Source organism: Impatiens glandulifera, chromosome 7, assembly GCF_907164915.1.
Source record: "Impatiens glandulifera chromosome 7, dImpGla2.1, whole genome shotgun sequence".
In the NCBI taxonomy this organism is placed as follows: Eukaryota; Viridiplantae; Streptophyta; class Magnoliopsida; order Ericales; family Balsaminaceae; genus Impatiens; species Impatiens glandulifera.
In genome coordinates this window covers 22571586-22643674 of record NC_061868.1, presented here as the reverse complement: position 1 = coordinate 22643674, position 72089 = coordinate 22571586, and the positions used below count along the sequence as shown (strand labels likewise).

The following is a 72089-nucleotide window of genomic DNA, read 5'->3' as shown; positions in this document are numbered from 1 at the left end:
CCTGTTCGAGAGTGTGATTAATTTGGATATATATGTGAGAGTAAATGGATACTTGGATCGGATCTGGGTTGACCCGCCATAAAATTAAAACGGTTAAAAATAAAATAAAAAATGCAATATGTATGTTTCGAACTGGCAACCTAATAAATATATACAACCCTTTAACCAACTAGGCTAATAAAACTTTATATTTTAAATTCAACACTAAATTTGATGAACACGGGACATTTTAAAAATATAAGTTTAACTTCTTGACTAACTAATATATATATATATATATATATATTTATTTAATGTTGCTTAATTTTAAAAGTTTCCGGATTGGTTGTGAACTGTAGTTAATTTGGATATATATATGTGAGAGTAAATGGATACTTGGATCGGATGTGGATTGACCCGCCCATAAAATTAAAACAGTTAAAAATAAGATAAAAAATTATATATGTATAATTCGAACTTGTAACCTAATAAAACATGTACAACCCTTTAACCAACTAGGATAATAAGACTTTCAATTTTAAATTGAACACTAAGTTTGATAAATGCGGGACATTTTGAACAATATAAGTTCAACTTCTTAACTAATTAATATATATATATATATATAACAATTCTTAATTTCAAAAGTGTCTGAATTGGTCGAGAGTTGTGGTTAATTTGGAAATATATGTGACAGTAAATATTTATTTGGGTCGGATTGTGGGTTGACCCGACCATAAACTTAAAACGGTTAAAAATAAAATTTAAAATTCTATATGTATGTTCTGAACATGCAACCTAACAAAAAAATTACAACCCTTTAACCAACTAGGCTAATAAGACTTTATATTTTAAATTCAACACCAAATTTGATGAACGAAGAACATTTTAACAATATAAGTTCAACATTTTAACTAACTAATCTATATATATATATATATATAATGATGCTTAATTTCAAAAGTGTACGGATTGCCGTGTCTAGGATATAATAATAAGTAATATTAGACCTTTTATTCAAAATCTAATTTACAAAATATGTATACATACACAAAATTATAATGTTATTTTAATAATTATAATTGGTCTAGCGGTTAAAGTCTTAACATTTTATACTAACGACCAGTATTCAAATACCTCTAAAAGAAGTAATTATGCTATGGAGTGTGCGAACATTGATAGATGAAACAAAAGAGAGAATGTTGGCTTGAGTAACATAAATATTGATGAGAAAATTGAAGGGTTTGTGTATGGAGAGAATGTAGGCTTGAGTAACGAAAAAATTGGTGACAAACCTAAGGGTTTGTCCATGAAGGAAATGTCAACTTGAGTAACTCAAACATTCGTGAGAAAACCTAAGGGTTCATCCATGGAGGGAATGTCGGCTTGAGTAACACAAACATTGGTGATAAAAAAACTTAAGGGTTTAGGCCTAAAGGTGTAATCGAATGTTTAAAAATGCACCATAAAATTTTGTTATTAAATAATCAAAATCATTATAGATATAAAAAAAAAACTTAAATGAATTGGTTATATGATTTTCTTAATATTCTTATTTTTTCAAATCAGTATATAATAATAAGTAATATTAGACCCTAGTAGAATATTTGATTATTAATTTGATCCAAAATTTAATGTTTGAAGATTTGTTTTAACGAAACTATTTTTATTTCCACCTAATGAATGTTTTCAATTTATATGATTTTGGGTAAGATTATCAAAATAATTAAACAATTTTAAATAAAACGAGTGGATAGAAATAAGTTTTGTCATTTTTTTAATAATTAGATAACAAAATATTGAATTAAATTATAAAGTCACATTTTTAATGTAATGTTTTTTTTTGGTTTTATATCATTACTCGTGCAAACATACGGGCTATATGCTAGTTAATATTAATTTAGTACTATATTTAATGTCATTCATTATAAATAAATTGAAAAAATTATTAATATTTTTTAAACTTAAATCATCAAATTAATGTTAGTGTTACTATCAATTTTAATTTGTTAATTAATTACAAAATAAAATTTAAATATTTTCATTAACAATTCATTATTTATTGTCCTGAATTTGCCAATTATTGATTAATAAAAAGTATAATATATATATATATATATATATATATATATATATATATATATTCAATGTATATAAAATGAATACAAATAGCCTTTGAGGTGGCCTAGAGGGAGGTATAATCATATATAATATATAAATAATAACAACTATAATATATTATATGGTTATAAAATGAATAACTTAAAAACATATAATTTGTATGTTTGAAATGATGACAATGTTCCTTCTTCTAATTGTAGATCCTCAATTACAAGTTTGAAAAACCATTCTCAGTTTGTTCGACTCTCTCCTTCAACCATAGCCCATGCTATCAAGAACATGTGATCATTTGTATATCGACCAATATCATAAAGTAGTTCCCCATTACATGTAGTCTTTAAAAAGCATCCATCAACCCTAATTATTGGTCTACAACCGTTTATCCAACCACTATATTACATGCCTCAAAACACACAAACATTCTATGAAATTTTGTTTCACTCGTGGTTTCATCATTGATGGTTTTACAAATAAAAGTACGATTATTCACTGATTGCAATTCTTCCAAATAGTTTCATAACTCAGTGAAGTCTTTCTCGATGTCACATTCAACTTCGGCCAAAACTATTATTTTGGCTTTAGTCATCAAAGAACAACTCACATCAAGATTTAAATTTTTCATACAAAGTTGTTGAAGAGTTTTTGTAGAAATGTATCTTTGGTTTAAAATTTATTGTGAAATTTCATCACAACATACTTTATAGAGCAACATGTTCTTGTTATCATAATATCAACGGTTCTCGGGACGATAATTCTGTACTATTCACTTTTTTTTACTTTTTTGTTTTTTCCTTGCTTGTAAAAAAATACTAAGAACATTATTCTTTGCTGCATTTTACCCTCATTTTGTAAAAGTCTTGTTTAATGCATTCTAAACTAACTCTGCAATCACATGAATAATCTGTTATAACATCTTTTATCATTTGTTTTGATTCAAACACCATGCCTACAATTGCACCCTGAACAGAAGGGTACAATTGCACCCTGAACAGAAGGGTTGAATTTTGAATGAGAAGATTTTCATCTTTTTATTTGGTGAGATATTACGTCATCATTAAGCCTCTCATAATCAGCTTCTTCACTATCACTCCATAAATAACTCATGGGGTCACTTTCATGAAAATATTCAGAAACTTTATCTTCAACTTTTTCATCATCTATATCATATGTATAATCTAACTCAACTTCAACTTCCTGTTTATAAATAGGGTCATCTTCTTCATCTTCATCTTCAACTAAAAACTCACTTTCAACCTCACATTGTTCCTTAAGATTGCATTGAATTGGGACCTATTTGATACTTGTCTCAATTTCAATATCTTCTTCAAAATATCCATCTTTATCATTATAAACCTACACATTTTTTACATATCTATAACTTGTAGAGGTATAGTAAGAAGACTTGATTGAATTCAATCTTTGAGTATAGAATCATCTTTTAATTTAATATAAATATCAACCTCAGCGCACGTCTCAAAGAGCTTCAATAAATGTTGCAAATGTTAATCATTGTTAAAAGCCATTAATTATTGAGTTGGTGGACGATACCAAAACTCCAATTTTTCTTTATCCCTATATTCGAGAGAAACTTGAAAGTTCACTAAATCTCAAAAGTAAAATCAATATAGGGCTTTAATGGGCATGAGATGTTCTTTACCATAGTGTAAAACTCGAAGAAATATACTAAACATTAATAAAAATGTAATATTAATCTAACAAAAGTTATAGGTGCTAATGCAAATAAATTTTAAGAATATATAATTGATCTAGAATTTGAGAGTGTTTTATTAAGAGTAACGTTTATATTCTTACAATGACGCCCTTTAGAACTTTCACCTAAAAAATTCTTTATTTTTCTTAATATGTCGAATTTCCTTGAGTAAGTTTTTTAAACATTTTAATCTAAATGTGCATAATCATACTTATAAAAAATATTGATTATCAATGTTAGCTTTATGTGGAGTACATATTTAAATTCCAAACTCTCTCCTATTTAGATTGTAATTACAGAAAATATGATGCAAAAGATTATCTTGATGAACAATTCAGATAATAAATAAGACATGATTCTTCTATGCTCATAAATAATATGCAATGATATGCATGTCTGAAACAATTCTACTTATATGAAAAAAAACCCACTATAAGATCCATTATCCATTGATATTACAGACATGAAATGCAAACAAAACCTTAATAATATGAAAAAACCCCACTATAAGATCCATTATCCATTGATATTATAGACATGACATGCAAACAAAACCTAAATTATATACAAGAATTTGATAGAACTTACTATAATATCTATTTATAATAGTATTCTTGTTCTTGATTAAAACTAGGTAAAACAAAGGTCATTACGTCCATAAGATATGAAAAAATAACTTACTGTAATACTCATTATCCATTAATATTAGTATTACAGGACATGATATGCAAACGTTGAATAAACGAATGTCATATGAATGACTATATTATGAATGATATTCTAAATGAAAACCATCTACTATTTTATTCTAATCCATACATATGAAAATCATTATCTAAATTTCAGATATATTATTTACTAATGATGAACACAATCAAATAGAATTCAGTGGAGTTCCATATATACTCAAACAAAGAATATAATTTTTGCGGAAATGATTGTCTAAAACAGAGAACAAAATAAATTGTCAAGATTACTTTTGAGATTCTAGATGATATGAACGTTGTAGATTTTAAACCAATGTATAAGGAAACAAATAGAAAAAACATAATCAAAACACTAAATCTAACATATCTCAATCTAAACTTATATCAAACTAAACGTCATTAATGAATGAATAATTTAAACTTAAATTAAACTAAACGTCATTAACGAACGGAGAATTTAAACTTAAATCAAAGAAATCTAAACCTAAATAAACCAAAATCTAAATATCTGAATCGTTGATGGTTTGATAAAGAATATATTGGAGATGAATCAAATAAATAAATGAACGAAGAAAAAAAGAATGGAAGAAGATGAAGATGTCTTGGAGAAGAGAGATAACCTATTGAAATATAATAACGTGTTTGACAAATATAAATTAAATTAAAACATTTTATTACAATATTAATTAAAATAGACAGAACTAATGTCCATTTAGTAAAAAGCTACAAATGGCCAAAAGTTTTATACTCTTGTTTGAACTCCAAATGGTAATATACTTTTGTTTAGAATGTTTAAAATTTAGTGAAAATTTGATTTATTTTATAAGTTTTAAGGTATATTTTATTCTCTATCAATTTTGATTTTGTTTGTGGACGTGAAGAATTAGGTATTAAAGTGGCCCTAGATCATGGAAAACGATTGAAAATGCACGAGAAAGTCGTCTTGTTGGAAAAGATCGGTGACTCGTCTCTCTAATATATTTTATCATGAAAATCTTGTACCTTAATACTTATATTTTATTAATTAAATTTTTGTACTTAATTAGAATTTAAAGATCTAATATGTTTCTTATTTTTTTCAAAAAACATTTAGGATGTGTTTGAATTATAGACGAATTACAATTATTATTTAAATTTCAGTTTCATCCTAATAAAAATTTATGTATAATTCAATTTTTATATTTAAAAAAATATAGAAAATTGTAATTCTTATATTTTAACAAACTTAATCAAATTAATTTGAATATAGATTAGTTATATTTTTAAAATACGCTAAAACTTATAAAAAAAACGTAGCTTAAAAATTAAAAAAATAAATTAAATATTTTGTTTTAAACATTAGATAATGAAAAATAATCAAATAAATTAATTTTTTTTATCTATTAAAATTAACATAGTAATTTTAATATTACTAACCAAAATACAAATAAGAATTAACTCCAAACTACCAAATATTTGACTTATTCTTTTATTTTGAATTAAAATTATTTTGTGCCTAACATGATCCATTAATGTTGTAACTACTTGTACATGGAAATAAAATTATTTGCTCTAAAAAATTATTCTTTTACTTTGATTTAAAATTATTTTGATCCCAACCTTATCTAATACTACATACATGGAAGAAATAATGATATATAGTTCAATTATTTATTACTAAATATTATATAATAAATTTAAAAGAAAAACTTATAAATAAACATTATTAAATCACTAGCACAATTTCATGATTTTTCAAACAAAATTTAGGATTCTATTTGTTTTCAAATTTAGAAAAATAAATTGATAACAATAAAGGTTAATAATTTTCATTTAAAATATTTTAAATAAATTGTAACACTTTTAATAAAAATATGTTTAAAAAGTGGTTGTTTTTGTCTAAAATAAGCATGTCATGCTGATTGTGTAGGTGATATTGTGTCTTATTAGATGCTTAATTATAAAATATTACTAATGCATATTAAAATATTTAAAATTTCGGACTATAAATAAAATTTATTTTAAAATTTGGTATAAAATCGATATTATTTTTTATTTAATTTTTAAAATTTTATCATATAATTTACATAGTGTACTTTCACATATATAATCGATTATCGGAGAAGACGTCAATGTTATTAAACATGCCTGCATCATCTCTTCCTCTTCTAGTAACGAGGTTATTAAACATATCGATAACATGTCTTTGTCTTAAGGCTATGATTTTCTTTCTTATCTAAATAATTTTTATTATTTTTAATATGTATATATATGTCTCATAATTATTTCGTTAATTATAATGAAATTAAATTATCTTTTCAATATTTAAAATTATAACAAACTTAAATTATCGTAACAAAAGCCAAAATAAATTTTGTTAAGATTTAAAAAAGATCTGTTTGAATTTTTTGTTTAAAATGTTAAAAAATATATTGTAAGAAATGACTATCAAGAATAATCTAAAAAATGTAAGGAAATACTTCTCAAACAACTATTAACAACTTTAATCGGTCACTAATATTTATGAATATTTTTTTATCAGATTAAAATTATTTTAGTTCTATATTTAATGTCATTAACTAAGAATAAATTGAATAAATTATTAATATTTTTTTTAACTTAAAAAGTCAAATGCATGTTATTGTTGTCATTTTTAATTTTTTAATTAATTACAAAATAAAATAAAAATATTTTCATTAGTAATTCATTATTTATTATCCTGAATTCTCCAATTCATTATTAAGTTATAATTTATTAAATTTATAAAAGATAAAAATAAAAAATTATCCATTATTTTAAGTAGGCACGCACAAGTTTTATTGTCCACATATATATGTTTTTATTAATATGAACACAAATATTATTTGACTTTATTTTATAATATAATGAAATTTATTTATATAATTTAAATTTCAATAATTATTATAATAAGATTAATATATATATATAATAACATAAATTTTGTTTAATATATATATATATATATATATATATATATATATATATATATATTTTGTGCGGTGCGAGTGTGATTCCAATCTATTCATAATTTTTATTTTTGTTATAATTCATTTATTATAATTTTTAATATGTTACATTACTAAAATTAGATTTTGAGAATTTAATTATAAATAAATTTAAAGTATATATATATAGTAAGAATAATATTTTATAGTTTTAAATATAAACTTTTAAAAAATTTATATATTTAAGTGTTGTATTAAGTAATGATATAATTTGTATCTTGGTCAAGACACCGTGATTATTTGTCTGTCTATGTTATAAAGATAATATGTTTTTTATTTAATCATTATTTTTTATTTATTTTTAGTTCATTTTTTTTTAATATTGTAGACACCCTAATTTTACATTTTATTTAATATTAAAAGATGGATTTATTAAATAAAAATTATATAAATAAAAAAAACTTAAAATGAATATTTATTTTATAATTTATCGTGCTTTGTGTATTTTCATTTTGCAGAAAAAAAAGATCACATTTCCAAATAGAGCCGAACACTTCAGCCATGCGTAAATGTTTGATTCTCTCACCTTAGAGCTGAAAAGATTATTTAAGAGCAGATTTGTGGATAAAAAAGGAAAAGAGGATATAAGAAGACAGGAGAAGGAGAAGAGAAAAGAGGATAATAAATTTGGATAAGGCTCTCTCTCCTTCATCATTATCCATACTCCTCACATTCACTTGTGGCTCCGTACTTGATTGCATATAGGTGCCTTATTCACTTTCGGATGAAACACATAAACAATGAATAACATATGAGTGATCGCTTCACCTTTTCGGATGATACACTCATAAATAATGATAAAGAATACACTCATAAATAATGATAAAGAGTGAGCAGTCATGTTTCTTTCAGAGCTATTTTCAATTGTTTCACTAATGATACGATGAATTTCGAAGTTAGGTACTAGTTCTCTTTGTTTCCTTTAAATTTTCAATGTTTTAAAACCTAAATCTATTATTATAAGTGATCAATTAATAACTAGAAACCTTACTATTTGTTTTATTTATCTATGACTATTATTTGTGAATCCAAGTAAAAAATAGTGTAAATTTGTTTACTAAAATATATTTCATTTCGTCTTCTTATTTTTTTACTATCTCTATTTATGTATATTTTTTGGTATTAATTTAGAGTGGACCTGTGACTGAAATATCTTCAACCAAGATGGTCTCATTGTAGATTCATCACAGGTTATATGACTATTAGCTGTGACTAGAAACCATACTATTTACTTGTATATATGACTATTATTTGTGAACCCAAGTAAAAACGGTTAATAGTTGTTTACTAATATATTTTTCATTTGGTCTTCTTGTTGTTTTACTATATCTATTTATGTATATTTTTTGGTATTAATTTGGAGATGACCTGTAACTGAAATATCACCAACCAAGCTGGTCTTATCGTAGATTCATCACCGTCAAAGTGGTTTTATACTTCGTTTGTGCTTTACATTTTTTGATGATTAAAATTTAGGTCTATCATTATAAGCGGTCCATTAATAACTAGAATCCATACTATTTACTTGTATATATGACTATTATTTGTGAATCCAAGTAAAAAAAATTAATATTTGTTTACTAATATCTATTTCATTTGGTCTTTTTGTTACTTTACTCTCTCTATTTTTAAGAATTAAGTTGGAGATGACCTATGACTTAAATATCTCCAACCAAGCTGGTCTCATCGTAGATCTATCATCGTCAAATGTTGTTTTTAGCTTCGTTTGAGTTTTATATTCAATTTTATTTTGTTATTTATATAAAATATAAATAAATAAATAAATAAAAACAAAAAGGAATCAATATATATATATATATATATAAATATGTATGAGATAATAATCTACTATTATATACATATAATCATATATAATATATAATATATAATTAATAACAACTATAATAATATATATATATATATATATATATATATATATATATTATATTATGTATTTATAATAAATTCAGGGAGGTATAGAATGTGCAACTTACATAAATGAACTTGTCAGTCTTGGGTAAATGTGAACTTGAAAGGAGTGGGTACACTACAACAAAATATACATATAGTGACCAATAATTACCGACGCATATTAAGCGTTGGTAAAAGTCTTAACAAAAAATGGTTTTTGCCAACCTTTAATATTTATGACAACCTTTCCAAATAAAAAAAATAATTAGTACGCGGGTCATAAACTCGGGCGGGTCACTCCTATGAGTTGGTTAAAGAGGTGTATTTCTTAATAACTTTCATTTTTACTTCTCTCTCTAGGATCCTAAATCTCTTCTCATCCTTCTTCTTCCGCGACCTAATCTCCTCTAATTTCTTCTTCTGCTGCGGTCAATCATTTATCAGACTAAGGACGATGATGCTCAAAACAAGATCTTCAGGAAGAAGCCATGGACTAACGACCATCACTACTTCAAGTGTGTCAAGATCTCTGCTCTCGCTCTTATGAAGATGATTGTTCACGCCCTCTCCAGCGGAACCATCGGGAACATGAGCCTTATGAAAGGGAAGACTTACGGAGACACCATCAGAGTCATGGATTTCTTCGCTCTCCCCGTTGAAGGCATAGAGACTAGGGTTAATGCCTAGGAAGACGCTTATGGGGAAATTTGATGAAATGGCCCCCATAACAGGGGTAATTCCAAAAAGGGCCTCCGCCTACTAAAGTTGGCAAAAAGGGCCCTTTTGCCATGCGAAATGTCAGAAATACCCCTTCGGCGCCATTTTTTACGCTCAAAGACGCGAATTACCAATCACGCGATTTAATCTAAATCGCGTGAGTTCATCACCGCGATTTAGAAGAAACGCGTGATTGGTAATTCGCGTTTTTACATGTACGTGAATTACCATCCACGCGTTTCTTCTAAATCGCGGTGATGAACTCACGCGATTTAGATTAAATCGCGTGATTGGTAATTCGCGTTTTTAGTCTTATATATAATTTTCCAGCCCTAATTTTAAACAAAACCTCCCCGATTCTCCCTCCCACTCCGACTGCGGCCGACTTTCCATTCCCACATCCATCAAGATCATCGTTCATCAACATCAGCGTTCCTCAACATCATTGTTCCTCAACATCCTCGTTCCTCAACATCATCGGGATCCTTCCAACATCATCGTTCTTCAACATCATCAGGTCAGGTTAGGGCTTAAGGTTTAGACTTAGGTTTTGATGTATATTTACCGTTTATATTCATGTATATGGATGTATTTAGGGTTAAAGGTTTGTTTTTGATGTATATTATGCCGTTTCCTATGTATATCGAAGTATTTGGGTTTAGGGTTAGGTTTCGATGTATATTATACCGTTTATATTCATGGATATTGGTGTATTTAGGGTTAAAGGTTTGTTTTTGATGTATATTATGCCGTTTCCTATGTATATCGAAGTATTTGGGTTTAGGGTTTAGTTTCGATGTATATTCTGCCATTTATATGGCAGTATTTAGGTTTAGGGTTTGGTTTTGATGTATATTATGCCGTTTATAATGGATATTGATGTATTTAGGTTAGGTTTAGGGTTAGGTTTCGATGTATATTTTTCCTTTTATATTGATAGATATTATAGTATTTATGTTTAGGGTTAGGTTTCGATGTATATTCTGCCATTTATATTCATGGATATTGTTGTATATTATGTCGTTTCATATATACTGATTGATTGTTGGTTTTCCTACCTATATATACTGATTGATTGTTGATTTTCAATTACATGAATATTGTATGGTTAGCTATTGATGTATATTCTACTGTTTGTAATGATGGATATTGTAATATGTAGATCAGGAGCTGCCGTTGTGGTTTTCTCAGTTCGTTCAACAAAATGGTATGTAATAAAATGGTTGTTAATAAAATGGTTTTCTCAGTTCGTTCAACTCCTTTTTTTTATAATATGCAGGCAAAAAACACTGTTATGACCTTATGTCCCAATCAATTATCACCTGAAAATAATGTATGTTCTATTCTCTCTACTATGTCCATATTAACTAGTTTTGTATGTAATAACCATTATATTATTGTTTTACACAGTTGTTGATAGTTGAATTTGCTCGCACTTTTGGTGCAAGGGTGTCTCCGAAGTGGAGAGAAGATGTAACCCATGTTATTGCTTACACTGATCCCAATGGTGCATGCGGCCGAACTCAAAAAGTATTGAAGGCAATTCTGAACGGGAAATGGGTCCTTACTATTGATTGTGAGTCTCTGTTAACACGATTATTTTCATACATATGTCTGTTACATTAGTTTAAAAATTGTTTTGTTTAGGGATAAAATCATCATTGAAAACCGAAAACTGTGTTGATGAGGAACCTTATGAGGTTAAACATGATAATCATGGAGCCCAAGGTGGTCCTAGAAAAGGCAGACTTCTGTTGTTGAATAATGTGAGTTTGGTCTTATTCCTCCTATCTGTACTTTTTCTTATTTTGCATAATAACTGAAATTATCTTCTTTGTTGGTTTTTCAGCGTTCGAAACTGTTCGACGGTTACATTTTTATATTTGTAGGGAATTTCAACACACTTTACAAACAGGATCTCATTGAGTTAATAGTTGCTGGAGGTGGTAGTATTAAAGAATCGGATAATCCAGATTATCCATTTGCTGAGCCAAGGGATGCGAAAACTATAATAGTATACTTCGAGATAGACAGCAGGTATCGAACAATTGAAAAGGATTTTGATGTTCTCCCCGACAATTGGCTTTTTGAGACAGCGGCTGCTTTGTCATGCATATTGGATGAACATGTTGTTCCTCATACAAAGTTGCTTCAATCTGTTGCTGCTTGTGATTTGCAGCATTTGCTTACTTAATTTGGAGTTGTTTAGACTTATTGTTCTTCTTCTATTTATGGGTTATTTATGATATTTATGGTTTATAACAATACTTAATTTGGATATTTATGATTTATGGTGGTTTATATTACTGAATATTCTTCTATTTATGGTTTATTACTTATGTTAACAATATCATAACTTATCCTCATAACTCACGCGTATTGTGTATAATCAAACAACAAGGAACAAGGAACAATGTTGTTATTCGCCACATAACTCAAACAACAAGGAACAATGTTGTTATTCACGCACATTCGCCACATAACTAAAACAACAAGGAACAAGGAACAATGCTGCTATTCACGTGTTTCATCTAAAACGCGTGAATAAACTCACGCGTTTTAGATGAAACGCGTGAATGCATTTCACATTAAAACGCGTGAGTTTATTCACGCGTTTTAGATGAAACACGTGAATAACAATTCACGTCTTTCATCGTATATATTATTTTTGTGCCCTAATTTATAACAAAACCACGAATCCTTAATTTCCCCTTCTCTCTTCTCTCGCTTTCGCCACTCCGACTCGACCCTCCCCTGAAGAACTCGACCACGAGCAGCAGCAGCGGACGACTACGACGACACCACGATACCCTGAAGAACTCGACCACGACACCACGATACCCTGAAGAACTCGACCAGCAGCAGCTTACCCACTACTCTTCGTTCTCAAAATGGGTATGTTTATTTAATATTTAAAATGCAATTCAAATAAAGTAAGGGTAATTTGTGGATGATTGAAATGATTTGGGTATTAGCTTTGTTTTAGTTCTTAGAAAGTCTTATTGAGTTATTGTCTTGGAATTGTCTAGTATTAAGGTTTAGGGTTTGCATGCTGGCATAGTGTAGCTGATTTCACTCAATACTATCTTGTTATTCTAGTATTGAGGTAGAGTTTACTGGTATGTTTCGTGGAGATACAATGTTCCAAGAATTAACCACAAGTTTGCTTCAATGGACCTATTGGATAGGGAGCTCTTATCCCATTAGATTCATTGAAGCAAACTTATGGTAAAAAGTTGCGGCATTGGATTTCCTGAAACTCTACGAGCAAACTCTCCTCGGTTATGGTAATGTTGTTGAACTTTTTTCAATTCTTGTGATGTTGTTGAACTGTTTTCAATTCTTGTGATGTTGTTGAACTGTTTTCAATTGCAGCTCAAGTACCTGTACTTCTTTACTTTGATGGAGAGTGGAAAACTACGGATGATCTTACTCATTTTTCTGCAAAGTCAAACAGCGGTATGATTGTTCCCCAAAATTCTACTTATGCCCAATTAGTTGATCAAATTTATTCTGCTACCGATGTTGACAAATCTAGATATGATTTATTGCTTCAAGCCAAGTATAATGCTCCTGGCATGATTGCCAAATTTTCTTATATAACTGATATAAAAAAAGATGTGGATGTGGAGTTCTTTTTACATGAAGCAGTTTCAGTCCACAACGGCACTCCATTGTGTGTATCCTTAGTAGAGAAGTCACTACCAACTCAAGAAAGTGTAGCGGTTCCAGAAATTGATGACCCCGACGTCTTCCCGATGCAGCGTGAGGTTTTCTTTGAAAATGATATTGAGGATGAACATTTGCGTCTGAATGTGGGGGATGATGCTGATGATGATTGGGTTCCTATTACCCAACCTAGTAGTTCTGATTGGGTTCCTAGTACCAATCCAAATCCAAGCGGTTCTTGGGTTCCTAGTACACAACAAAACAATGTTGTTGTTCGTACTCAACCAAGCTGCAGTGAATGGGTTGCTAGTAACATACCAAGTAGTGAAAATCCTTTACATGAGGCAGTAAGTACCGGAATCGGATTGGAAGTCGGTTCTTTGTTTGAGAATAAAAAAGAACTTCAGCTGAGGTTATATAAATATGCCATGACTAATCATTTTGAATTCAAAGTGGTGAAGTCAAAAAAAGAACTTTGGGTTGTGAAATGTTTGGATAAGAATTGCAAGTGGAGATTGCGTGCTGTCAGAGTAAATTCCTCGGAAATGTTTGAGATTCGTAAATTCGTAAAAGATCATACCTGTTCAATTGTGACGAGGCAAGAGAATCAAAGGCCAGCACCAGCATGGGTGTTTGGCGAATTCATGAAGAGAAAGTACATGGACCATCACCATGACCACATGCCTAAGAAAATAATGAAAGACATACAGACTACTTATGGAATAAAGTTGTCTTATAATAAGGCTTGGCGGTCTAGAGAAAAGGCTCTAATGGCGGTGCGAGGAACTGTAGAAGATTCTTACGGTAAATTGCCATCATACCTGTACATGTTGGAGAAGAACAATCCGGGTACCATAACAGACATCCAGACGGATGAGCACGGTCATTTCAGGTATATGTTCATGTCCTTAGGCTGCTCAATTAGGGGTTTCAAAAACTGTTGTCGTCCAGTATTGTGCGTCGATGCCAGTTTTCTTAAGCACAAGGTTGGAGGTCAGCTATTGGTGGCGATAGCATTAGATGCGAATGAACAACTCTATCCTGTTGCATTCGGCGTTGTTGATTCTGAAAATAACAACTCCTGGACTTATTTCATGCAAAAACTTAGAGATGCAATTGGATTGGTTGATGATCTCGTGTTTGTATCTGATAGACACCCAAGCATCGCCAATGCCTTGTGTGCTGTTTTTCCAGAAGCTGACCACGGTGCGTGCACATATCACATCAAGATGAATATTATGGCCAAATTCAAAACCGATCACTGCCACGCCGAGTTTGGTTTGGCTTCTCAAGCATACACAATCTTGAAGTTTAATCAGCATTTTGACAAGATCAATGCTAAGGACCCTCGTATTGCTATGTATTTGGCAGATATTGGGTTTGAGAGATGGAGTCGTGCATTTTTCCCGGGTAAACGATACAATCAAATGACAAGCAATTACGCTGAGAGCTTCAATAGTCAAAGTAGGGAAGCTAGAAAGTATCCCATATCAATCTTAGCTGATTATTTAAGATTCACATTACAAGATTGGTTTAACAGTCGAAGAGAAAAAGCTTCCAATCACAATGAACGTTTATCTTCTTATTATGAAAAGTTCTTACGTGATCAAGCTGAGAAGGCCAGATTATATAACGTTCATCCACTTAACCGTTTCGAGTTTTATGTCCATGACGGTGAATCTGATTATAAAGTTGACTTGAGAGGAATGAGTTGTAGTTGTAGGGTATTTGATGTATCTGGTCTTCCTTGCACTCATGCCCTGGCTGCTTCTCGTACCCATAGATTGGATGCCTATGAGTTCTGCTCAAGGTTTACTTTAGATTATTTGCTATTGAATTGTTCTAACTTTATTTCTCACATGTTCAATTGTTATCTTTCAGGTATTACTCAAGTGAAATGTGGGTCAATGCTTATGCGGAAACAATATATCCAGTTTGTCATGAAGAGTATTGGGATATTCCAGAACATATCAAGCAACGAGTGTGCCTTAAACCACCTGTTAAGGTTAAGAAAGGGCGACCTCAAACAAAGCGTAGGTCATCCCAAGGTGAAATTCGTAAGGTGCCGAGAAGATGTAGCTCATGTGGTGGTCAGGGTCACAACAGGGCAACATGCAAATCAGTAATGCCTGCACCCTCTACTGCAAGAGCTGCAAGAGCATCATCATCTCAGCCGCCATCATCTCAGCCACAAACATGAATATTGTCTGTGCAATTTTGAATATTGTATACTGATTATTGTTGTTGGTTTTCGAATATTGTATGCTGATTGATTGTTGTTGGTTTTCGAATATTGTATGCTGATTGATTGTTGTTGGTTTTCGAATATTGTATGCTGATTGAAAGTTGTATACAGATATTTCCATACAGGTTGGCCATACAGTGAGTGACTCATATTGTAATATAATTCACGTGTATTACAATATAATTCACGTGTATTACAATATAATTCACGTGTATTGTAATATTACAATACGCGTGAGTCATATTGAAATACACGTGAGTTATGAATCACGCGTATTACAATACACGTGAATTATATTACAACCACGTGAATTATATAAACACGTGAATTAGCATTGTGCAATATATATGATACCTATTACAACATCACGCGTATTACAATACACGTGAATTATATTACAACCACGTGAATTATATAAACACGTGAATTAGCATTGTGCAATATATATGATACCTATTACAACATTCATGTCTGAAATAATTCAGTGTTTACAAAACAATATACAATAATAATTCAGTGTTTACAAAACATGTTACAACAATAATTCAGTGTTTACAAAACAATATACAACAATAATTCAGTGTTTACAACTTCATGGCTCTAAAATCTGGTGGTACAACCTGACTGCCCACTTTTCTCTATATAATTGCATATTCTTTGATATGCAATTTTCTAGACCAAGTTTAGCAGTCAGGTACTCTAAATACATTAATACAAAAACGCCACAGTCCCCACTCCATTCTGCTTTTCGTACTTCAGGGTGTGGGATTCTCTGAAATCTAAAAGTTTCATTTATCATGTTAGGATACCTGGCCATTTCAACTTCAGACATTGCTTTATGAAGGAAGGGCGGCAACATCTCACAAATGGCTTTCATGTATTTTCCTAATTCTTCATCATTGAAAATTGTCTGATCGCAATCATAAACATCAATTCTCCATTCTTGCAATCGAATAACACACAGTACCCAGTGTAAGTTGTTGAGGTTGAGGGGGAAGTAAATAACATCAACACTGCTCCAACCGGGCATATGTTTATCTTCTCTACCCTAGTGGTAGTGGTAAATGACTTCAGAGAAAGTATGGCCAGCTGGTTTTTCTGGATCAAACGAGTCAGCAACAAAATCGTCATAGTATGAAGTAATCAAAGGGCCAAACTGGCAATCTAAGATGGTGAAATCCGCCGGGTACGACTTAGGGTAGGCGAATGCTCTTGCTCTTAGCAGACAAATTGCTGCATTCATCTCCACATCAGTTAGCCACTTATTTAACCTCAGAATTGTAGTGAAGAACTTAAGGTCTCCAAGGCCATCAGAGAGTTGAACATTTTTAAATTTAGCCCCTTTCGCAAATTCTTTCTTGAACTCTTTCCTCAGTTGCTCATTACAAGTCGACATAGGATCGAGAACAATCGTCTTCTTTCTTGGACGAGGGACGATGTAGGGACTAAGTAAAGCTTTCGACGCCGTCCTCTTTCTCTTAAATAGGATGTGGGATGCATCTTCCAGTACCACCACATCCTCATCTATCCGCTTGTCCTCCTTCTTCTCTTCCTTCTTCTGCACAACGAAATGATCGTCCACCTTCTTCTGCACCACCCTCCTACCCCTCTGCACCCCCTTCCGACCCCTCTGCACCCCCTTCCTACCCCTCTGCACCCCCTTCCGACCCCTCTGCACGACGAAATCATCGTCCACCTACAAAGAAATCATTGAATTAGGCAACAAAATCCCTTCAATTAGTCCAAATGCAAGAATTGCATACCTCATCTTCATCTTCCTCCACCCTCTGCACCGCCTTCCTACCCCTCTACACCCCCTTCCTACGCCTCTGCACAACGAAATCATCGTCCACCTACAAAGAAATCATTGAATTAGACAACAAAAGCCCTTCAATTATTCCAAATTTAAGAATTGCATACCTCATCTTCATTATCCTCCACCTTCTCTTCCACCTTCTCTTCCACCTGCTCTTCCACCTTCTCTTCAACCTTCTCTTCAACCTCATCTTCCACCTTCTCTTCCACCTTCTCTTCAACCTCATCTTCCACCTCCTCCTCCACCTGCTCCTCCACCTGCTCCTCCACCTGCTCCTCCACCTGCTCTTCCACCTGCTCCTCCACCTGCTCCTCCACCTTCTCCTCCAAATTCCCAACATTCTCCATTTCCAACAAAGGGCCATCCTACAAAAACCAGAAAAGCCCTTCAATTAGTCCAAATGCAAGAAATAGGTAAAGTGCGCGAATTGCACCAAATGCAAGAAATGCATACCTCAGTATTCAATTCACCATCTAGAACTGTCTTCTCCATTTCCAACAAAGGGCCATCCTACAAAAACGAGAAAATGACTTCAATTAGTCCAAATGCAAGAAATAGGCAAAGTGCGCGAATTGCACCAAATGCAAGAAATGCATACCTCAGTATTCAATTCACCATCTTGAACTGTCTTCTCCATTTCCAACAAAGGGCCATCCTACAAAAACCAGAAAATGACTTCAATTAGTCCAAATGCAAGAAATAGGCAAAGTGCGCGAATTGCACCAAATGCAAGAAATGCATACCTCAGTATTGTTTTCCCCATCTTGAACTGTCTTCTCCATTTCCAACAAAAGCCCATCCTACAAAAACCAGAAAAGCCCTTCAATTAGTCCAAAAGCAAGAAATAGGCAAAGTGCGCGAATTGCACCAAATGCAAGAAATGCATACCTCAGTATTGTTTTCCCCATCTTGAACTGTCTTCTCCATTTCCAACAAAAGCCCATCCCACAAAAACCAGAAAAGCCCTTCAATTAGTCCAAAAGCAAGAAATAGGCAAAGTGCGCGAATTGCACCAAATGCAAGAAATGCATACCTCAGTATTGTTTTCCCCATCTTGAACTGTCTTCTCCATTTCCAAATTCCCAACATTCTCCATTTCCTACAAAAACCAGAAAAGCCCTTCAATTAGTCCAAAAGCAAGAAATAGGCAAAGTGCGCGAATTGCACCAAATGCAAGAAATGCATACCTCGAAATTTTTTTCCCCATCTTCAACTGTCTGCTCTTCATTTTCATTGTCCTCTCCAACAGTGGTTTTCTCCAAGAGCCCAACAATGTCTTTCTCCTGTCCATCCTACAATAAACAGAAAAGCCCTTCAATTAGTCCAAATGCAAGAATTAGGAAAAGTGCGCGAATTGCACCAAATGCAAGAAATGCATACCTCAGTATTTTTAACACCATCTTCAACTGTCTTCTCTTCATTTTCACTGTCCTCCTCAACATTGTTTTTCTCCACAAGCCCAACATTGTCTTCCTCCTGTCCATCCTACAATAAACAGAAAAGGCTATAAGTCGAAATGCAAGAAATGCACCAATTATCCAAATGCAAGGAAATGCAAGAAATACATACCTCAACTTCATTATCCTCCACAAGCCCAACATTGTCTTTCTCCAAAATCAGCACATCATTGTCTTCCTCCTGTCCATCCTACAATAAACAGAAAAGCCTTCAATTAGTCGAAATGCAAGAAATGCACCAATTATCCAAATTCAAGGAAATGCAAGAAATACATACCTCAACTTCATTCTCCTCCACAAGCACAGCATTGTCTTTCTCCAAAATCAGCACATCATTGTCCTCAGTGTTCACCTCAAAATCCCCCTCGTCCTTTTCTTCATCATTCTCCTTCTTTTTCTCCCCTTGCTGTAGTTGCTCTAACATCCGTTTAATGAGAATTATGTCATCTCTCATTTCGGTTTTGATGAGACTTATTTCATTTCTCATTTCAGTTTTGAAGAGAGTTATTTCGTTTCTCATTACAGTTTTGAATTCATTTAGCTCCTTCGAAAGTTGATCCAATCTACATCTATCGTGGGGAGTTGTTGCTGTTGGAGTTAGGGGAGAGGATTCTTCGTCTTCGTCTTCGTCTTCTTCTTCTTCTTTGTCTTTTCTACTCGTGGCGCTCTCGACAGAATAAGAGCTGCTGGTGCTGGTGCTGGTGCTGGTGCTGGGGGTAGGGTTGCGGGTTCTTCTTCTTGTGGAAGGTTTGGCTTTGGCTGGAGTAATTTGTCTTTTCTTCCTCATGACAGTTTTTTTATGAGGAACTCCATCGTCAATATCTCCAAATTTCCTCTTTCTGCAGTCAAGATCAAAAAAGACATCATAAACATTACCTCCCATATCTTCAAAGTCATCCCCAGCATATAAGATCTTCTCTTCTTCAGACAATTCCATTTTCTTAACAATCGTGCCTTGCAGGGCAGTGTGAAGATCAGAGGCAGTGCTCTTCCTCTTTGATTTGTACTGTATTATCCTTGGGCAGACAGGCTCTTCCGTTTGAAGCGTCGTTTTAATTGCAAGATTGGGGACAAACGTTTGGATCACCTCATAAGTCCACACTTGTAAGGCTAGTGCGAACCCATATACGGTATAAGAAACATCGACATCTTTGTCTTTGTCTTTGTTCTTCTTCCCCGAGGCGGCATCCTTCTTCTGCAGATACAGCTTCCTGTAGCGATCAAGGTCTTTGGTCAAACCCTTCATGGTTGCTCTAAAGGCCACCTTTCCCCATGGAAAATTGAGGAAGGTGTCGATGTCATCGACCATGCTGAAGAGTTTCATATTTATTATCCTCCTCGGGTCAAGGGCAAAGAGATAATGGGAAACAAGGTATACCAGCCCCAATTTCCATGCATCTTCCCTATCAGAGCAGGACAGGAATTTTGAATGAAGGTCTCCTATTCTAATAAGTGGAATACGTTTAAAATATTTAAGAACCAAAGTTGGAGATTCTTCAACCTGGTTGAAAATTGTTTGCTCCGTAGGGAATCTCCCAAAATTGAGACCTGTAACCAATGCAAACTCCCTCATCCCGAAGCACAGCTCTTCTCCATTCACAAGGAACTTCATCTCCATAGAATTTGAGCTGGACTTCCTGAGGAGCATGTGGTGTATAATCATTCCTGAGAAACGCAGTAACGGGTGCCCTTTGATTAAGAATCTGAATTGGGTTTCCTCTACCCTTTCAGTTAGATTCATCTTGGCAAACTTGGCAGCAATATTTCCCATATTGGTTTTCCAGGATACCCTCCCAGCAAACTCGGGTATTGTAGTGGACTCCATCTACAAAACAAGGAAGAAGATGGGAATAAGCAAATCGAATTAACCATTGAGAAATGCTTGCAAATTTCTTAATAGATTAAGGTGCAGTAAAGGTGCAGTAATACATTAAGGTGCAGTAATGGACAGTTCTAAAGACATTAAGCATATGATGTGTCATTTCTTAGATCAACAACTCATCCTGTCTCATTGGCATTCTATTAAACGTAAAGCAGTAAAGCAGAATAAGAACAGACGAAAATGAAGCAGTAAAGCAACAAAACAGATAAACCCTAAGCCTACACAGTCAAAGAAAACACAGAAATACTATTTCTTCACAAGAACATAACAAACACGGAAATGCCATTTCTTAAACGAGAAATGAATGAATAAGCGTGAAATGCATGCATGCAGAATAAGAACATTCATACAATACTCGTCATATACACACTAAAAGCATTTACACACATCAACGAAACGAGAACCAAACCCTAAACCCTAAATACATCAATATAAATCAATATAGACGGCATAATACACTTCTAAACCCTAAACCCTAACACTGAAAGCCCTAAACTTACCGGAATATGTCGAATAGACGGCGGAAAAAGACGATGTTGTCGAATAGAGTGGAAAGTCGATGACGTTGAACGAGGAACGATGTTGAGTGAACGATGATCTTGATCGATGTTGAAGGAAGTCGGCAGTTGAGAAGACGTGGTTTTGGAAGTCGGAGTGGGAGGGAGAATCGGGGTGGTTTTGTTTTAAATTAGGGCCGAAAAATTATATATACGACTAAAGACGCGATTTACCATGCACGCGATTTAATCTGAATCGCGTGAGTTCATCACCGCGATTTAGATGAAACGCGTGGCTGGTAATTCACGTACATGTAAAAACGCGAATTACCAATCACGCGTTTCTTCTAAATCGCGGTGACGAACTCACGCGATTTAGATTAAATCGCGTGATTGATAATTCGCGTCTTTGAGCGTAAAAAATGGCGCCGGAGGGGTATTTCCGACATTTCGCAGGGCAAAAGGGCCCTTTTTGCCAACTTTAGTAGGCGGGGGCCCTTTTTGGAATTTCCCCTGTTATGGGGGCCATTTCATCAAATTTCCCCGCTTATGAGTACATGGTCAAATATTCTAAGACAAATAAGAAGGTTTTATTTTATTTTATTTCAGCATTGAAATTAGATTACAATGAGTAAAAACCAGAAGGTGTAGATAGTGGTGATTCCAATCTCATAACTAATGTTAGAAGAAAATCATAGTCTTTATGGTAGTTGAAAATATATTGAAGAAAACTGATGAGATTCTCTTTAGTGTTGTTATGCTCTAAACCAAGAATATCTTCAGCTCTGCCTTGTCCTCATTAAGAGATGAGATCAGTTAAATCATTGAGTTGAATCACAATAACATGCTTGTTCTTGTAAGCTTATTCTGTTTGCTAACACTAGTTTCAGATGAATCACATTTTGGAAACTCTAGTATCTGAACTGATTTGACAATAACTTTCTATTAGATCCAAATATTTATTAGATGAAAAACCGCTAGCTGGTTTCTAAATGTCTTGTACTAAGTTCAGTTTCCAAAAAATCTGACACAGAAAGTATTTTTTCAAATGAAGCCAATAATTGTATTTTAGTAACTTGTAGATTTTCAAATTCACCTTTCCTTGTATATGGGGTATAGACAATTTGGATGAAGTGTGGATAACTTTCATAGATTTTGAACACACATTTTCTACTTGACATTCATGTCTATGAGGTTTTTTCTTATAATTGGTTCTCTAAACGTAGTTGGGTGGTACCATTCACACCCTGGTTATGGTTGTTGTCTTTCTGGTATCTATTTTTCAATGTAGATGTTGAACCCACAATATCAGGAGCCATTTCTGGTTGTAGTGATTAATCCAACTAGGACAGTTTCAGTTGGAAAAGTTGAGATAGGGAAATTTAGAACATATCCAGATGGTTATAAGCCAATTGATGATCCTGTTTCAGAATATCAAATCATCCCCTTGAACAAGATCGAAGACTTTGGCGTACACTGCAAACAGGTTATATTATGATTGTTTTCAAATTCGGTTAGATTAAAGATCTTTGATGCATGCATGTATGTATGTTTCAGAATATCTTACTGAGTTTGTTTCTTGATATGCACTGGATATAATATATTTCAAATCATCACTTGACTGTCACATCTTGGATATGTTATGGACTAAGTACTGGGTGAACACACTCTCCTCGTCGCCTTTGCTGGAAAATGGACACTATTTAGCTGGACAAATGTCTGATTTGGGTATGTCCTCCTTTTCATATTCTAATCATTGGTGATGTATGTTGTAAGCTCTAAATGGTAATTAATTAACTTTTCTATTATATATTATCATGCAGTTGAAAAGCTAGAGCAAACTGAAAATCAGTTGTCACATTCACGATTTGGGCCTCTTATAACTGTTTCTTCTTCAAGAAAGAAAGAGTTTAGTGGATACATATATATTATATGCTTTCTCTTTACAGATGATACTTGTTTGATGGTCTGATATTTGATCTGATTTTGTTGAATTGCAGGACGAAAATGAACTTGCGAAAATAATCAGGACAGTGCAAAGATAATTGTTGAGCAAATTCACGGATTAATGTCACGGGTGGGTCTTTCTTCTCTTTCTAACTATTTTGTGATTTTGGATTTTCTAATTATACATAATAATCATATTATCTTTGATCAGGTTATAAAGGACATACTATTCAATTCAGTTAGCCTGCTCAGTAGTAGACACAGTTGCTATGAACATTCTTCTGGTCCTGAACCTATGGTTGAATAATCAAAATCTTCAATGGATCACCAACTCTGTTTCTGACATATATTTTGCTCTCTTTAAACCCCTAAACCTTGACATTTTTTTTCTCTCTATGAATTGAAGAAAGCTAAGGATATTCAGCGGCTTATTCTTCAATGGTTTACTTTGCCAATTTCTTTTGCTAATGTATGTTTGATACAATCTGATTCTGATATAGTGAAGAGAATAGAGAATTGTAGAAATTTAAGAGGGAGAATTATATAGAGGATATTATTGCTTGTTTTTCCGATCCATTAATGAGAATAGAACAGAATAATATTGAATAGAAGATTTCTAAGACAATGTCGGGTATACAGGTTCTTACACTTGGCTACAATGTCGACCGTAAGTACCTCCCAAAACAATGTTTAAAATGTGCAAACAACTTTTAACTTTGATCAAATATGACACAATAATTACAGTTGACCTTCTAAGACAGGTTTTTAACTCTCATTCTATTTCATTCATTCATTTTATATATTTTAAAAGGTACTGTTGTCATTCATCAATGCATTGTGATTTTAGTTGGAATTATGGGATTGATTTGAGTTGTAATATTTTTTGATTGACAAGGGAGTTGTCGAGACATCTTTCACTTTATGCGAAATTGAATCTACTTATATGTATTCTTCTAAATTTTTTATGACTTTTTTGTTTTGATTATTGCAATATTTTTTATTGGTAGTATATTGTTAGAACGCTAAGTAAAAATGTTTTCCTCTGTAATGGATTAGGATAGTAATTCTGCAAGGACCGTTAATTAATCCTTACAAAATAATTAATCCTTTTATGAAGCGTTACATCATATCATGTCATGGTGTTTCACTCGGAGACATTGGGTAAAAGCCTATATAATGAATAGTTGTAGTTCTCTTGATTTATAAAATTAATTATTACAAAAGCCTTCATATGAAGCATTTTAATGTTTAAACAACAAGGTGGCTATGTCAAAATTCGCGCCAATCTTTCTTATTCCCAACTACAACAAGTGTTTAAGTATGTGGTAATATGTTTGTTAGGATCTAGATCGCCGCTGGAGGACCGGGGGTTGGACCGGTCAACGGTTCGCACTCGAAGGGTGGTGATTAATCTGGTTAGAGATTAACACCGGGGTTTCAATACTACACAACCTGTCACAAACCCTTGAACTAGGTTCAAGCGCGGAAGAGGTTTGCTTTCAGGTTGAAGCGGCACGCTTGTATGATAGGCAGAATCAGTATTGTATAGTGGAGATTTGAAGTTTGATGGATCGGCTTTGGTAACCTGGAAGTTCGGTATGGTTAGGATTAAGTAGGTTATAGTGGTATAAGTCGGTCTAGTGATGAAACCGGCAGACAGTAAATAACAAGACAGGTTTTATGGATGTTCGGAGATAAAGCTCCTATGTCACCCCTTCCTCTCGAAACCGCGAGAAGGATATTCACTAAGGAATACAAATACAATCCGATCGAGACTTATTTCCTGCTCGATAACACCCGTACAATTTACACCGAAATTGTAATCACACTTAAGCTCTCAATCTTGTAGAGAGATAAACACACTTAATTTATCTTATCTTGTGTCCACATTTACTCCTCTTCAGCTGCTCCTTTTATAGGTGAAATATGCCAACGGTCATATTTCACTTCCTTGAATCTGATTGGCTGAGCAGAGGTTCAGTGATTCAGACCTGGCGGTCATCCTTTCAGACCTGGCGGTCATCTTTTCAGACTTGGCGGTCAACTCTGCAGACTTTGCAGTCTGTTCTTCCGGTGTGTAAAACAAGCCTGCCGGGTTTGTCTTTTACTTGATGTAGGCACTGTCTGTTGGACAGTTGTCTGTACTTGGAAGATTTCCTTTCTGTCTTATCCCGAAGTGGAAGGATCCGGTAGTACTGTCTTCTGCAGCCTACAGTCTTTCCTCAGACTTGCATGGATATGGAAGTATTCAGTCTGTTCCTTTGGTATCATTGTCAACAGATACCCGAATTGTCTTTTTGTACTGGTCGGTCATTCGACTTAACCGGATGGCTTCCGGTACGAGTGATGTAACCGGACTTCTTCCGGTTATTTCTCTCTTATGGATGATCGGCTGTTTGATGATTCTGGTTTTAAGCTTTGGCCGATCCTTTCTTTGTGCGGTCACGTTCCGAATACTCTTGATCGGTTTGGTAGCTTGACCGGCTAGTCTTCTTAGTCGGTTCTTTTGTTTGACCGATCTGGTTTCTTGTTCCTGAAGTAGCTTCTTGTGCTGGTCGGTCATTTGACTTTAACCGGATGGCTTCCGGTTATTCTTCTGCCTTGTGGCTGATCGGCTGTCTAATGTTTCCGGTTTTAGGCTTTGGCCGATCCTTTCTTTGTGCGGTCATGTTTCAAGTGTTCTTGGTCGGTTTAGTAGCTTGACCGGCTATTCTTCTTAGTCGGTTCTTTTGTTTGACCGGTCCGGTTCCTTGTTCCTGCATAAAAGGTTTATTTATGTTAAGTTCTGTGAACCGGTCCAATTTTATCTAACAATGTTTATTACTTGAGAACTGTCTTGAATTATTCCCCTGTGGATTGTTATCCCCTTTGCCTTTGTTGGAGATAACATGTTTATTTAAAACATTTCACTATAATCTTTATTTCTGAGTTTACCTAACAACATTTAGCATTGCTATGTTACAAATATGTACTATTGGTTAAACACAATTATGTATAGCCTTGATCCTTACAGGGGCTTTGGGTTGTTATTGGTGCTATATCCCGCATCAGGATAGTCAATGAAGCTACTTGTAAATTTATGACCCGTTTGCCCTACCATTTCAGTTTTTTATTTATTTATTTTAAGTTTAAAAATAACTTAATTCGAAAACTATCTACGTTTCAAATCTGTGTACTTGTCATTTCAATTTTGATTGTCTAATTTAAAGTTTTATAGTCTTTATACTACTCCAGATTTGCTAATTATTTACTAACGTTAGTGGTCATCCACAGGATCTTATTGTTGAATCAATGATCATGAGATGATGATGAGAATAAACCAAATAATGATGATAATTGATTATAATATATATATATATATATATATATATATATATATTGGTTAATGATGGATATTTCCACACCATGATTTGATTCTATGAATACTTGTGTACTTACAAGCTCAATTACATTCTTTCTTCATGCCAATTTGCATACCTGATTTCAATCATCACTTTAGATTAAATTGGACTTGGACTTGGATTTGGATGTTTAATCATAATAAGATAGGTACTTTACTTGACTTCCTGTGTCAATACTATTGAATTGATTTATATTTTAAGTATTCAAAACCGAATTGATCGATCACCTATTCCACCACCCGAAGCTAGAAGTCTAGACTGCAACTATACATGTATGCTCTGTTAATTTTAGAACTGGCTGTTGAGATTACAAGTTTCAAACATGAAACCAGAAGTTGTTTCATTCATCTTCTTTTCAAAGATAATAAACCATCCCTACCTAATTATCAAGCTCGCTATATGATGATCATTTCAATCGACATACCTAATTCATTACAAAAAAATTATACTCATTATAATAAAATTTAGATGCAAGCTATACGTTCTATTATTGATTTAGTTTCTAGTTTACAGGTAGAGCAAATAATGATGCACTTGAAAATGGAATAGTTGTCGAGTTCAGAAGACAACAAAGATGATAATCTCGTTTACCAGCCAGTTCTATTCGATCGGCGTATATATATTACTTAATTGTTTTGTCTTTAAGTATACAAATTTGTCTTTTAGTCTAATTATTTTTTTTAAACATTATAACATCAATACAAACTTGTAATATATATGATTTTATAACATAATATTGTTTAGTTATTTAATTTTAAAATAAATAAAAAATTAAAATTTCAGATAAAATTGTCAAAAGAAATTAAAAAGAAATTTAAAAATAAAATAGAGTTTTGGCAACGCTTAAATGAATGTTACCGATACTTAAATAAGCGTTGCTAAAACTTATGCCCACGTTGCTTTTAGCGACATAAGAATAAGGGTCGGTGATCTATTTGGCGACGCTTTTAAGGTTTGGCAGAAGTCTTTTTAAGCGTCGCCGAAAGTTTTTTTTGTTGTAGTGGTAATATAAACTTCTTCTTTCATTTTTTTTTAAATGTTCTTAATTTATATATTTATAATTGTATTTACTAAATTAATAAAAATAAATAAAACAATATATATTTTTTCTATATATATATGATATACTATTAAAATAGTCCTAATAAAATTTAGGATCATTGTGTCTTTCAAAAATTTAAAATATTTATTTATATAAAAACAAAAAAAACGAAAATATATTTCTTAATTTTTTCTACCCTTTCTCTTTTGAACATTAGGTGGTAAAATCAAAGACAATATCACCCTGAGGTTTCAAAAATTCTCTTCATACACATTCTTGAACGTTATTCTATTATACCAATTTGAGATAAAATTTTCTAGATTTCCACCATAATGGTATATAGCACAAACATCGTGTGCACAAGGTATACATGTGAGTTTCCATATTCTATATGTGCAACTTCTTTCTCTAATATCTATGACATGTCAACGTATTCCCTTAATTATCACATATCCGAATTCTCCGTGAAAGTCCAATGTGCACCTATGATACATTACTTTTTTAAGTTCGAGTTTCTACATTGCTATAGGAGAAATGTCTCCAATCCAATTTATATCCTTTTTTTTAAGACACAAACCTTTCTCATTATCATCATTCAGATGTGTTCCAACATGTTAATGATAGACATTTATCTACTTGGTAATATCCATGAATTAAATGTTTAACAAATGTTGTTGTCTACCATGTCACACTTTGGATTCTCTTTGAGGTATTCCTTTGACCATCTTCTCATCAGTAATTCGGATCGCCGATGTACTGACTCCTTGTTTGGTATGTTCGAGTACTCTTAAACTAGCATCAAATTGTTCAGGATAGGTGGATTGAGCACACCTCTAAAACAAAGATTTCAAGTCTTCACCCATATTTTCTCCTTTATCCCAATTTGTATACCAATGGCGGCAAAAAATGCATGATCTGCATTTGGTAATAATTCAGAAACTACCCTTATTAATCCCTAATAAAATAAAATCAAATAATCCAACAACTATCCTTAAAAACAATGTAATTAAATTTACAAATCAAATTACACATTGAAATCAAATTGTAATTTAAAAACTTACATTTTGCATGTCTGAAATGATGTTAATGTTATTTCCTTCTTCTAAATGTATATCCTCAATTAAAAGTTTGGAAAACCATTCTTAACTTGTTCGACTCTCTCCTTCCACCACAACCCATGCAATCGTCAATATGTGATCATTTGCATCTTGAAAAAAAAGAAAACAATTCCCCTTTAAATGCAGTCATCAAAAAGTATCCATCAATCCTAATTATTGGTCTACAAATATTTATCCCACCACTCTTACATTCCTCAAAACACACATACATTCTATGAAATTTTGTTTTACCTGTGATTTCATCTTTGATCATTTTAAGAATAAAAGTTTCATTATTCCTTGATTGTAATTTTTCCAAATCGTTTTATAACTCACTAAACTCTTTCTCAATGTCACATTCAATTTCGGCCAAAATTATTCTTTTGGGTTTATTCATAAAAGAAAAACTTACATTACAATTTAAATCCTCCCTACAATGTTGTTAAAGAGTTTTTTTGGAAATGTCTCTTTGAGTTAAAATTCTATTGCGAAATTTCATCTTAACATACTTTGTTGAGACCAACATGTTCTTGTTATCAGAATAGCAATGGTGCTCGTGATGATGATTATTTACTATTCAAATTTTTTTCTTTTCTATGTTGTCTTTGTTTGCAAAAAAATATCAAGAACATCTTTTTTGTTTCATTTCACCCTCATTCTATAAGAGTCTTATTTTACTACAATTACATGAATAATTTGTGATATCATCTTTTATTATTTTTTTTTATTCAAACACCATGCCTACAATGAACGTCCCGACACCCTGAACAGAAGGGTTGAATTTTAAATAATAAGACTGTAATCACTTTACTTGATGAGATATTATATCATCATCAACCCCCTCATAACCACTTTTTCACTATCACTCCATAAATAACTCCTGGTTCACTTTCATCAAAATATTTAGAAACTTCATCTTCATATTTTTTATCATCTATATCACTAGTAAAATTTGACTCAACTTCAACTTCCTGTTCATAAGTAGGGTCATCTTTTCATCCTCATCTTCAACTAGAAATTCACTTTCAATGTCACATTGATCCTTAAGATTTCATTGAATTTGTTCATCTTCGATATTTGTCACAAATTTAATATCTTCTTCAAAATATTTTTCTTCTTATTTTTCAACTTCCACATTTTTAACATGCATCACTATAACTTTTAGAGGTATAGGAAGAAGACATGATTGAATTACATAGTATTGAAGTATATAATCATCTTTTACATTAAGATAAATATCAACCTCAAGATACGTCTCAAATAACTTTAATAAATGTAACAAATGTTAATCATTGTTAAAAGCCATTAATTGTTGATATGGTGGACGATACCAAAACTCAAATTTTCTTTATCCCTATATCTGAGAGTGCCCACAAATTACACTAAATTCCATAAGAAAAAATAAATCAAGATCTTTAATGTGTATGATATATTTTTTTTACCATAGTTTACAACTCAAAAAATCTACAAAACATTAATAAAAATATATTATTAAACTAACCAAAGTTACAAGTGTTAATGCAAATGAATTTAAAGAACATATTAATGATCTGGAATTTGAGAGAGTTTCTCCGGAGTAAAGATTGTATATTTATAATAACGGCCTTTAGAACTTTCACTTAAAAATTTCTTCATTTTTTCTAATATGTCGTATTTCACTATGTAAGTTTTTCAAACATTTTAATCAAAATGTGCATAATCATACTTATAAAAAAATATTAATTATCAAAGTTAGTTTTATGTGGAGTAAATATTCATTATCACACATAAGTAAAAGTTTTAATTTAAACACTTAAAGGAAAACAATTTACAACAATCCTAGCCGTAAAGGTACGAAGTTGGAAAATTTTGAAAACATTGGGGAATTTACTTTTCCAAAAAAATGGAAATATTTATTGGATATTTGAAAACTTTTTCTTGTGTTATTCTATTCAAATGCCCAAACACTCTCCTATTTGAATTGTGATTACAAGAAATATGATGCAGTAGATTATCTTGATGAACAATTCAGACAATAAAATAAGACTAATCAATTTCATGCAATAATTAAGACATGATTCTTCTATGCTCATTAATAATATACAATGATATACATGTCTTAAATTATTCTAATGATGTAAAAAGATAACTTACAGTAATATCCATTATTCAGTGATATTACAGACAGGAAATATAAATGATATACAAAAATATGAAACAACTTATTGTAATATTCTTTGTAATTGTGTTTTTCTTCTAAGATTAAAAACTAGGTAAAATAAAATTTATTATGTCCATAAGATATGTAAAATAATTTACTATAATATTCATTATCAAGTATTTTTCATCAAATAAAATTTAGTAGAGTTTCATATATACTCAAACAAAGAATATAATTTCACCAAAAATGACTATATATATAAAATATAGAACAAAATAAAGTGTCAAGGTTACTTGTGAATTTCTAGATGATGAAACCATTGTATATTTCAAATCAATCTAAAAAGGAATAAATAGAATATCCCTAATTTAAACCCTAAATCCATCATATCTTAATCTAAACATAAATCAAATTAAACAACATTAACAAACAAAGAATTTGAACATAAATCAAACCAATCTAAACCTAAATCGAACCAAAATCTAAATACATGAATAAATAATGGTGTGATAAAAAATTTTTTGGAGATGGATTAAAGAAACAGATGAATAAAGAAAAAATGAACTTAAGAAGAATATGTCTTGGAGAGAGGAAAGAACCAGTTGAAAAATAATGATATTATTGACATGTATAAATTAAATTAAAACATTTTAATTATACGTCAATTAAAATAGACGGATCTAACGTTCTTTAGTAAAAAGACCAAATGACCAAAACTTTTATAGTTCGAATCCCATATGACTCAAATCAAAGTTTGAACACTAATGGTAATTGAGTATTGTTTTGAATGTTTAAAATTTAGAGAATATTTTAATTATATTATATGTTTTGGATTATAAATGATTTTGTGTTTAATTTTGATTTAAGATCTCAAGGTTAGTAAACATGTATGCCTCATCTCTTTCTCTTCTAGTGTCGGGGTTATTAAACATATCGACAACCTCTCTTCCTCTTATGACTATGACTTTCATTATTATCTAAATCATTTTTATTATTTGTAATATGTTTATGTATATGTATCATTAAATTTCCTTACTTATAATGAAATTAAATTATCATTTCAATGTTTAAAATTACAATAAATGTAAATTATCTTAACCCAAACTAAAATAAATTTTCTTAAGATTTTAGAAAAATAAGTTTAAATTTTTTTTTTACAATCTTATAAAATTTATTGTAAAAAATAGCTATCAAAGATAATAAAAAAATGTAAATAAATTAATTCTCAAACAACTATTTACAACTTTAATCAGTCACTAATATTAATTAAAACAAATTTTTTTATTAAATTTATATTTTTTATTATTATGTTTAATATCATTAATTAAGAATAAATCAAATAAATTATTAATGTTTTTTAAATTAAATCATCACATAATGTTACTTGTCATTTTTATTTTGTTAATCAATTATAAAACAATATTAAAATATTTTAATTTAACAATTCATTATACAATGTCATGAATTCTCCATTCATTATTAAGTTATAATTTATTAAATTAAAAAAATGTAGAAAACAATTATCCATTATTTTAAGTAAGAACACACAAGTTTTATTGGACACATAATTATGGTTTTCTTAATATGGAAAAAAAATATTATTTGACTTTATTTTATAATAAAATGAAATTTATTTATATAATTAAAATTTAAAGAATTATTATAATAAGATTAATATATATAATAACATAAATTTTATTTAATATATATATATATATATATATATTGTGGTGTGTAAGTTTGATTACAATCTATTCATAATATATTTTTTTATAATTTATTTATTAATCTTAATATGATAAATTTAATATATATATAGGAAAAATAATATTTTATTTTTACAAATATAAATTTAATAAAAAAAACTGATATATTTAAATATTGTGTTAAGTTGTGATGTGTTATTTTTATAAATTTCATTCTTGATATAATTTCTATCATGGTCAAGACACTATCATTATTTGTCTCTTGTGCGTGTTATAAAAGATAATATATTTTTTATTTAATCATTATTTTTTTTATATTTTCAGTTCACTTTTTTATAATATTGTAGACACCCTATTTTTACCCCTATTTATAATTAAAATTTGGACTTATAAAATAAAAATAGTATAAACCAAATAAACTTAAAATAAATATTAATTTTATAGTTTATCATGATTTGTGTTTTTTCATTTTGTAGAAAAAAGAGATCACATGTCCAAATGGAGCCCAGGACTTCAACTAAGAGTAATGCGTGCTTTCCTTTTGGATAATGTTTGATTCTCCCAATCCAGATATGGATTTTTTTAGACTATATATGTGGATAAAAAGGGAATAAAAAAGAAGAGAAGTGATTTGGATGAGGTGCTTTCTCTACTCTATCGATAGCCATACGTCTCCCATTTACTTGTGGCTCTAGACATGAAACACGGGCATAGACGGACCCAAGAATTAAAGTTGGGGTTGGCTAAAATTTAATGTAATAAATTGTATATGTATATATATATATATTAAAAATATTATAATATTTAAATAAGTTTGGTAAGAAAATTATCATTTATTTTTATTGTGATGTTCCGTCTTCACCTCCTACATTGTTAAAAATGCTCGCTTAGTAGTAGTGGTAAAAACATACAATATTAAATCAATATGAATCAATTTAGTTAACATAACATAAATTTTTAATCACCCACTCTCGGTTAATTGTTGACACAAGTCAACAAGTGTAGAAACCTTTAAATTCGGCATCATCAAATTTATAATGTACCAATTCATATTTCAAAGTTAATAATGTGTTGATTTTAAAATCTTTAAGGTAAAATTTGGTTGCAAGTTTGTAAATATCATCGCTATTGAATGAGTCGATGATTTGTTTTGGTATAAAAATTTACTAAGAGATGAATTTTGGATTATAGAGACAGTAGGTGTATGTGGAGAGACTTTACTAGTTGGATAATTTATCTTCTTAAAGATTAAGTATTTTATCAAACAATTGAATATAAGGTTCAAAAAACATACAAAAAAAAAAAGTAGATGAAAAAATTAAGTAATTCTAACATGATAGATTATCAAAATTCTATATTATCAATCAGTTATAAATATCATATACATAATTAAATTAACGATTATACCAATTAAGAACATGAACATTATGATGCGAATTAAAATAATACCATTAAAGAGAAAGATATTTTACCTATTCTGGAATTAGAAAAATAAATATGATAATTTTAATAAAATAATTAGAGAATGTAGAATTAGTAGAATGAAAATCTAAGATATGATATACTAGAAAGATTTAAGATATATGAAAGGATGTATATATTGTTAATATACATGGAAATGTTATATTTTTTAATTTATTTTATAATATATATATAATATATATTTTTTAATTTAAATAAATTTAAGATTAAAGATTTTTTTTTTTCAGGGGTGGGCTTAAGACCACCTCAGCTTTAGGCTAGATTCGTCCTTGAGCACGTGGACAAGGAATAACATATGAGTGGTCTCTTCAATTTTTTGGACGACACACTCACAGACAATGATAAAGTGTGATCAGTCATGTTTCTTTCAGATCTATTTTAAATTGTTTCACTAGTGATACAATGAATTATGAAGTTAGGTACTAATTATCTTCATTTCCATTACATTTTTCGATGATTCAAAACCTAGATCTATAATTATAAGCAATTCATTAATAAATAGAAAACTTGCTATTTATTTGATTTATCTATGACTATTATTTGTCAAGTAAAAAAATTTGATAATTGTTTACTAATATCTATTTGGTTTGGTCTTCTTTTTGCTTTACTCACTCTATTTAAGTATAATTTTTTGGGATTAAGTTGGAGATGACCTATGACTAAAATATCTCACCAAGTTGGTCTCATCGTAGATTTATCATTGTCAAAGCCGTTTCAAGCTTCGGTTGTGCTTTATATTCAATTTTTTTTATTTTATTATTTTCACTAAAATATAAATAAATAAATAAATAAATAATCAATATATATAGATATATATAAATTTGTGTATGTATGAGATAATAAACCGTTATTATATACATATAATCATATATAATATATAAATAATAACAACTATAATATATATATATTATGTGTATAAAATGAATACATATGGCATAATATATGATTAATAACAACTATAAAATATATATAGTGGCAGACATGGTGAAGTATGAATCTAACCGGGCGTGGGTAATTTCAACTTACCATTTCTTTCATTTTTAAACATTCCTAATTTATAAAACTATACATTTATTTACTTTTTTAATAAAAAAAAAAAAACAAAATATATATATTAATATATATATATATATATATATTCATGTGATATACAAACTAAAATTGTCTTAATAAAATATATGATCATCATTATGTCTTTCAATAATTCAAAATATTTATTTATTTATAAACAAAAACTACAAAAATATATTTCTTAATTTTTTCTACCCCTTCACTTTTGAACATTAGAAGGTAAAATCAAAGGCAATCAGTCACAATAGGGTTTCCAAAATTCATTTCTAGTTAATTGTTTAATGACATTTCCCTACGCCTTCTTGGCCACTATTCTCTTATACAAATTCGAGATATAATCTTTAAGATTTCCTACATAATGATATATAGCAAGAACACCGTGTGCACAAGGTATGCATGTGAGTTGCCATAGTCCACATATGTGTTGTGACTCTAATATTCACAACAATGAGGTTTTTATTACTAATATTGCTGAGTTGGACTAGGGCTAAAATAGAAGTGGTTATATCTTTTAGGGGCTATTTTATAATTTATTAATCTATAAATAAGGTTAGAATTGTCAAGGTGAGGGTATTGTATTTTTGGTATTATAATCGCTAGACTTTCTCTTTATAATTACTAGAGCCGTCACTCCTGGTAACCCTAACCCTATATTCCTAATTTCTATTCAATCTATTCTTCTATTCAATCTATTCTTTTATCAATCTATTCTTCTATTCACTTTTTCTTCTATTCATTATGTTCTTCTCTTTTCTATTCTACGAAACTATTATTGTGGGATTTATATTGTGATTGACAGGGTGATCACGACAAGTGGTATTCGAGCTTACGATCCTTGGACTTCCGCTGAGAATGCTGAATTCACGTAACAAAAGTAATGAAGAGATGATCCAGAATCTGACTGAACGCATCGAGACGATGGAATCACAAATGAATGTTAAGTTCCAGTTACTGCAGCTAGAGAATCTCAAAACTAGTTAGAATATTGAAGAAAAGCAAATTAAAATTGCTCGTCACTTGGAGATTATGTAGAAAGATAGCGCTGAGAAGTATAAATCTATAATAAGACTTCCGGAATCCAAGAATTATAACACAAATAATAAATCAACCAAAGACAAAAGAGGATGTACAAATACACCTCCACTATAGCCGAGATCTGGACATAGAACAACTCCTTATGAGAGAGTTGGTATTTACAGAAGGCCAAATAAATAGACGGTCAGACAAAATTTTGAAACAACTAAGACTCATATTAGTAATCGGAATAAAACTACATGTCCTAATTCGATACGGACTTCAGGAGGTATTTCAATTAAGCAACCACGGATGGATCTGGACAAATTTCATGGTTCAAACCCTAAGGCCTGGATCAGAAGAGTCAATAAATTTTTCGATCATTTCACCATGCCTGAAGAAGAAAAGGTAAGCTACGTGTCTTATATTCTTTATGGTGACGCTGATGTGTGGTTCTATGATTATATGATAGATTGTCCATTACCAAATTGGGACAAATTCTCTGAAGAGGTGTTATTAGAATTTCAAAAAGAGGGACACCAAGATGTGATAATAGAATTTAATTTGTTAAGACAGACATGAACTTTGAAAGACTATATCTATCAATAGCGAGAGCTAAGACTATTGGTTGCAACTAATTGCCTTCCACAGAACGACGAATACTATATGAAGAGTTTTATGGGAGGCTTATGACCTGAATTGAAAGAGGTTTTAAAGATGGCAGGACCAATGACATTAGATCGGGCAATAAAGTTGGTTAGGATGAAGGACGCGTTCCTCGAACCTATTGGTAAAGAAAAGAAATTGTTCATTAAATTGTCAACTCAAACCTCAAATGTAACACAACCAAAACCTCCATGGAGTAATAGCCAACAAGGTACATTTAGACCAATTATTAACTAAAATACCAGCTAGAGATCTCACGTTTGCAGAAATAAGAGAAAAATGTGCTAAAGGTATTTGTTTCAAGTGTGATAAAAAATATTCCAAAGATCATGTTTGCCTCAATTGTCATCAACTATTAAATATTGAAGCAATGGAAGACGAGATAGACGACCAGTTTAAAGCTAAAGAGGAGTTCAAAGTCGAATATATCTATGATGACGAAAATTACTATCTTAAGGCTAAAGAGGAGGCCAGAGTCGAAAGGGTTAACGATGGGGGTTCGATTTCAATGCACGCTCTTAATGGGAGTGTTAATAATGCAACGCTCAAGATTATTGGGCATCTCAGAAAAAGGAAAATCACTATATTAATCAATAGTGGTATTACGCATTCGTTTATTGATGAGGGTACTACATTTCAGTTGGGTTGTGTTCTTAATAAAACAATGCCTATGGAGGTGACTATTACAGGCGGAGGCAGAATATTTAATCGATTCTTATGCACGAATTTGGCTTAGAAAATGCAGAGTCATGATTTTATACTAGAGTTTTGAACGATCAAGTTGGGAGGTTGTGATATGATTTTGGGAGTTGATTGGATGACTAAATATAGACCAGTGAGCCTTGATTTCGAGGAAAGAGTTATGAAATCTAGGTTACCCAGCGAGAAGATTTGATTGTCTTGTAATAAGGAGGGTAGTTCCTTTTATTTAATGGTAGGGACAACGTAGCTCGTAATGTGAAGAAGGGTTACGATTGTTTTGGTGGTAAACTATTTTTTATTAATGCTGAGCCTACAACTTATTGGCCGAAATTCCTGAATTCTGTAAACATGAAGTTCTTAAAGGGAAAGGGATTTTGTGACTCTAATATTCACAACAATAAGGATTCTATTACCGATATTGCTGAGTTGGACTAGGGATGAAATAGAAGTGGTTAAATATTTTAGGGGCTATTTTATAATTTGTTAGTCTATAAATAAGGTTAGAATTGTCAAGGAGAGGGTATTGTATTTTTGGTATTCTAATTGCTAGACTTTCTCTTTCTAATTATTAGAGTCGTCACTCTTGGTAACCTAACCCTAGACTCCCAATTTCTATTCAATCTTGTTGGGTCATATTATTTTGACTAAGGGTCAAAGTATTCTGACTAATGGAATTTTGATGATGAATTGGTATAAAACTTAACCTAAGCCGTCTACTTGTTTTTGTGCAGGTGTATCGAAAACATATTTTATTAGACTAAGTCTGAATGAAGTTCATTAGACTTATTAACTATTAGACGCATTGAGTTAGACGTGCAGTCTAACAAGCATAGTTAGACATGTAGTCTAATAGATACGTAGTTAGACGTGTAGTGTATCAGGCGTAGTTAGACGTGTAGTCTAACAGATACGTAGTTAGACGTGTAGTCTAACAGATACGTAGTTAGACGTGCAGTCTAACAGATACGTTGTTAGACGTGCAGTTTAACAGATACATAGTTAGACGTACAGTCTAACAGACACGTAGTTAGACGTGCAGTCTAACAGATACGTAGTTAGACGTGCAGTCTCACAGATACGTAGTTAGACGTGCAGTCTCACAGATATGTAGTTAGACGTGCAGTCTAACAGATACGTAGTTAGACGTGCAATCTAACAAGCATAGTTAGACATGCAGTCTAACAAATACGTAGTTAGACGTGCAGTCTAACAGACATAGTTAGACTTGCAGGCTAACAGATACGTAGTTAGACATGCAGGCTAATAGATACGTAGTTAGACGTGCAGGTTAACAAATACGTAGTTAGACGTGCAGTCTAACAGATATGTAGTGAGACGTGCAGGCTAACAGATACGTAGTTAATCGATTATCGGTCTTCTCAAGGTTATTAAACGTGTCTGAATCATCTCTTCCTCTTCTGGTGTCGAGCTAATTAAGCATATCGGCCAGATTTATTCCTCTTATGGCTATACATTTCTTACTTATAATAATCGTTTTTATTATTTTTAATACGTTTATGTATGTGTCTCATTATTCTTTCTTATTTATAATGAAATTAAATGATCTTTAAAATATTTAAAATTAGAATAAAAGTAAATTATATTAACCAAAACTAAAATAATTTTGGTTAAGATTTTAGAAAGTTAAGTTTGAATTTTTATTTAAAATGTTTGAAATTATAGTGTACAAAATGACTATCAAGAATAATAAAAAAATGTAAAAAAATAACTTCCCAAACAACTATTTATAACATTAATTAGTCACTAATATTTATGATAACAACATTTTTTTTATCATATCTATATATATTTCTAATGATGCTTGATTTCAAAAGTGTACAGAATGTCAGGTCGAGAGTTGTGGTTAATTTAGATATATATGTGAGAGTAATGGATATTTGGATCGGATGTGGGTTGACCCATCCGTAAACTTAAAACGGTTAAAAATAAAATAAAAAATTATATATATATGTTTCGAATTTGCAACCTAACCAAACATGTACAACTCATTAACTAAGTAGGCTAATAAGACATTATATTTTAAATTCAACACTAAATTTGATTAACTTGAGATATTTTAACAATATAAGTTCAACTTTTTAACTAAATAATCTATCTATCTATATATATATATATATATATATATATAAGGATGCTAAATTTCAAAAGTGTCATGTGGTTAATTTGGATATATGTGAGAGTAAATGAATACTTTTGTCGGATTGGGTTGATCCATTCATAAACTTAAAACGATTAAAAATAAAATAAAAAATGTTATAACTATGTTTCGAACTTGCAACCTAACAAACATGTAAAACTCTTTAACCAACTAATAAGACTTTATATTTTAAATTCAACACTAAATTTGATGAACGCGGGGTTTTTTAACAACATAAGTTCAACTTTTTAACTAACTAATCTATATATATAATGATGCTTAATTTCAAAAGTGTCCGTATTGTCGGGTCGAGAGTGTGATTATTTTGGATATATATGTGAGAGTAAATGGATACTTAGATAGGATGTGGGTTGACCCGCCATAAACTTAAAACGGTTAAAAATAAAATAAAAAATGCAATATGTATATTTCGAACTGGCAACCTAATAAAACATGTACAACCCTTTAACCAACTAGGCTAATATAACTTTATATTTTAAATTCAACATTAAATTTGATGAACACGGGACATTTTAACAATATAAGTTCAACTTCTTGACTAACTAATATATATATATATATATTTAATGATGCTTTCAAAAGTTTCCGGATTGGTTGAGAACTATAGTTAATTTGGATATATATGTGAGAGTAAATGGATACTTGGATCGGATGTGGGTTGACCCGCCCATAAACTTAAAACAGTTAAAAATAAAATAAAAAATTATATATGTATAATTCGAACTTGTAACCTAATAAAACATGTACAAACCTTTAACCAACTAGGATAATAAGATTTTCAATTTTAAATTGAACACTAAATTTGATAAATGCGGGACATTTTGAACAATATAAGTTCAACTTTTTAACTAACTAATATATATAAATATATAACAATGCTTAATTTCAAAACTGTCCGGATTGGTCGTGAATTATGGTTAATTTGGAAATATATGTGACAGTAAATGGATATTTGGGTCGGATTGTGGGTTGACCCGACCATAAACTTAAAACGGTTAAAAATAAAATTTAAAATTCTATATGTATGTTTCGAACTTGCAACCTAATAAAAAAATTACAACCCTTTAATCAACTAGGCTAATAAGACTTTATATTTTAAATTCAACACCAAATTTGATGAACGAAGAATATTTTAACAATATAAGTTCAACATTTTAACTAACTAATATATATATATATATATATATATATATATAATGATGCTTAATTTCAAAAGTCTCGGATTGTCGTGTCTAGGATATAATAATAAGTAATATTAGACCTTTTATTCAAAATCTAATTTACAAAATATGTATACATACACAAAATTATAATGTTATTTTAATAATTATAAGTGGTCTAGCAGTTAAAGTCTTAACATTTTATACTAACGACCAGTATTGAAATACCTCTAAAAGAAGTAATAATGATATGGAGTGTGCGAACATTGGTAGATGAAACAAAAGAGAGAATGCTGGCTTGAGTAACATAAATATTGATGAAAAAATTTAAGGGTTTGTGTATGGAGAGAATGTAGGCTTGAGTAACGCAAAAATTGGTGAGAAACCTAATGGTTTGTCCATGAAGGAAATGTTAGCTTGAGTAACTCAAACATTCGTGAGAAAACCTAAGGGTACATCCATGGAGGGAATGTCGGCTATAGTAACACACACATTGGTGATAAAAAAACCTAAGGGTTTATGCCTAAAGGTGTAATCGAATGTTTAAAAATGCACCCTCAAATTTTGTTATTAAATAATCAAAATCATTATAGATATAAAAAAAACTTAAATGAATTGGTTATATGATTTTTTTAATATTCTTATTTTTTCAAATAAGTATATAATAATAAGTAATATTAGACCCTAGTAGAGATTTATATTTGATTATTAATTTGATCCAAAATTCAATGTTTGAAGATTTGTTTTATCGAAACTATTTTTATTTCCACCTAATAAATGTTTTCAATTTATATGATTTTGGGTAAGATTATCAAAATAATTAAATAATTTTAAATAAAACGAGTGGATAGAAATAAGTTTTGTCATTTTTTTAATAATTAGATAACAAAATATTGAATTAAATTATAAAGTCACATTTTTAACGTAATGTTTTTCTTGGTTTTATATCATTACTCGTGCAAACATACGCGCTATATGCTAGTTAATATTAATTTAGTACTATATTTAATGTCATTCATTATAAATAAATTGAATAAATTATTAATATTTTTTAAACTTAAATCATCAAATTAATGTTATTGTTACTATCAATTTTAATTTGTTAATTAATTACAAAATAAAATTTAAATATTTTCATTAACAATTCATTATTTATTGTCCTGAATTCGCCAATTATTGATTAATAAAAACTATAATATATATATATATATTATATGTATATAAAATGAATACAAATAGCCTTTGAGGTGGCATATGAGGGAGGTATAATAATATATAATATATAAATAATAACAACTATAATATATTAAATGGTTATAAAATGAATAACATAAAAACATACAATTTGTATGTTTGAAATGATGACAATGTTCCTTTTTCTAATTCTAGATCCTCACTTACAACTTTGAAAAACTATTCTCAATTTGTTCGACTCTCTCCTTCAACCATAGCCCATGCTATCAAGAACATGTGATCATTTGTAAATCGACCAATAGCATAAAGTAGTTCCCATTACATGTAGTCTTTAAAAAGCATCCATCAACCCTAATTATTTATCTACAACCGTTTATCCAACCACTCTTACATGCCTCAAAACACACAAATATTCTATAAAATTTTGTTTCACTCGTGGTTTCATCATTGATGGTTTTACGAATAAAAGTACGATTATTCACTGATTGCAATTCTTCCAAATAGTTTCATAACCCACTGAAGTCTTTCTCGATGTCACATTCAACTTCGGCCAAAACTATTATTTTGGCTTTAGTCATCAAAGAACAACTCACATCAAGATTTAAATCCTTCATACAAAGTTGTTGAAGAGTTTTTGTAGAAATGTATCTTTGGTTTAAAATTTATTATGAAATTTCATCACAACATACTTTATAGAGCAACATGTTCTTGTTATCATAATATCAACGGTTCTCGGGACGATAATTCTGTACTATTCACTTTTTTTTTTACTTTTTTGTTTTATCCTTGCTTGTAAAAAAAATACCAAGAACATTATTCTTTGCTGCATTTTACCCTCATTTTGTAAAAGTCTTGTTTAATCTATTCTAAACTAACTCTGCAATCACATGAATAATCTGTTATAACATTTTTTATCATTTGTTTTGATTCAAACACCATGCCTACAACTGCACCCTGAATAGAAGGGTTGAATTTTGAATGAGAAGATTTTCATCTTTTTATTTGGTGAGATATTACATCATCATTAAGCCTCTCATAATCAGTTTGATAGGATCGGCGACACCAATAGAGACGGGGGTCTAGCTATTGATGACGACTTCGGATAAACGGTTGGATAGAAATCCTGTTATGGATTAATATCTCTTTCTATTCTTCGCAAATCCTTAAAACTCTTGAAACAGATTCAAGTGCGGAAATGTTCGTCGGATTTGAAGCTTTGAACCAATGAAAGATGAATGGCAGAAAGTAAAGAACACAGGAAATTGTTTATGGATGTTCGGAGCAAACTCTCCTACGTCACCCTTTCTTCCAACCACCGGAAGGATTCACTATACTTCTTTGAATCAAATACAGTTCACTAATCTAGCTAACTCTTTGTTGAACAAGACAACCTTTGTTCAACTTACAACACTGAAGTTTTTTTACAGAAAGGACAGTATGTAATACAATGTATTCATAGCTAGATGATAAGTGAGATGCTTGATTTCAGAAACTTTCTTGAATGAAAAATAAAGCAGCTCTCTCTTTCTTGTATTTTTCAGCCAGCAATTTGTCCGTTGTCTTAGGCAGCAATTTATTCTTGAAAAACTTCAACGGTCAAATCCTTCTTTTGGACACATGTCATCTTTCCGTTGGATTTACTATCCATGAGGTACTGGGTAGTACAGTAGGAAAAGATTCTTGAGATCGTGGTAGTACAATATTGTACAAGCAATTTGAATTATGGCATACGTGGAGATTATTAATTTGTTGAGCTCTACTGTCAGCTGCTTGGAAGACTCTGTTGTCAGCGGTCTAGAACAGCATCTGCCCCAATCTAACAGTCTATTAGATGCCTCATCTTGGCCGTTCATCTGCTTAGACACCTCATCTGATCATCTTAGCCGTTCATCTGATTAGACGACCCCATCTGATCAGTTTATTAGACCTGCACCTGGTGAGATTCGAACCCAAGTCACCTGTATGACAGACGGGCATGCTTACCACTACACCACTTAAGATGTTGATATCTAAATATATATTTATATATTTGATATGACTAACAATTATTGAACTTAGTTTTATCCAAAAACTATTTCATCAATAATCAAATCAAAATTGTTAATATATTTTTGAATCAATTAAAATTTTCAACCCAACAATTTCTCCCTTTTTGATTATTTAAACTAAATTATCAAAACCAGTTTAAACATTAAAAATTTCAACCCAACATAGTTTCTTCACTATCACTCCATAAATAACTCATGGGGTCACTTTCATGAAAATATTCAGAAACATTATCTTCAACTTTTTCATGATCTATATCATAAGTATAATCTAACTCAACTTCAACTTCCTGTTTACAAGTAGGGTCATCTTCTTCATCTCCATCTTCAACTAAAAACTCACTTTCAACCTCACATTGTTCCTTAAGATTGCATTGAATTGGGACCTATTTGATACTTGTCTCAATTTCAATATCTTCTTCAAAATATCCATCTTTATCATTATAAACCTACACATTTTTAACATATCTATAACTTGTAGAGGTATAGTAAGAAGACTTGATTGAATTCATAATCTTTGAGTATAGAATCATCTTTTAATTTAATATAAATATCAACCTCAGCGCATGTCTCAAAGAGCTTCAATAAATGTTGCAAATGTTAATCATTGTTAAAAGCCATTAATTGTTGAGTTGGTGGACGATACCAAAACTCCAATTTTTCTTTATCCCTATATTCGAGAGAAACTTGAATGTTCACTAAATCCCAAAAGTAAAATTAATATAGGTCTTTAATGGGCGTGAGATGTTCTTTACCATAGTGTAAAACTCGATGAAATCTACTAAACTTTAATAAAAATGTAATATTAATCTAACAAAAGTTATAGGTGCTAATGCAAATAAATTTTAAGAATATATAATTGATCTAGAATTTGAAAGTGTTTTATTAAGAGTAACGTTTATATTCTTACAATGACGCCGTTTAGAACTTTCACCTAAAAAATTCTTTATTTTTCTTAATATGTCGTATTTCCTTGAGTAAGTTTTTTAAACATTTTAATCTAAATGTGCATAATCATACTTATAAAAAATATTGATTATCAATGTTAGCTTTATGTGGAGTATATATTCAAATTCCAAACTCTCTCCTATTTAGATTGTGATTACAGAAAACATGATGCAAAAGATTATCTTGATGAACAATTCAGATAATAAATAAGACATGATTCTTCTATGCTCATAAATAATATACAATGATATGCATATCTGAAATGATTCTAATGATATGAAAAAAACCCACTATAAGATCCATTATCCATTGATATTACATACATGAAATGCAAACAAAACCTAAATTATATACAAGAATTTGATAGAACTTACTATAATATCCATTTATAATAGTAATCTTGTTCTTGATTAAAACTAGGTAAAACAAAGGTCATTATGTCCATAAGATATATGCAAAAATAACTTACTATAATACTCATTATCCATTAATATTAGTATTACAGGACATGATATGCAAAAGTTCAATAAACGAATGTCATATGAATGACTATATTCTGAATGATATTCTAAATGAAAACCATCTACTATTTTATTCTAACTCATACATATGAAAATCATTATCTAAACTTCAGATATATTATTTACTAATGATGAACACAATCAAATAGAATTCAGTGGAGTTTCATATATATACTCAAACAAAAAATATAATTTTTGCAGAAATGATTGTCTAAAATAGAAAACAAAATAAATTGTCAAGATTACTTTTTAGCTTCTAGATTATGTGAACGTTGTAGATTTCAAACCAATGTAAAAGGAAACAAATAGAAAAACCATAATCAAAACCCTAAATCTAACATATCTCAATCTAAACTTAAATCAAACTAAACATCATTAATGAATGAAGAATTTAAACCTAAATTAATTTAAACGTCATTAACGAAGGGAGAATTTAAACTTAAATCAAAGAAATCTAAACCTAAATAAACCAAAATCTAAATATCTGAATCGTTGATGGTTTGATGAAGAATATATTGGAGATGAATCAAATAAATAAATGAATGAAGAAAAAAAAGAATTGAAGAAGATGAAGATGTCATGGAGAAGAGAGATAACCTATAGAAATATAATAACGTGTTTGACAAATATAAATTAAATTAAAACATTATATTATAATATTAATTAAAATAGACAGAACTAATGTCCATTTAGTAAAAAGCTACAAATGGCCAAAAGTTTTATACTCTTGTTTGAACTCCAAATGGTAATATACTCTTGTTTTGAATGTTTAAAATTTAGTGAAAATTTGATTTATTTTATAAGTTTTAAGTTATATTTTATTCTCTATCAATTTTGATTTTATTTGTGGACGTGAAAAATTAGGTATTAAAGTGGCCCTAGATCATGGAAAACGATTGAAAATGCACGAGAAAGTCGTCTTGTTGGAAAAGATCGGTGACTCGTCTCTTTAATATATTTTATCATGAAAATCTTGTACCTTAATACTTATATTTTATTAATTAAATTTTCTTACTTAATTAGAATTTAAAGATCTAATATGTTTCTTATTTTTTTCAAAAAAACATTTAGGATGTGTTTGAATTATAGACGAATTACAATTATTATTTAAATTTCAGTTTCATCCTAATAAACATTTATGTATAATTCAATTTTTATATTTAAAAAAATATAGAAAATTGTAATTATTATATTTTAACAAACTTAATCAAATTAATTTGAATATAGATTAGTTATATTTTTAAAATACGCTAAAACTTATAAAAAACGTAGCTTAAATTTTTTAAAAATAAATTAAATATTTTGTTTTAAACATTAGATAATGAAAAATAATCAAATAAATTAATTTTTTTTATCTATTAAAATTAACATAGTAATTTTAATATTTCTAACCAAAATACAAATAAGAATTAACTCCAAACTACCAAATATTTGACTTATTCTTTTATTCCGAATTAAAATTATTTTGTGCCCAACTTGATCCATTAATGTTTTAACAACTTGTACATGGAAATAAAATTATATGCTCTAACATATTATTCTTTTACTTTGATTTAAAATTATTTTGATTCCAACCATATCTAATACTACGTACATGGAAGAAATAATGATATATAGTTCCATTATTATTACTAAATATTATATAATAAATTTAAAAGAAAAACTTATAAATAAACATTATTAAATCACTAGCACAATTTCATTATTTTTCAAACAAAATTTAGGATTTTATATGTTTTCAAATTTAGAAAAATAAATTGATAACAATAAAGGTTAATAATTTTCATTTAAAATATTTTAAGTAAATTGTAACACTTTTAATAAAAATATGTTTAAAAAGTGATTGTTTTTGTCTAAAATAAACATGTCATGATGATGTTGATTGTGTAGGTGATATTGTGTCTTATTAGATGCTTAATTATAAAATATTACTAATGCATATTAAAATATTTAAAATTTCGGACTATAAATAAAATTTATTTTAAAATTTGGTATAAAATCGATATTATTTTTTATTTAATTTTTAAAATTTTATCATATAATTTACATAGTGTATTTTCACATATATAATAGATTATCGGGCGAAGACGTCAATGTTATTAAACATGCCTGCATCATCTGTTCCTCTTCTGGTATCGAGGTTATTAAACATATCGACAACATGTCTTTGTCTTAAGGCTATGACTTTCTTTCTTATCTAAATTATTTTTATTATTTTTAATATGGATATATATGTCTCATAATTTTTCCGTTAATTATAATGAAATTAAATTATCTTTTTAATATTTAAAATTATAATAAACTTAGATTATCGTAACAAAAGACAAAATTAATTTTGTTAAGATTTTAAAAAGATATGTTTGAAATGTTAGAAAATATATGGTAAGAAATGACTATCAAGGATAATCTAAAAAATGTAAGGAAATAACCCTCTCAAACAACTATTAACAACTTTAATCGGTCAATAATATTTATGAATATTTTTTTATCAGATTAAAATTATTTTAGTTCTATATTTAATGTCATTAACTAAGAATAAATTGAATAAATTATTAATATTTTTTAACTTAAATAATCAAATGCATGTTATTGTTATTGTCATTTTTAATTTTTTAATTAATTATAAAATAAAATTAAAATATTTTCATTAGTAATTCATTATTTATTGTCCTGAATTCTCCAATTGATTATTAAGTTATAATTTATTAAATTTATAAAAGATAAAAATAATAAAATTATCCATTATTTTAAGTAGGCACGCTCAACTTTTATTGTCCATATATATATATATATATATGTTTTTATTAATATGGACACAAATATTATTTAACTTTATTTTATAATATAATGAAATTTATTTATATAATTTAAATTTCAATAATTATTATAATAAGATTAATATATATATATATATATATATATTGTGCGGTGTGGTGCGAGTGTGATCCCAATCTATTCATAATTTTTATTTTTGTTATAATTCATTTATTATAATTTTTAATATGTTACATTACTAAAATTAGATTTTGAGAATTTAATTATAAATAAATTTAAAGTATATATATATATATATATATATTAAGAATAATATTTTATAGTTTAAAAATATAAACTTTTAAAACATTTATATATTTAAGTGTTGTATTAAGTTGTGATATAATTTGTATCTTGGTCAAGACACCGTGATTGTTTGTCGGTCTATGTTATAAAAGATAATATGTTTTTTATTGAATCATTATTTTTTGTTTATTTTTAGTTCATTTTTTTTGTAATATTGTAGACACCCTAATTTTACACTCTATTTAATATTAAAAGATGGACTTATTAAATAAAAATTGTAAAAATCAAAAAAATTTAAAATGAAAATTTATTTTATAATTTATCGTGCTTTGTGTATTTTCATTTTGCAGAAAAAAAAATATCACATGTCCAAATGGAGCGAAGACTACTCCAGCCATGCGTAAATGCGTGGTTTACTTTTTGGCTAATGTTTGATTCTCTCACCTTAGAGCTGAAAAGATTATTTTAGAGCAGATTTGTGGATAAAAAAAGGAAAAGAGGATAAAAGAAGACAGGAGAAGAGAAAGGAGGATAATGAATTTGGATAAGGCTCTCTTTCCTTCATCATTATCCATACTCCTCACATTTACTTGTTGCTCCGTACTTGTATATAGGTGCCTTATTCACCTTCGGAGGAAGCACATAAACAATGAATAACATATGAGTGATTGCTTCACCTTTTCGGATGATACACTCATAAATAATGATAAAGAGTGAGTAGTCATATTTCTTTCAGAGCTATTTTCGATTGTTTCACTAATGATACGATGAATTTCGAAGTTAGGTACTAGTTCTCTTCGTTTCTTTTAAATTTTCAATGATTTAAAACCTAAATCTATCATTATAAGCGATCAATTAATAATTAGAAACCTTACTGTTTTTTAATGTATGACTATTATTTGTGAATCCAAGTAAAAAATAGTCTATATTTGTTTACTAATATATATTTCATTTGGTCTTCTTATTGAGTTTCTATCTCTATTTAAGTATATTTTTTGGTATTAATTTAGAGTGGACCTGTGACTGAAATATCTCCAACCAAGCTGGTCTCATCGTAGATTCATCACTGGTTATATGACTATTAGCTATGACTAGAAACCATACTATTTACTTGTATATATGACTATTATTTGTGAATCAAAGTAAAAACGGTTAATAGTTGTTTACTAATATATTTTCATTTGGTCTTCTTGTTGTTTTACTATCTCTATTAATGTATATTTTTTGGTATTAATTTGGAGATGACTTGTAACTGAAATATCACCAACCAAGCTGGTCTCATCGTAGATTCCTCACCGCCAAAGTGGTTTTATGCTTCGTTTGTGCTTTACATTTTTTGATGATTAAAATCTAGATCTATCATTATAAGCGATCCATTAATAACTAGAAACCATACTATTTATCTTGTATATATGATTATTATTTGTGAATCCAAGTAAAAATAATTAATATTTGTTTACTAATATCTATTTCATTTGATCTTTTTGTTAATTTACTCTCTCTATTTTTGTATATTTTTAAGAATTAAGTTGGAAATGACCTATGACTTAAATATCTCCAACCAAGCTGGTCTCATCGTAGATCTATCATCGTCAAATGTTGTTTTTAGTTTCGTTTGAGTTTTATATTCAATTTTATTTTGTTATTTATATAAAATATAAATAAATAAGTAAAAACAAGAAGAAATCAATATATATATATAAATATGTATGAGATAATAATCTACTATTATATACATATAATCATATATATAATATATAATTAATAACAACTATAATATATATATATATATATATATATATATTATGTATTTATAATAAATTCAGGGAGGTATAGAATGTGTAACTTACATAAGTGAACTTGAAAGGAGTGAGTACACTACAACAAAATATACCTATAGTGACCAATAATTACCGACGCATATTAAGCGTTGGTAAAAGTCTTAACAAAAAATGGTTTTTACCAACCTTTAATATTTATGACAACCTTTCCAAATAAAAAAAAATAATTTGTACGCGGGTCATAAACTCGGACGGGTCACTCCTATGAGTTGCTTTTCCCACCCCTTCTCATATTTCCACCCCAGCTTAACTCCTTAATTAATTTCAAAATGACTTATTTATCCCTATCACCTTTATATATTTACACATTTCTTATTTTATTTATTTTATTTATTTTATTATTGAGTGTTTTTATTAAATATAATTAATTAATTTTTAATATTTTTTTAATTTTATTTATTTAATTAAAAATACAAAATATTATTTTTTTTATATTATAATTATTTAAAATATATTAAATATTGAAATATATAATAATTTAATAAAATATAAATAATTAATATTTTATTATATTAATTATATATATATATTAAAATACTTACAAAAATTATTTATCAAATAATAATTAATAATTAGTCTAATCATAATATTTTAATTAATCAAACATAATATTTTTAATTTTAATTTATAATATTATATATTAATAATTATTTCTAATTTTAATAAATAATATTATATATTAATAATTACTCAAACATAATATTAATAATTATTAATATTTTTATAAATAAAATTATCTATTAATTAATAATTAATATAATCATAATATTTTATTTAATAATATTATATATTAATAATTATTCAAACATAATATTTTTAATAATAAGTCTTAATAATATTATATATTAATAATTAGTCAAACATAATATTTTTTAATAATAAGTCGCTTCACCGCCGCCCTAAATTAACAAAATCAAATCTAAGATATATATAATTAATTTTAAATATTATATATTAATAATAAAATTATAATAAATTAATTAAAATAAAATAATAATTTTATATAAAATAAATATTTTAAAAAGTTAAATATAAAATATTTTAATAAAAAATATTATTAAAAATATTATGCATTATCACTAATTATTAGTGTATAATATATTAAAGACTTTATCTTATTTATTTTTATTTATTTGTTAGATAATTTTATTTATAAAAAAATTGATTTTTATAAGTATTTAAAAAAAATATATATAATTACTATAATAAAAATATTTATATTTTATTAAATTTGTACACATTTTAATATTTAATATATTTTAAATAATTATAATATAAAAATAATAATATTTTGTATTTTTAATTAAATAAATAAAGTTAAAAAATATTAAAAATTAATTAATTAATTATATTTAATAAAAAAACTTAATAATTAAATAAAATAAAATAAAATAAGTAAAATAAATAAAATAAGAAATATAAATATATAAGTCATTTTAGAGTTGATTGATGATTGAGGATTGAGGATTGAGGATTGAGGATTGAGGAGAGAGGAGAGAGGAGAGAGGAGAGAGGAGAGAGGAGAGAGGAGAGAGGAGAGAGGAGAGAGGAGAGAGGAGAGAGGAGAGAGGAGAGAGGAGAGAGGAGAGAGGAGAGAGGAAGGGGGTGGGAATATGAGAGGGGTGGGAAAAGCAGCTCCCATTTCTTAATAACTTTCATTTTTACTTCTCTCTCTAGGATCCTGAATCTCTTCTCATCCTTCTTCTTCCGCGACCTAATCTCCTCTAATTTATTCTTCTGCTGCGTTCAATCATTTATCAGACTAGACTAACGACGATGATGCTCAAAACAAGGTCTTCAGGAAGAAGCCATGAACTAACAACCCTCACTACTTCAAGTGTGTCAAGATCTCTGCTCTCGCTCTTATGAAGATGATTGTTCATGCCCTCTCCGGCGGCACCATCGAGATCATGGGTCTTATGCAAGGGAAGACTTACGGAGACACCATCATGGTCATGGATTTCTTCGCTCTCCCTGTTGAAGGCATAGAGACTAGGGTTAATGCCCAGGAAGACGCTTATGAGTACATGGTCAAATATTCTCAGACGAATAAGAAGGTTTTATTTTATTTCAGCATTGAAATTAGATTACAATGAGTAAAAACCAGAAGGTGTAGATAGTGGTGATTCCAATCTCATAGCTAATGTTAAAAGAAAATCATAATCTTTATGGTAGTTGAAAAGATATTGAAGAAAACTGATGAGATTCTCTTTAGTGTTGTTATGCTCTAAACCAAGAATATCTTCAGCTCTGTCTTGTCCTCATTAAGAGATGAGATCAGTTAAATCATTGAGTTGAATCACAATAACATGCTTGTTCTTGTAAGCTTCTTCTGTTTGTTAACACTAGTTTCAAATGAATCACATTTTGGAAACTCTAGTATTTGAACTGATTTGACAATAACTTTCTATTAGATCCAAATATTTATTAGATGAAAAACCGCCAGGTAATTTCTAAATGTCTTGTACTAAGTTCAGTTTCCAAAAAATCTGACACAAAGTTTTTTTCAAATGAAGTTGTATTTTAGTAACTTGTAGATTTTCAAATTCACTGTTCCTTGTTATGGGGTATAGACAATTTAGCTGAAGTGTGGATAACTGTCATAGATTTTGAACACACATTTTCTACTTGACATTCATGTCTTTGAGGTTTTTTCTTATAATTGGTTCTTTAGGCAGGAAGGTTAGAAAACGTAGTTGGGTGGTACCATTCACACCCTGGTTATGGTTGCTGTCTTTCTGGTATCGATGTTTCAACGCAGATGCTGAACCAACAACATTAGGAGCCATTTCTGGCTGTAGTGATTAATCCAACTAGGACAGTTTCAGTTGGAAAAGTTGAGATAGGGAAATTTAGAACATATCCGGATGGCTATAAGTCAATTGATGATCCTATTTCAAAATATCAAATCATCCCCTTGAACAAGATCGAAGACTTTGGCATACACTACAAACATGTTATATTATGATTGTTTTCAAATTCGGTTAGATTAAAGATATTTGATGCATGTATGTATGTTTTAGAATATCTTACTGAGTTTGTTTCTTGATATGCACTAGATAAAATATATTTCAAATCATCACTTGACTGTCACATCTTGGATATGTTATGGTCTAAGTACTGGGTGAACACTCTTTCCTCGTCGCCTTTGCTGGAAAATGGACACTATTTATCTGGAGAAATGTCTGATTTGGGTATGTCCTCCTTTTCATATTCTAATCATTGGTGATGTATGTTGCAATCTCTAAATGGTAATTGATTAACTTTTCTATTATATATTATCATGCAGTTGAAAAGCTAGAGCAAACTGAAAATCATTTGTCACATTCACGATTTGGGCCTCTTATTATGTTGCAAACTGAAGATACTTGTTTGATGGTCTGATATTTGATCCGATTTTGCCGAATTGCAGGAAGAAAATGAACTTGCGTAAATAATTAGGGACAGTGCAAAGATAACGGTTGAGCAGATTCACGGATTAATTTCACAGGTGGGTCTTTCTTCTCTTTCTAACTGTTTTGTGATTTTGGATCTTCTAATTATACATAATAATCATATTCTCTTTGATCAGGTTATAAAGGACATACTATTCGATTCAATTAGACTGCTTAGTAATAGACACATTTATTATGAACATTCTTCTGGTCCTGAACCTATGGTTGAATAATCAAAATCCTCAATGGATCACCAACTCTATTTCTGACATATATTTTCCTCTCTTTAAACCCCTAAACCTTGACATTTTTTTGCTCTTTATGAATTGAATAAAGCTAAGGATATTCAGCGCCTTATTCTTCAATGGGTTTACTTTGCCAATTACTTTTGCTAATGTATGTTTTGCTAATGTATGTTTGATACAATCTGATTCTGATATATTGAACAGAGAATAGAGAATTATAGAAATTTAAGAGGGAGAATTATATAGAGGATATTATTGCTTGTTTTTCCGATCCATTCATGAGAATAGAACAAAATAATATTGAATAGAAGATTTCTAAGACAATGTCGGGTTTGCAGGTTCTTACACTTGACTACAATGTCAACTTGACTACAATGTCAACCGTAAGTACCTCCCCAAAACAATGTTTAAAATGTGCAAACAACTTTTAACCTTGATCAAATATGACATAGTAATTACAATTGACCTTCTAAGATAGGTTTTTAACTCTCATTCTATTTCATTCATTCATTTTATATATTTTAAAAGGTACTGTTGTCATTCATCAATGCATTGTGATTTTAGTTGGAATTAGGGGATTGATTTGAGTTGTAATATTTTTTGATTGACAAGAGAATTGTCGAGACATCTTTCACTTTATGCGAAATTGAATCTACTTAAATGTATTTTTCTAAATTTTTTATGTCTTTTTTGTTTTGATTATTGCAATATTCTTTATTGGTAGTATATTGTTAGAACGCTAAGTAAAAATGTTTTCCTCTATAATGGATTAGGATAGTAATTCTACAAGGACTGTTAATTATTCCTTACAGAATAATTAATCCTTTTATGAAGCGTTACATCATATCATGTCATGGTGTTTCACTCGGCGACATTGGGTAAAAGCCTATATAATGAATAGCTACAGTTCTCTTGATTTATAAAATTAATTATTACGAAAGCCTTCGTATGAAGCATTTTAATGTTTAAACAACAAGGTGGCTATGTCAAAATTCGCGCCAATCTTTCTTATTACCAGCTGCAACAAGTGTTCAAGTATGTGGTAATATGTTTATTACCTGAGAACTGTCTTGAATTATTTCCCTGCCCTTTGCCTTTCTTGGAAATAACATGTATATTTAAAACATTTCACTGTAATCTTTATTTCTGAGTTTACCTAATAACATTTAGCATTGCTATGTTACAAATATGTACTATTGGCTAAACACAATTATGTATAGCCTTGATCCTTACAGGGGCTTTGGGTTGTTGTTGACGCTATATCCCGCATCAGGATCGTCAATGAAGCTACTTGTCAATTTATGACCCGTTTGCCCTACCATTTCAGTTATTTATTTATTTATTTTAAGTTTAAAAATAACTTAATTCGAAAACTATCTACGTTTCAAATCTTTGTACTTGTCATTTCCATTTTGATTGTCTAATTTAAAGTTTTATAGTCTTTACACTACTCTAGATTTGCTGATTATTTACTGACATTAGTGGTCATCCACAGGATCTTATTGTTGAATCAATGATCATGAGATGATGATGAGAATAAACATAATAATGATGATAATTGATTATAATATATATATATATATATTGGTTTAAGATGGATATTTCCACACCATGATTTGATTCTATGAATATTTGTGAACTTACAAGCTCAATTACATTCTTTCTCCATGCTAATTTGCATACCTGATATCAATCATTCACTTCAGATTGAATTGGACTTGGACTTAGATTTGGATGTTTAATCATAATAAGATAGGTATTTTACTTAACTTCCGGTGTCAATACTATTGAATTGATTTATATTTTAAGTATTGAAAACCGAATTGATCGATCACTTATTCCACCACCCGAAGCTAGAAGTCTAGACTGCAGCTGTACATGTATGCTCTGTTATTTTTAAACTGGCTTATGAGATTACATGTTTCAAATATGAAACTAGAAGTTGTTTCATTCATCTTCTTTTTAAAGATAATAAACCATCCCTACCTAATTATCAAGCTCTCGCTATATGATGACTATTTCAATCTACATACCTAATTCATTACAAAAAAATTATACTCATTATAATAAAATTTAGATGCAAGCTCTTTGTTCTATTATTGATTTATTTTGTAGTTTGCAGGTAGAGCAAATAATGATGCACTTGAGAATGGAATAGTTGTCGAGTACAGAAGACAACAAAGATGATAATCTCGTTTACCAGTCAGTTCTATTCGATCGACGTATATATATTACTTAATTGTTTTGTCTTTAAGTATACAAATTTGTCTTTTAGTCTAATTATTTTTTTAAAACATTATAACATCAATACAAACTTGTAATATATATGATTTTATAAAATAATATTGTTTAGTTATTTAATTTTAAAATAAATAAAAAATTAAAATTTCAGATAAAATAGTCAAAAGAAACTAAAAATAAATTTTAAAATAAAATAGACTTTTGGCAATGCTCAAATGAATGTTACCGACGCTTAAATAAGCGTTGCTAAAACATATGCCCACCCTGCTTTTGGTGACATAAGAATAAGGGTCGGTGATCTTTTTGGCGACGCTTTTAAGGGTTGGCAGAAGTCTTTTTAAGCGTCGCCGAAAGTTCTTTTTGTTGTAGTGGTAATATAAACTTCTTCTTTCATTTTTTTTAAATGTTCCTAATTTATATATTTATAATTGTATTTACTAAATTAATAAAAATAAATAAAACAATATATATATATATATATATATACATATTTATATATATATTTTATATATATATATATATGATATACTATTAAAATAGTCCTAATAAAATATATGATCATTGTGCCTTTCAAAAATTGAAAATATTTATTTATATATAAACAAAAAATACGAAAATATATTTCTTCATTTTTTCTACCCTTTCTCTTATGAACATTAGGAGGTAAAATTAAAGACAATGTCACCCAGGGATTTCAAAAATTCTCTTCCACTTAATTATTTAATGTCCTTTCCATACACCTTCTTGAACGCTATTCTATTATACCAAATTGAGTTAAAATTTTCTAGATTACCACCATAATGGTATATATCACAAACATCGTGTGCACAAGGTATACATGTGAATTTCCATATTCTATATGTGCAACTTCTTTTTCTAATATTTATGACATGTCTGTGTATTCCTTTAATTATCACATATCAGAATTCTCCGTCAAACTTCAATGTGCACCTATGATACATTATTTTTCAAGTTCGAGTTTCTACATTGCTATAGGAGAAATGTCTCCAATCCAAATTCATGTCCTTTTTTTTGAAGAGACAAACCTTTCTCATTATCATCATTCGGATGTGTTCCAACATGTTAATGATAGACATTTATCTACTTGGTAATATCCATGAATTAAATGTTTAACAAATGTTGTTGTCTACCATCTCACACTTTGGATTCTGTTTGAGGTATGCCTTTGACCATCTTCTCATCAATAATTCGGATCGCCGATGTACCAACTCCTTGTTTGGTTTGTTCGAGTAATCTTAAATTGGCATCAAATTGTTCAGGATAGGTGGATCGAGCACACCTCTAAAACAAAGATTTCAAGTCTTCACCCATATTTCCTCCTTTATCCCAATTTGTATACCAATGGCGGCAAAAAATGCATGATCTGCATTTGGTAATAATTCAGAAACTACTCTTATTAATCCCTAATAAAATGAAATCAAATAATCCAACAACTATCCTTAAAAACAATATAATTAAATTTACAAATCATATTACACATTGAAATCAAATTGTAATTTAAAAACTTACATTTTCCATGTCTGAAATGATGTTAATGTTATTTCCTTCTTCTAAATGTATATCCTCAATTAGATGTTTGGAAAACCATTCCCAACTTGTTCGAGTCTCTCCTCCCACCACAACCCATGCAATCGTCAATATGTGATCATTTGCATCTTGAAAAATAAAAGAAAGTAATTCCCCTTTAAATGCAGTCATCAAAAAGTATCCATCAATCCTAATTTTTGGTCTACAAATATTTATCCCACCACTCTTATATTCCTCAAAACACACATACATTCTATGAAATTTTGTTTTACCCGTGATTTCATCTTTGATCGTTTTAAGAATAAAAGTTTCATTATTCCTTGATTTTAATTTTTCCAAATAGTTTTATAACTCACTAAACTCTTTCTCAATGTCACATTCAATTTCGGCCAAAATTATTCTTTTGTGTTTATTCATAAAATAAAAACTCAAATTACAATTTAAATCCTCCCTATAAAGTTGTTAAAGAGTTTTTTTGGAAATGTCTCTTTGAGTTAAAATTCTATTACGAAATTTCATCTTAACATACTTTGCTGAGACCAACATGTTCTTGTTATCAGAATAGCAATGGTGCTCGTGATTATGATTATTTACTATTCAATTTTTTTTCTTTTCTATTTTGTCTTTGTTTGCAAAAAAATATCAAGAACATCTTTTTTGTTTCATTTCACCCTCATTCTATAAGAGTCTTATTTTACTTTAATTACATGAATAATTTGTAATATCATCTTTTATTACTTATTTTGATTCAAACACCATGCCTACAATGAACGTCCCGACACCCTGAACAGAAGGTTTGAATTTTAAATAATAAGACTGTAATCACTTTACTTGATGAGATATTATATCATCATCAACCCCCTCATAACCACTTTTTTATTATCACTCCATAAATAACTCTTGGGGTCACTTTAATCAAAATATTCAGAAACTTCATCTTCATATTTTTTTATCATCTATATCACTAGTAAAATTTGACTCAACTTCAACTTCAACTTCCTGTTCATAAGTAGGGTCATCTTTTCATCCTCATCTTCAACTATAAATTCACTTTCAACATCACATTGATCCTTAAGATTGATGTTTGTCTCAATTTTAATATCTTCTTTAAAATATTTTTCTTCTTATTTTTCAACTTCCACATTTTTAACATGCATCTTTATAACTTGTAGAGGTATAGGAAGAAGACATGATTGAATTACATAGTATTGAAGTATATAATCATATTTTACATTCAGATAAATATCAACCTCAAATACATCTCAAATAGATTTAATAAATATAACAAATGTTAATCATTGTTAAAAGCCATTAATTGTTGATTTGGTGGACGATACCAAAACTCAAATTTTCTTTATCCCTGTATCCGAGAGAGCCCACAAAGTGCACTAAATTCCATAAGAAAAAATAAATCAAGATCTTTAATGGGTATGATATATTTTCTTTACCATAGTGTACAACTCAAAAAATCTGCAAAACATTAATAAAAATATATTATTAAACTAACCAAAGTTACAAGTGTTAATGCAAATGAATTTAAAGAAAATATTAATGATCTGGAATTTGAGAGAGTTTCTCCGGAGTAAAGATTGTATATTTATAATAACGATCTTTAGAACTTTCAACTAAAAATTTCTTCATTTTTTCTAATATGTCGTATTTCACTAAGTAAGTTTTTCAAACATTTTAATCAAAATGTGCATAATCAAAGTTAGTTTTAAGTGGAGTAAATATTCATTATCACACATAAGTAAAAGTTTTAATTTAAACACTTAAAAGGAAAACAATTTACTACAATTTACTACCGAAGTTGGAAAATTTTGGAAACATTGGGGAATTTACTTTTCCAGAAAAATGGAAATATTTATTTGATATTTGAAAACTTTTTCTTGTGTCTATTGAAATGCACAAACACTCTCCTATTTGAATTGTGATTACAAGAAACATGATGCAGTAGATTATCTTGATGAACAATTGAGACAATAAAATAAGACCTAATCAATTTCATGCAATAATTAAGACATGATTCTTCTATGCTCATTAATAATATACAATGATATACATGTCTTAAATTATTCTAATGATATCAAAAAATAACTTACAATAATATACATTATCCATTGATATTACAAACAGGAAATAAAAACAAAATATAAATGATAGACAAAAATCTGAAAGAACTTATTGTAATATTCTTTGTAATTGTGTTTTTCTTCTTGATTAAAATCTAGGTAAAATAAAATTCATTATGTCCATAAGATATATAAAATAATTTACTATAATATTAGTATTGTTCATCAAACAAAATTCAGTGGAGTTTCATAGATACTCAAACAAAGAATATAATTTCAAGAAAATGACTATATATATAAAATTGAGAACAAAATAAAGTGTCAAGGTTACTTTTCTAGATGATGAGACCATTGTATATTTCAAATCAACCTAAAAAAGGAATAAATAGAATATCCCTAATCTAAACCCTAAATCCATCCTATCTTAATCTAACCATAAATCAAATTAAACAATATTATCAAACAAAGAATTTAAACATAAATCAAACCAATCTAAACCTAAATCAAACGAAAATCTAAATACATGAATCATTGATGGTGTGATGAAAATTTTCTTGGAGATGGATTAAAGAAACAGATGAATAAAGAAAAAATGAACTTAAGAAGAATATGCCTTGGATAAAGGAAAGAACCTGTTGAAAAATAATGATGTTATTGACATGTATAAATTAACTTAAAACATTTTAATTACACGTCAATTAAAATAGACGGATCTAACGTCTTTTAGTAAAGAGCCCAAATGACCAAAACTTTTATAATTCGAATCTCATATGACTCAAATCAAAGTTTGAACACTAATGGTAATTGGGTATTGTTTTGAATGTTTAGAATTTAGAGAATATTTTAATTATGATATATGTTTTGGATTATAAATGATTTTGTTTTCAATTTTGATTTAAGATATCAAGGTTAGTAAACATGTTTGCCTCATCTCTTACTCTTCTGGTGTCGGGGTTATTAAACATATCGACAACCTCTATTTCTCTTATGACTATGACTTTCATTATTATCTAAATCATTTTTATTATATGTAATATGTTTATGTATATGTATCATTATATTTCTTTACTTATAATGAAATTAAATTATCATTTCCACGTTTAAAATTAGGGTAAATGTAAATTATCTTAACCCAAACTAAAATAAATTTTCTTAAGATTTTAGAAAAATAAGTTTGAAATTTTTGTTTACAATTTTATAAAATTTATTGTAAAAATTAGCTATCAAAGATAATAAAAAAATGTAAATAAATTAATTCCCAAACAACTATTTACAACTTCAATGAGTCACTAATATTAATGAAAACAATTTTTTTTTTATTAAATTAATATTTTTTATTAATATGTTTAATGTCATTAATTAATAATAAATCAAATAAATTATTAATGTTTTTTAAATTAAATCATCACATAAGGTTACTTGTCATTTTTATTTTGTTAATCAATTATAAAACAAAATTACCTATTCATTATACAATGTCATGAATTCTCCATTCATTATTAAGTTATAATTTATTAAATTTAAAAAAATGTAAAAAAGAATATCCATTATTTTAAGTAAGAACACACATGTTTTATTGGACACATAATTATGGTTTTCTTAATATGGAAAAAAAATATTATTTGACTTTATTTTATAATACAATGAAATTTATTTATATAATTGAAATTTAAAGAATTATTATAATAAGATTAATATATATAATAACATAAATTTTATTTAATATATATATATATATATATATATATATATATATTGTGTGTGGTGTGAGCTTGATTACAATCTATTCATAATAAATTGTTTTATAATTTATTTATTATTCTTAATATTATAAATTACTAAAATTTAATTTTGATAATTTAATGATACATAAATTTAATATATATATAGTAAAAATAATATTTTATTTTTAAAAATATAAATTTAATAAAAAAACTGATATATTTAAATGTTGTGTTAAGTTGTGATGTGTTATTTTTATAAATTTCATTCTTGATATAATTTCTATCATGGTCAAGACACTGTCATTATTTGTCTCTTGTGCGTGTTATAAAAGATAATATATTTTTTATTTAATCATTATTTTTTTATATTTTCAGTTCACTCTTTTATAATATTGTAGACACCCTATTTTTACCCCTATTTATTATTAAAATTTGGACTTATAAAATAAAAATAGTATAAACCAAATAAACTTAAAATGAATATTAATTTTATAGTTTATCATGCTTTGTGTTTTTTATTTTGCAAAAAAAAGAGATCACATGTCCAAATGGAGCCTAGGACTTCAACCAAGAGTAATGTGTTATTTCCTTTTGGATAATGTTTGATTCTCCCAATCCAGATATGGATTTTTTTTAGACCATATATGTGGATAAAAAAGGGAATATAAAAGAAGAGAAGTGTTTTGGATAAGGTGATTTCTCTACTCTATCAATAGCCATACGTCTCACATTTACTTGTGGCTCTAGACATGAAACACGGGCATAAACGGACCCAAGAATTAAAGTTGGGGTTGGCTAAAATTTAATGTAATAAATTGTATATATATATATATTAAAAATATTATAATATTTAAATAAGTTTGGTAATAAAATCATCATCTATTTTATTGTGATGTTCCATCTTCACCTCCTACATTGTTAAAAATGCTCGCTCAATAGTAGTGGTAAAAACATACAATATTAAATCAAGATGAATCAATTTAATTAACATAACATAAATTTTTAATCACCCACTCTCGGCTAATTGTTGACACAACTCAAGAATTGTAGAAACCTTTAAATTCAGCATCATCAAGTTTATAATGTACCAATTCATATTTCAAAGTTAATAATGTGTTGATCTTAAAACCTTTAAGGTAACATTTGGTTGCAAGTTTGTAAATATCATCGCTATTGAATGAGTCGATGATTTGTTTTGGTCTAAAAAATTACTAATAGATGAATTTTGGATTATAGAGACCGTAGGTGTATGTGGAGGGACTTTACTAGTTTGACAATTTATCTTCTTAAAGATTAAGTATTTTATCGAACAATTGAATATAAGGTTCAAAAAACATACAAAAAAAAAAAAGTAGATGAAAAAATTAAGTAATTCTAATATGATAGATTCTCAAAATTCTATATTATCAATCAGTTATAAATATCATATACATAATTAAATTAACGATTATACCAATAAAGAACATGAACATTATGAAGCGAATTAAAATAATACCATTAAAGACAAAGATATTTTACCTATTCTGAAATTAGAAAAATAAATATGATAATTTTGTTGAAATAATTAGAGAATGTAGAATTAGTAGAATGAAAATCTAAGATATGATAAACTAGAAAGATTTAAGATATATGAAAGGATGTATATATTGTTAATATACATGGAAATGTTATATTTTTTAATTTATTTTATAATATATATTATATATATTTTTGAATTTAAATAAATTTAAGATTAATGAATTTTTTTTTCAGGGGTGGGCTTAAGTCTTAAGACCACCTCAGCTCTAGGCTAGATTTGTCTTTGAGCACGGGTACAAGGAATAATATATGAGTGGTCTCTTCAATTTTTTGGACGACACACTCACAGATAATGATAAAGAGTGATCAGTCATGTTTCTTTCAGATCTATTTTCAATTGTTTCACTAGTGATACGATGCATTATGAAGTTAGGTACTAATTCTCTTCATTTCCATTACATTTTTCGATGATTCAAAACCTAGATCTATAATTATAAGCAATTCATTAATAAATAGAAAACTTGTTATTTATTTGATTTATCTATGACTATTATTTGTCAAGTAAAAAAAATTGATAGTTGTTTACTAATATCTATTTCGTTTGGTCTTCTTTTTGCTTTACTCACTCTATTTAAGTATAATTTTTTGGGATTAAGTTGGAGATGACCTGTGACTAAAATATCTCACCAAGTTGGTCTAATCGTAGATTTATCATTGTCAAAGACGGTTTAAGCTTTGTTTGTGCTTTACATTCAATTTCATTTTATTATTTTCACTAAAATATAGATAAATAAATAATTAACATATATATATATATTTGTGTATGTATGAGATAATAAACCGTTATTATATACATATAATCATATATAATATATATATATTATGTGTATAAAATGAATACATACGACATAATATAGGATTAATAACAACTATAAAATATATATAGAGGCAGGCATGGTGAACTATGAACCTAACTGGCGTGGGTAATTTCAACTTACCATTTCTTTCATTTTTAAACGTTCCTAATTTATATATCTATACATTTATTTACTTTTTTAATAAAAACAAAGAAAACAAAATATATATATATTAATATATATATATATATATTCATGTGATATACAAACTAAAAGTGTCCTAATAAAATATATCATCATCATTATGTCTTTCAATAATTCAAAATGTTTATTTTTTTTAAATAAAAAATACAAAAATATATTTCTTAATTTTATCTATCCATTCAGTTTTGAACATTAGAAGGTAAAATCAAAGCCCATCAGTCAGAATAGGGTTTCCAAAACTCATTTCTAGTTAATTGTTTAATGACATTTCCCTACGCCTTCTTGATCACTATTCTCTTATACAAATTCGAGATATAATCTTGAAGATTTCCTAAATAATGATATATAGCAAGAACACCGTGTGCATAAGGTATGCATGTGAGTTGCCATAGTCCACATATGTGTTGTGACTCTAATATTACCGATATTATTACCGATATTGCGGAGTTGGACTATGACTGAAATAGAAATGGTTATATCTTTTAGGGGCTATTTTATAATTTGTTAATCTATAAATAAGGTTAGAATTGTCAAGGTGAGAGTATTGTATTTTTGTTATTATAATATCTAGACTTTCTCTTTATAATTACCAGAGCCGTCGCTCTGGGTAACCCTTAGGGGTGAGCATAATATGGGTTTACCCAAACCCAAAATATTAATTTGGGTTGGTTAATATGGGTTGGGTTGAGTATGGGTTGGGTTGAGTATGGGTTGAGTTTAATTTGGGTTGGGTTAGGGTTACCCAAATTACCCAAATTATATAAATTTAGTTTAATTCTCTATTATTAATCCAATATAAACTAATCATCTTCCAACTTTAAGTCGAACACGTTTTTGACATTTTAACATATTTTTCATACGTTTAACACGTTTTGCACACATCTAACACGTTTCTAATATTTGTAACACGTTTCACTTATAACGTGTTTTTCACACGTTTTTCACACGTTTAACACGTTTTTCACACGTTTTCACATTTTTGACACGTTTTCACGTTTTTGACACGTTTAACAAGTTTTCACGTTTTTGACACGTTTAACAAATTTTCACACTAATAACACGTTTTTCACGTTTTTGTCACGTTGAACACGTTTTTGACATGTTTAATACGTTTAACGCGTTTTTGACAGGTTTAACGTGTTTTTGACAAGTTTAACACGTTTTTTACGTTTTTGGCACGTTTAACACGTTTTTAACATATTTAACATGTTTTTGATAAGTTTAACACGATTTTCACGTTTTTGGCACGTTTAACACGTTTTAAACATATTTAACACATTTTTGATAAGTTTAACACAATTTTCACGTTTTTGGCACGTTTAACACGTTTTTGACATTTTAACACGTTTTTTATATGTTTAACACGTTTTTCACACGTTTAACACATTTTTAATATTTTATCACGATTTCACCCTTAAAACATTTTTCCACACGTTTAACACGTTTTTGACATGTTTAATACGTTTAACGCGTTTTTGATAAATACAACACGTTTTTTTACGTTTTTGGCACGTTTAACACGTTTTTAACATAACTAACACGTTAACACATATTTGATAAGTTTAACACGATTTTCACGTTTTTGGCACGTTTAACATGTTTTTAACATTTTAACACGTTTTTGATATGTTTAACACGTTTTCACACGTTTTTCACACGTTTAATACGTGTTTCACACATTTAATATGTTTTTCACGTTTTTGGCATGTTAAACACGTTTTTGAAATATTTGACACGTTTTCACACATTAACACGTTTTTCACATTTTGGTATGTTTAACACGTTTTTGACATTTTAACACGTTTTACACATTTAACATATTTTTGACATGTTTAACATATTTTTTTGCACGTTAACACATTTTTGATAAGTTTTAACACGTTTTTATCACGTTTTTGTCACGTTTAACATGTTTTTGGCATTTTTGACACGTTTAATATGTTTTTCACACGTTTGACATTAAACGTGTGAAACGTATTAAACGTGTCAAAAATGTGAAAAACATGTTAAACGTATCAAAAACGTGTTAAACGTATCAAAATGTGCCAAAAACGAGGAAAACGTGTTAAACGTGCCAAAAACGTGGAATATGTGTCAAAACGTGTTAAACACGTCAAAAACATAAAAAAATGTGTGAAAACATGTTAAACATGTTACAAACGTGTTAAAAATGTTACAAACGTGTTAAACGTGTTAATAATGTGAAAAACGTGAAAAACATGTTAAACATGTCAAAATGTGTTAAACGTGCCAAAAACGTGAAAAATGTGTCAAAATGTGTTAAATGTGTCGAAAACGTGAAAAACGTGTCAAAAACGTGTTAAACGTGTCAAAACGTGTTAAACGTGCCAAAAATGTGAAAAACGTGTGAAACTTGTCAATAATGTGAAAAACGTATTAAACGTGTCGAAAACGTGTTAAACGTGTTAAAAACGTGGAAAACGTGTAAAACGTGTTAAACGTATTAAAACGTGACAAAAACGTGAAAAACGTGTGAAACGTGTCAAAAATGTGAAAAATATGTTAAACGCGTCAAAACGTGTTAAAACGTGTTAAACGTGCCATAAATGTGTCAAAATGTGTTAAACGTGTCGAAAATGTGAAAAAACGTGTCAAAACGTGTCAAACGTGTCAAAAACGTGTTAAACGTGTTAAAAACGTGTTAAAATGCCAAAAATATGAAAAACGTGTTCAACGTGTAAAAAATGTATTAAACGTGCCAAAAACGTGTTAAATGTGTCAAAAACGTAGAAAACGTGTTAAACGTGTTAAAACGTGCCAAAAACGTGTGAAACGTGTCAAAAATGTGAAAAATATGTTAAACGTGTCAAAACGTGTTAAACATGTTAAAACGTGTTAAACGTGCCAAAAATGTGTCAAAATGTGTTAAACGTGTCGAAAACGTGAAAAAACGTGTCAAAACGTGTAAAAAACGTGTTAAACGTGTTAAACATGCTAAAAACATGAAAAACGTGTTCAACGTGTAAAAAATGTGTTAAACGTGCCAAAATCGTGTTAAATGTGTGAAAAACGTGTTAAAGGTGTGAAAAACGTATTAAAAATGTCAAAAACATGAGTTACGTGTTAAACGAATAAAAATATATTAAATGAGTCAAATACATGTTAAATAAAAAAATAAAAATAAAATAATTTGGGTTAACCAACCCATACTCAACCCAACCCATACCCAACCCATATTAGTAAATAATATGGGTTGAATTATGGGTTGGGTAAATTTAATTTGGGTTGAATATGGGTTGGGTAATACGGGTTGGGTTTACCCGTTTGCTCACCCTTAGTAACCCTAACCCTATATTCTTAATTTCTATTCAATTTATTCTTCTATTCAATCTGTTCTTTTATCAATCTATTCTTTTATTCAATTTTTCATCTATTCATTATGTTATTCTCTTTTCTATTCTACGAAACTATTATTGTGGGATTTATATCGTGATTGACAAGGTGATCACGACAAGTGGTATTCGAGCTTACGATCCTTGGACTTCCGCTGAGAATGGTGAATTCACGTAACAAAAGTAATGAAGAGATGATCCAGAATCTGACTGAACGCATCGAGACGATGGAATCACAAATGAATGTTAAGTTCCAGTTACTATAGCTAGAGAATCTCAAAACTAGTCAGAATATTGAAGAAAAGCAAATTAAAATTGCTCGTCACTTGGAGATTACGTAGAAAGATAGCGCTGAGAAGTATGAATCTATAATAAGACTTCTGGAATCCAAGAATTCGAACACAAATAATAAATCAACCAAAGACAAAGGAGGATGTTCAAATACACCCCCACTATAGCCGAGATCTGGACATGGAACAACTCCTTATGAGAGAGATGGTATTTACAGAAGGCCAAACAAATAGACGGTCAGACAAAATTTTGAAACAACTAAGACTCCTATTAGTAATCGAAATCAAACTACATGTCCTAATTCGACACGGACATCATGAGGTATTTCAATTAAGAAACCACGGATGGATCTGGACAAATTTCATGGTTCAAACCCTAGGGGATGGATCAGAAGAGTCAATAAATTTTTCGATCAATTCACCATGCCTGAAGAAGAAAAGGTAAGCTACGTTTCTTATTTTCTTTATGGTGAGGTTGATGTGTGGTTTTGTGATTATCTGATAGATTATCCATTACCAAATTGGGACAAATTCTCTGAAGAGGTGTTATTAGAATTTCAAAAAGAGGGACACCAAGATGTGATAATAGAATTTAATCAGTTGAGACAGACATGAACATTGAAAGACTATATCTATCAATGGCGAGAGCTAAGAGCATTGGTTGCAACTAAATGCCTTCTACAGAACGACGAATACTATATGAAGACTTTCATGGGATGCTTACGACCTGAATTGAAAGAGGTTTTAAAGATGGCAGGACCAGTGACATTAGATCGGGCAATAAAGTTGGTTAGGATGAAGGACGAGTTCCTGGAATCTCTTGGTAAAGAAAAGAAATTGTTCACCAAATTGCCAACTCATACCTCAAATGTAACACAACCAAAACCTCCATGGAGTAATAGCCAACAAGGTACGTTTAGACCAATTATTAACTAAAATACCCGCTAGAGATCTCACGTTTGCAGAAATAAGAGAAAAATGTGCTAAAAGTATTTGTTTCAAGTGTGATAGGAAATATTCCAAAGATCATGTTTGCCTCAATTTTCATCAACTATTAAATATTGAAGCAATGGAAGACGAGATAGAGGACTAGTTTAAAGTTAAAGAGGAGTTCAAAGTCGAATATATCTATGATGACGAAAATTACTATCTTAAGGCTAAAGAGGAGGCCAAAGTCGAAAGGGTTAACGATGGGGGTTCGATTTCAATGCACGCTCTTAATGGTTGTGTTAATAATGCTACGCTCAAGATTATTGGACATCTCAGAAAAAGGAAAATCACTATATTAATCGATAGGGGTATTATGCATTCGTTTATTGATGAGGGTACTACATCTCAGTTGGGTTGTGTTCTTAAGAAAACAATGCCTATGGAGGTGACTATTGCAGGCGGAGTCAGAATATTTAGTCGATTCTTATGCACGAATTAGGCTTAGAAAATGCAGATTCATGTTTTTCTACTAGAGTTTTGAACGATCAAGTTAGAAGGTTGTGATATGGTTTTGGGAGTTGATTGGATGACTAAATATAGACCAGTGAGCCTTGATTTCGAGGAAAGAGTTATGAAATCTAGGTTACCCAGCGAGAAGATTTGATTGTCTTGTAATAAGGAGGGCAGTTCCTTTTATTTAATGACAGGGGACAACGTAGCTCATAATGTGAAGAAGGGTTACGATTGTTTTGGTGGTAAACTATTTTTTATGAATGCTGAGCCTACAACTCTATTATTGGCACACAAATTCCTGAATTCTGTAAACATGAAGTTCTTAAGGGGAAAGGGATGTTGTGACTCTAATATTCACAACAATAAGGATTCTATTACCGATATTGTTGAGTTGGACTAGGGCTGAAATAGAAGTGGTTATATCTTTTAGGGCTATTTTATAATTTGTTAGTCTATAAATAAGGTTAGAATTGTCAAGGAGAGGGTATTGTATTTTTGGTATTCTAATTGCTAGACTTTCTCTTTCTAATTATTAGAGTCGTCGCTCTTGGTAACCTTAACCCTAGACTCCCAATTTCTATTCAATCTTGTTGGGCCAAATTATTTTGACTAAGGGTCAAAGTATTCTGACTAATGGAATTTTGATGATGAGTTGGTATAAAAATTAAACTAACCCGTCTAATTGTTTTTGGTGCAGGTGTATCGAAAACATATTATATTAGACTAAGTCTGAATAAAGTTCATTAGACATATTAGCTATCAGACGCATTGAGTTACACGTGCAGTCTAACAGGCATAGTTAGATGTGCAGTCTAACAGATACGTAGTTAGACGTGCAGTCTAACAGGCGTAGTTAGACGTGCAGTCTAACAGATATGTAGTTAGATGTGCAGTCTAACAGATACCTAGTTAGACGTGCAGTCTAACTAATACGTTGTTAGACGTTCATTCTAACAGATACGGAGTTATACGTGCAATCTAACAGATACGTAGTTAGACGTGCAGTCTAACAGATACGTAGTTAGACGTGCAGTCTAACAGATACGTAGTTAGACGTGCAGTCTAACAGATACGTAGTTAGACGTGCATTCTAATAGATATGTAGTTAGACGTGCAGTCTAACAGATACGTAGTTAGACGTGCAGTCTAACAGATATGTAGTGAGATGTGCAGTCTAACAGATACGTAGTTATACGTGTAGTCTAACAGGCCTAGTTAGACATACAGTCTAACAGGCGTAGTAGGAAGTACAGTCTAACAGATACGTAGTTAGACGTGCAGTCTAACAGGAATAGTTAGACGTGTAGTCTAACAGATAGTAGTTAGACGTGCAGTATAATAGATACGTAGTTAGACGTGTAGTCTAACAGGCGTAGTTAGACGTGCAGTTTTACAGATATGTAGTTATACGTGCAGTCTAACAGATACGTAGTTAGACGTGCAGTCTAACAAATACGTAGTTAGACGTGCAGTCTAACAAATACAAAGTTAGACGTGCAGTCTAATAAGCGAAGTTAGACGTGTAGTCTAACAAATGAGAGTTAGACGTGTAGTCTAACTCCTTCAAATTAGTCTAAAGAGAAACGTAGTTAGACGTGTCGTCTAACAGATTAGTTTGAAGGGAACCGTAATTAGACGTGTCGTCTAATCCCATTAGACTAGGTGGTCTAATGGATCCTGCTATTAAACGGGAGCGTCTAACTTCATTAGACTTGTCAGTCTAATTGAAAAATGTCTAATTCCATGCTTAAGCAGTTGCTTGAAGCTAACATCCGTCTACCCACGATCAACTAGCTGTATGCTATTCCTGCTCCACTATTCCGTGCAGATCAATACAACAACCAGTTACATCCAATGAATTAATGCCACGTAAGAAAATATTCTTCTCACTACTTGTTTCTTGCAGGAATATCCTAGAAAAATATTTGGCGCAATACCAGATTGGTACGGCCACGATCATGGTGCTCAGAGTCTGTTGTACCTATGTACTATGGAGGTGTTCTAATAGGTGCTTGCCACGTGTCATTATAGAAGATTCGACCGTTGGTACCTGCTCTGTATTTAAGGATCCTCAAGGATAACGGACGAAGCGCCGGACATAGAAGCGAACATACAAGCTGATACACTAACTACAAAAGTTACAATCTCACGAATTGCTTTCTTGCTTTACTGTGTGTACATCAAGAGAGAGATACAATATGAGTATTGTCTAGCTGAGTGATATTCT

The 72089-nt window shown here is 29.6% G+C and overlaps 2 pseudogenes; both read left to right on the top strand.

Annotated features, from left to right (window-relative positions):
• Positions 1-5247: 5247 nt before the first annotated feature.
• Positions 5248-23971, top strand: LOC124909623 (annotated as a pseudogene).
• A 13682-nt stretch (positions 23972-37653) lies between these two features.
• Positions 37654-54600, top strand: LOC124909622 (annotated as a pseudogene).
• Positions 54601-72089: the final 17489 nt, after the last annotated feature.